At 40.8% G+C, this 60,948-nt stretch overlaps 5 protein-coding genes and 2 long non-coding RNA genes across 8 annotated transcripts; 3 read left to right on the plus strand and 4 right to left on the minus strand.

The window, feature by feature from the left end:
- The first annotated feature begins 879 nt into the window (after window positions 1-879).
- Window positions 880-2,076, plus strand: LOC112841829 (uncharacterized). Its single transcript, XR_003213220.1, has 3 exons — window positions 880-1,298; window positions 1,622-1,787; window positions 1,942-2,076. It is a non-coding gene; the product is annotated as an uncharacterized LOC112841829 (long non-coding RNA).
- A 13,036-nt stretch (window positions 2,077-15,112) lies between these two features.
- LOC106096593 (piggyBac transposable element-derived protein 4-like) lies at window positions 15,113-17,158 on the plus strand. Its single transcript, XM_013264603.1, has one exon. The coding sequence runs from the start codon at window positions 15,113-15,115 to the stop codon at window positions 17,156-17,158; it is 2,046 nt and encodes a 681-aa protein (XP_013120057.1).
- Window positions 17,159-21,847: 4,689 nt separating this feature from the next.
- Window positions 21,848-28,555, minus strand: LOC102081075 (arrestin domain-containing protein 3-like). The gene is made up of 11 exons (XM_019366082.2): window positions 28,041-28,555; window positions 27,890-27,950; window positions 27,661-27,802; window positions 27,447-27,537; window positions 26,349-26,608; window positions 23,978-25,856; window positions 23,816-23,876; window positions 23,539-23,710; window positions 23,356-23,443; window positions 23,015-23,271; window positions 21,848-22,553 (listed from the first exon to the last, which is right to left on the minus strand). Exons 1-6 carry the CDS (start codon window positions 28,297-28,299, stop codon window positions 25,599-25,601), a joined length of 1,071 nt encoding a protein of 356 aa, XP_019221627.1. The 5' UTR covers window positions 28,300-28,555; the 3' UTR covers window positions 21,848-22,553; window positions 23,015-23,271; window positions 23,356-23,443; window positions 23,539-23,710; window positions 23,816-23,876; window positions 23,978-25,598.
- Window positions 28,556-32,448: 3,893 nt separating this feature from the next.
- Window positions 32,449-46,806, plus strand: LOC112841856 (uncharacterized). Its single transcript, XR_003213262.1, has 2 exons — window positions 32,449-32,493; window positions 45,849-46,806. It is a non-coding gene; the product is annotated as an uncharacterized LOC112841856 (long non-coding RNA).
- Window positions 39,272-42,898, minus strand: LOC100705535 (arrestin domain-containing protein 3-like). Its single transcript, XM_019366081.2, has 6 exons — window positions 42,008-42,898; window positions 41,857-41,917; window positions 41,622-41,769; window positions 41,412-41,502; window positions 40,376-40,635; window positions 39,272-39,889 (listed from the first exon to the last, which is right to left on the minus strand). The coding sequence occupies exons 1-6, from the start codon at window positions 42,264-42,266 to the stop codon at window positions 39,611-39,613; spliced, it is 1,098 nt and encodes a 365-aa protein (XP_019221626.1). The 5' UTR covers window positions 42,267-42,898; the 3' UTR covers window positions 39,272-39,610.
- LOC100705267 (thioredoxin-interacting protein) lies at window positions 43,193-50,640 on the minus strand. 2 transcript variants are annotated; one of them, XM_003456070.5, is made up of 7 exons: window positions 50,289-50,639; window positions 49,504-49,548; window positions 48,688-48,748; window positions 47,882-48,032; window positions 47,463-47,559; window positions 47,127-47,383; window positions 43,193-43,930 (listed from the first exon to the last, which is right to left on the minus strand). In XM_003456070.5, the coding sequence occupies exons 1-7, from the start codon at window positions 50,548-50,550 to the stop codon at window positions 43,655-43,657; spliced, it is 1,149 nt and encodes a 382-aa protein (XP_003456118.1). In that variant the 5' UTR covers window positions 50,551-50,639; the 3' UTR covers window positions 43,193-43,654. The 2 variants fall into 2 exon arrangements, with proteins under 2 accessions (XP_003456118.1, XP_025752908.1); XM_025897123.1 differs by lacking the exon at window positions 43,193-43,930 and adding an exon at window positions 46,741-46,907 and having other exon boundaries at window positions 50,289-50,640.
- A 6,485-nt stretch (window positions 50,641-57,125) lies between these two features.
- LOC100705000 (arrestin domain-containing protein 3) lies at window positions 57,126-59,810 on the minus strand. The gene is made up of 6 exons (XM_003456069.5): window positions 59,545-59,810; window positions 59,067-59,127; window positions 58,791-58,935; window positions 58,609-58,705; window positions 57,708-57,964; window positions 57,126-57,634 (listed from the first exon to the last, which is right to left on the minus strand). The coding sequence occupies exons 1-6, from the start codon at window positions 59,798-59,800 to the stop codon at window positions 57,380-57,382; spliced, it is 1,071 nt and encodes a 356-aa protein (XP_003456117.1). The 5' UTR covers window positions 59,801-59,810; the 3' UTR covers window positions 57,126-57,379.
- Window positions 59,811-60,948: the final 1,138 nt, after the last annotated feature.

Raw genomic sequence — 60,948 nt, forward strand, 5'->3', positions numbered from 1 at the left:
TAAAGCACGGTGGTGGTAGCATCATGCTCTGTGGGTGTTTTGCTGCCACTGATGCTGGTACATTGCACAAAATGGATAGAATAGTGAAGAACGAAGACTACCACCAAACTCTTCAACTTCATCTCAAATCAAAAGCTCAACAGTTGAAACTTGGACACAGTTGGATGTTCCAGTAAGACAGTGATCCAAGACACATATCAGAAGTGGTAATAGACTGGATAAAGCAGGCTAACATTAAGCTTCTGGAATAGCCTTCCCAAAGCTATGAGCTCAAAACTATTGAGAATTTGTGGACTATGCTTAAAAGTGGGGTCTGTGCCAGAAAACCAACCAATTTAAATGAACTGTATCAATGCTTTCATAAACACTGGTCAAATATCCAACCAGAGTTGTGCCAGAAGCTTGTTGATGTCTACCAAAAGCATCTGGTTACTGTGCAATTTGCTAAGTGACATTAATCCAAATATTAGTCTGGGTGTATGCATATATTTGAGCCTGTGTGGATTACAGAAAAACCCCATTCAAGCTTTCTGGACCCAATTCTTGCTTTCTAAAGTCATCTAAGATGTATCCTGTACAATCAGTCCACTCCAAAAAATTTCAGTTCAAAGAAATCATTGCAAGCCTAAATTTACCACAACATTCATACCTATGATTATCGTATCTTAACTACACTTGCATATTAACTTTTTTAAAGAAATTTAACATTTGTAAAGCAGCAGAGTTAGAGGAGTAGCCAGAGACATGTATTGAAAGGCCATTTAGACATCTATTCCAAAATACCAATACAGTGCTATGTTTCATACCCCCTTTCTACCTTTCAATGGAAATTAAGTTAAAATTACTGAAAATAGAACTCACTGGTTTCTGGTTTTGCTTGTTTGTTTGGTTGGTGAGTTTTTTTTTTTTAATTATAATGTTTCTGGGGCAATGTAAAATTCATATTAATATACCATTGTGTTTTCCAGAATTTTCCCTCAAGAGAAATGTGTAATATTTCACATCATAAGTACTTTTTTGACATCATTAGTCAACAAGGAGAATATTCAAAGCATATTACTCTAATTTAGTTGCCTCTGTCCTCCTTTGATCATATTGGAGAGGTTCTTGCTGCCATTTTGTGGACTTCAAAGGCAATCAGGCCGTTAAAGTCTCTACCATCTCCTGCTGAGCAAACCAGAAGTGTCCAAACAGACCTTGACCCTTAAAATCTTCAGTGGAGCCTGTTTGAATCAGTCCTGTAAAGGAAGGTAAAGATGAATGAAGAGAAAGCAAGCTGCACAGGAGATGGCTGGAGGGTGAGAATGTCAGCAAGATAATGACAGGGAGTAAAGGAGGGAAACATTCACGAGTAGTGGATTATTCCTTATTGGTGTATCTCTGTGATCAGTCTCCCTTTGGCCCCATATTTTCTTTCTTGATTATATATTTAAAAACCTGAGGCTTCTTGGTTTACTGATACCTACGGGGGTAATTTCTCTCTTGTGGCTGCTTCTGGCTTGAGACACACAACCAAACTCTTAGACATAAAGGATTACAAAGGCTGCATTATTATGATTAAAAATGCTTGACATCACATTCATTCTATAAACCCTTTGTTCTGTCCTCACTTCTTCATTAGAAAGATCCAAACTGTATTCTGCCCACAAGAGCACAAATGACAAGTAAACGACTTTGGTAGCTAAAGGACACCAATATCCTCTAAGTAGGGCAAGTCTGGGTCAGTCACCTGCCTGATGACAATTTGTGTGAATGATCCCATTGTGGACGCTGGATGTTTTAATCAGGTATGTACTTGAAACTTTATTTTATGTAGAGTCAACATTTTTAATCACTCTAACTTCTTCCACATAAAGTCTTTTTTTACCAGAAATGCTATGGTAACAAGGGAAATTTTTAACTCACCTGTGGCCACTGTGGCCCTACGTGGCTCCTTTGAAGGTGGTACAGTTTCTTCATTGGGGCATCTCAGCCTGGCTTGTTAACCTGCAGCAGGAGGAGTCTCTGCACGCCAAGGCAGTTCAACAGATCTGGAAAGCCCAACATCTTTGGCTGAGTTAATAATGACATGAAGTAAACATTCACTGAAAAGTGACTTCATAACCAGCCAAACGAAACAACAGGAGTTTGAAGGTTTACAGTCTGGTTTTGACCACTTGTGTCCACATTTTGATTAAAGTGTTCCCATTTGCAGTGATACTGGCTCACTTGAGTGGGTCTTTGCACATTAATATAAAGTGGAAACACTGGAAATGATATGTAGCCATCTGGACCAGTGCAAATGTGGCAATCTCAAGGCTTTAGTCACTGTCTTTTTATGAAGTATGATGCATTTTATTTTGCAGTGAAGGTGCGTTCAAAATCACAAAACCACGAAAGCATCTGAAAGTCCTGTTCATTCCCACTGTGACTGTTTTTTTCAACATTCTTGTATTTACATTTTTAATGGAATATTGAGCATATAAATCCAGTTTATAGTACCACCATTTTCCCCGGATAATGACCAAACTGTCTGAAAACATGTAAATATGCTATGCTTCAGAAACACGTGAATTTGTAGTGCAAAGTGGTTGAAGAGTTTGAGTTCCTCTATCACTTCTAGGAAAGCCAAACAGTTTTTCCACTTTGGCAGTTGAGATGGTCACAGAAGTCCAGCAGGCATGTTTCCAGAAATGAGTGAGCTCTTCCACTTCAACCCTCAAAGCTGCCATAGGAACCGTGTGGAGGATGGAACAACACAGATACTGTAACAGCGTGCACTTGTACAGCTGAGTGAACCCTGGTGATAAAGAAGAATATCCGACATAAGTACAGCAGATCTGAACAAATGTTAGAGCTCTTATGATATACAGGTGTGGGGTCAGCACATACACCCACACGTAGCTGTTTCATGAGCACTTGATGACGCCTCGCTCCAACCAATATTTATTCCAGCATTGTTTGTAGGAAACAAATCACAAATGGAGGCAACTGTACTTTATTACTTATGATTACACAGCAAGTCATTCCTGAGTTCACCTCATTATTCATATTTCTCTGGCAGTGTAGAGAATCAGGTTTATACAGCTGTAAAGCTTTGTGACTGTATTTTGGAGGGTTAGTGTTGAAAAATTGGTTCTCTGACAGATGGACTTATGAACACCTACCAAACTGCATAAAACTACCATTGGTTAAATTCCCATTAGAGTAGATGTCATAAGGACCACATCTGGCCATCTGTCACGAACACACAGTTTCACAAGGTGAAAATAATACTAGCTGTGCTGCCTGTAGTAAACAAGATTTTCAAGACACACAAGACACATAATAAATCCTGGTGTGCAGAACTCAGAGATAAATTGATTCTTGTATATTTACTGAGTTTTAAATATTAGGGGTTGCACAGTGCTATGTGGAAAGCAGCTGAATATCTTGTGCACGGTACAATTAAGATTCTCCTAGATCCACAAGAAGACTCTGTAAACATCTTTGATTTATCATGACTCTCCCACATAACCATAACTCACTTTATTGGTCTATAATCCTCTTTGCAGGGACATTTCCCTCAGCCTTCAACGGGTCTGACTTTAAGTGACTCTTAGTGTTTCATCTGTTTTATTGGTTTTCTTTAAAAAGGAGGCTGTACAATGTTATATTTGTTGTTGGACTGTAGTCCTGTACTAATGTTGGCATTATGCATAGTGTATCCACACTCATTGAAATCACAAGGCCCTTCCTGGCAAAGTAACATGTATGACAGAAGTGTAACTCATAGAACTGTGGTGAGACACAGCTGGTCAAAGTAAACATAAAAAAAACATTTAAAGAAAGCCCCAAAACTGTCGGATGCCCATCTTAGAGTGACACTCATGGGTGTAGCCACAAATTGAGAAATAATAACATGAATAATCTCCAGCTGTATCAGAAATTGTACCCCATGGAGTACGGCTGTGGGAGTTTAGAACACAAGCATCTTCATAAGACTGATGAAAAGTCTAACAGAAAAGAACTGTTTCTAATTAGTATACAAGCCTATGATTTGATTTATTTATTGGCCTGCAACACTTTGGCACTCTAGCTGAATTTACAGTTAATTCAACAAAACACTGGTGTAGTACAGGGCTGCAATCACACAATTTTCGCACTCAGTTAACCAAAGGATTTGGTGTTGTGCAATGAAAACAACAGTTATGCTATGCTCAGAGTATTGTTTTCTCCTAAAGAACTGAGAAATGGTAAAAAGCTAGAGGGACAGTATAGGTATGCTCATTACCAGGTTGGGTTTTCTACCGTAGACTGTATTGAAAAGGAAAATGAAGACTCAATTTTGGCATTTCAAGGGCAGTTATGTTAGTTTTATTTTGGGGTTTTTTGGAGTCTTTTGAAGTTTGGGAGTGTAGCGCTGAGTTTTTAGTTAGCAAGACTAGCAAGTTTAGTTAGCGAGCTGTAACCACATAATGTACAGTTGTGATGCAGAGACACACATTTGTGCTATTTGATGCTAAAAAAAACCAAAAAAACCAAAAAAAAAAAACAAGCTAGCAAATTAACAGTCTGCACCACACAGTAGAACATGTTATTTTTCACATAATACCATGAAAAGTGCCTTTTCATGGTTTTAAAAGCTCAAACAGGTCCAATTAGCAGAGGGGAGGCCAAGCAGGCAGCAAATGGCTACAGCTGTCATTACGTCTGCCAGTCAAAGGTTTGGAGAGAAATTATCTGAATTTCAGGAGCGGGACCACGCCTCCAAACACATTATTATTATTAATATTAGTGGTAATAGTTGTCTAACAAACATAAGATCCCTGTTTTGATGTTGAGAGGAAACACAAATCGCTTGGGGGTTGTGTCAGGAAGAGTATCCGGCATAAAAATCTGATAAATCAAAATGCAGATAGCTTTGCATGTTTGATTTGGCAGACCCCTTATAGATAAAAAAAGCTTTTATGAGTATAACAGAAGCAGTAGCAGTGGTATTCCATAATAATTTCAGTTGATGTAACAAAAGAATTTCTGAAATACTGAATAAATAAAGTAAATTTCGTTCTCACGAAGCTGTAGTCTGTCTGACCTCTTTCCCTGGTGCAAGTTGGAAGAATCAGCGTATCATGCCCGTAATGTTTAAATGAACCTTCAATACACAAAACAGAAATCTAGTCGTGGGAAGCTCAAATCCATGCATACGAAGAATTTCCAAATATCACTTGCACTCTGATAGCTTTATTTCCTCAAACTGTTTGTGAAGAAAACGTATCCATGAAACAAATCTTTTTCTCCGGGACTTTTTAACACATGCTTGTCAGATCACAGAAGTAAAAGGGTGAGTAATAATCCAAAGTGTAAACTGTGTTCCCTTTTTATTTATCTATTTTCTTAACAGGATCATTTAGCACATACATTGCAGGATGACCTCGTCTTATTCCCCAAACAAACTTGGTGCCTGGATAGCTTAAGCATCAAATCAGTCACGCATACTGGGGTCATGGCACTGATTTTTAAATATTACTTTGAGTTGAAGCCAAGCAGGAAAGGCCACCACTTCTGAAACGTGCCCGTGCTGAGGTAGATGGCAAAGAAAATGGAGCATCTGATACACAAAGTGATTCGCAAAGAAAACAATGGGATCCTCGATTCATCCACTTCTTAAGAAGCACTTAATAGTGCTAAAAATACCTTTAGCCACAGATGCAACAAGGATAACTGAATGAATGAAGATAATTGAACCCTATCAGTTTCAGAAACATGTTTTAGACTGACACTTAAAAACTGTTTATTAGATCAGGAAGTCTCACTTGACAAGTTAACCTTGCTGACGTCTGCAATCATTCTTAGATTAAAGCTGTAAAGAAAAGTAGAGAATACTACTTAATACTACCTAATAACCCTACTATTTATACTTACAGAGTCCAACTATGGAAGGGCAATCCTGACCCCCACCAGTAACAACCTCCAACTGGGCAACAGGCAGCCTATGCCAACCATGGCAAATAAGCCAAAACAAACTAGAGAAGATAACAGGCAAAACGAGTGAGAGACTTTTACACCCTTGAATCAACTTTGTACTGAAATTAACACTCATACATTCAATTGATAGCACAAAATATGGACCAAAGTACCTGACCATGGAAACCCATGGCCTGAAGCTCCTGGCACACAGTTTTTGTGCAGATGTTGATTCCATAATAGGTCAATTCATAGATTAAGAGTGTTTCCCAATACTTTTGTCCATATAGTGTACATTTACACTTTCTTTTTAACCACGTGGTGATCAGTTACACTCATGTGACTAACATTATCTCTTTATCTTACAGGATGAGCAGCAGATCAAGCCCCTGGAGGTCAGAATCACACGCAAATCATTAAAATATTCATGAAATAACAGAATAGTTAAGTTACATAGTTAAAAGTTCTCATTTGCAAGTTTATGCTTTTTAATGTGCAAAGATTTTCTTAAAGTACGGAGCCCAGCTAAATGTGCGTAGAAAACATATCCACTGTTCTCTAAAACAGGATGCAATTTATTATGAATCCCTAACAAAATACCTCTTTGTTACAGAGAACTATGGAGACCTTATATTCCAAAATGTCCTTTGTCTAAGAGATTATTTTGTTCCACACTGTTTGGAAATGTTTTTCTCTTTTATTCCAGTTGCTGCTGAGTCTCCTCATCATCATTATTTTTTTCTGTCCATGGGTGTGACTGGTATGTGATGCAATGACGAAAGTGCTGTGCGAAGAGCAAAATTTGCAGTAAAATGGTTGATCACAGCAAGCCACAGTGATCTTTAAGATATATAATATTTTGCAAGACTGCACATGTCGAACATATGCTCAGTGTTTTGTCATTTCCAGTCAGATAACAAGGATTCCCTCATTTTTGTGAGCATTGAGAGATCAGTTCATATCCAGAAATATATTTTTCTTTTTAAACTTGTTCTCTCAAATAGAAATAGACAGGACAAAAAGGCAAGCTTTTCAAATGTGGGAACGGAGACTGAGAGAGCTACAAAGGCTCCTCTGTCCCCTCCTGCTCTCAGACATGAGTCAGGCTGAGAGATGGTTGTCTCATAGTAACAGGCCTCCCTGCACTTGGCTTTGACGCCACAACAGCAACAACAAGCGGATAAATATGAGTCCTTATTTTACTCATACATGTTTAAAGACCAAAAATGTCTTTACTGGGTTAATCTGTGGTTAACAATCAATTTTTTTCAAGTGTATGTTCTCCTCTTAGTCATGTTAGCTGAAGAAAAGTGATCAAAACAAACTGATAACAGATGTATGAACTGGGCCCACTTGATTCACCAACTCACAATTGAAACATTTCAAAGAATTACTTGAAAAGCAACATATATCATGGTGTTATTGCTCTGTTATAGAGCCAGCGCTCAACAGTGCCACTGATATTTATCCATTAACTGTTTTTACATTTAAACCTCAAAGTACATGGTGAAAATTGTCACTTATGCTTTACAGATAGCACAGGTGTTTAACCCAAACACATGCAGAGGGGTGATAGCTCGCTCACTGTGAAATATTTTCTTTTTCCTTTTTTTGTTTGGAGAAGTCATGAGAATGTTTGGACTGACATTCACGAGTCTGTTTATAGGTCATTTCCTTTCAGAGAACCAGGTCCTCTTCATCTTAAGGCACCCGTCTTCAAAAGTCTGGCTGTATACCCTGCCAACCTTTTTTCACAGTGTTACCCCACTTTATCAGACTCAACTCATCATTCTCAACCACTTAGGACCACTGCTAGTACAATTATGTATTAAGAATGATACACATAGCTTTTTATCATCAAGTACAGCAGCTGTGGTCAAACTAAGGATTTGGCAACACTGATAAGTACCTAAAGATATGACTTGAGGGAAGACGTTGTGGTTGTACAGCAGGATCACAGACTTTTGTAGACTTTGGAGTGTCCTTCTCTTGCACACACATCGCCCCATGCGGCCCCTTGTTTTGTGACCCGAAGTCTTCATCAAGGGCTGGTAACAAGGTCCATATGTGGTCACTTCCTCCCTCTGCTGCCCTAATGTGAGAAGGCTGTATTAACAAGGGACCAGACTCCATTGAGTAATTCCTAAAAGGAAGAAGAAAAGCACGAGCAGAGAAGTTAAGGCGTCCAAGCTTCCTTGTGCAATAACTTTCTCTGACGCTGAGATGCACACGAAGCAGCAGATCTGGAACTTTTTTGCTCCCCGTCATAGACTGTGCAAGCAATCACTGGCGTCTGCTGAGGCTGAACACAACCAGAGATGTAAAACTGAAAGAAACAAGTGATCCACATCTGTTCAACAATTGAAATTTTAATGGCTATTAAAAGTGATAACAGTTCGAGACTGCACCTACACCAAGTGAAGTCTTGAACCTCTTTAGTTTCGGTCAAATATTAGCGTCTCAAATGACAGATCTCAACCTGAAATCATAGGATTTTGCATAACTGTAGATCAATATATTCATGTCAGTTGTTAACCTTGCCAGCTTTCAAAATCATATAGGGCTGCGCTCAAGCTTCTGGTGAAGTCTTTTTTTTTTTTTTTTTTTTTGCTATGCATAAATGCTCTTTGCAAAAGACGTGACTCAAAGGCCCCCGATGCACATTGATTGTGTCATCTGGATCCAGTGGTGAGAAATGAATTTGTCATAGAGATGAATGTGCTGCTACTAAATTAAAGGTGAACGCTTTCCCTCGAAAGCATTCGCCAGATTTTAACAGCTTTTTTGAATTGCTCGCCATCTGTTTATTACTTACTGCAAGAGATCTCATATGATTTTGCAATACAGGCCCAACGGGAGAGAAATATAAACCCACTGGAAAAGGAGGCAAGAAAAAAACAGCCAGTTAAGACCAACTTATCCAAGAGCCTTGACTTTGTGTTGCTTTGAATTGTGAATGACGCAATCTGACAGTGATATCAATCCATTATTTGTTACTTACAGGACTGAAAAATAATGGTGTACCACACACATCATGCATTTGTTTGTATTTTTTCCCCATCGAGACCATTTGGATCTAATTAAAGACAACATGAAAACAGTTCTTTTCATCTGGGAGACTCGGATGCAAGAGAATGATTTACTGCTAATAATAAAATCAGAGGAGAGTATCCCACTGAAAGGGATAAGCCAATGATGGGCACTCTACATCAATTCTCATTCATACAGAACATTAATTACATATCAGATCAATAGTGATGTTCACTTTCCCATGAATGCAGACAAAGGACGCTGTGAGTTATTGACATATGATAGAGGATTAACAACACATTCTTCAAAACAATTGTTTGTTTATTACCGTGTGAAACGTTTTCCGGTCATTCTCTGCATGTAGCAGACAAAACACTTCCACAATCCCCAAATGTGCCATATTTTGCGGTCTCTGGTGCGTCACTGTGGCAATCTGTCTCTACATGTTTTGTCACATGACAGTAACATAACGACACCCATATGCAGGGCCAATGGTGGACGGCAAAGGGGATTCCCTTAGTACTAGAGCATGCTTTGAAACTTTGAAACACTTAAAAAGAATAAAATTATCCTACACAGGTAATAACCAAAAGAGGACAACTGATGCCTATTAAAGTAATAATCATGAGAATAAAGGTTAGAATTCAACAGTTTTCCTCACTAGACATCACATATTCTGCAGCCTGTTGAAGAAATTATTAGGAATTTCTTATTTTCTTAAAGTGCAGTGCATATGACATCTGTTGACAACGCTCATTTGTCTCATTTGTCCCATAGGCAGTGTAAAAGATGGGCGTAGCCTCTGTGACTTCACCCACTGGTTAGCAAAGCTCCGTTATGAAGCCTTGAGTTGAGTTTTTGCCATAACCATCTTGGTGTTTTGAAACTAGTGAGGGGTGGATCTGACTGAGAAAACAAGGACACCACATACTCACATTGCTTATTGACTTGTGATTGACAAATTGTTAGACAATGAGCATATTCTGGATAATCTCTTAGAATGATCATCCATATGTCCATTTATTCAATTCAATTCAATTCAGTTCAGCTCAGTTTTATTTATATAGCGCCAAATCACAACGACAGTCGGCTGTGACTTATCAGTCCATTGATATCCATCCATTTTCTACCCTTTTTCCAGGCACTGGGGCAGCAGTATAAGCAGAGAAGCCCTCCCTCTTTCTACCAACTCATCCGGGGGAATACTGAGGCATAATCTCTCCAGCATGTCCTCTAAGTGGGCGTTCCGAGAACACCTCACCCAGGAGGCATCCTAATCAGATGTCAGATGTGCAATGTCACTCCACCCTTTTCCTGCTGAGAACACTGGCTTTGCACAAACCCTGGTGCTCATTTTGGCTGCAGACTGCTCAGGTGCGAGCTGGAGTTCACTAACTGATGAAGCCAAGAGAACTACGTCATCCACAAAAAGCAGAGACAAGATCCTGAGCCCAACAAGGTGGAAGCCTTCCACCACTTGTCTCCGCCTTGAAATCAGTGACAAGCCTGTGGCAGCTAAATAGCTCGTAAACACAGGTCAGACACCCCATACTCCCAAAGCACCTCAAACAGGATCCCCTAAAGAACACAGTCGAATACCTTCTTCAAGTTCATAAAGCACATGTAGACTGGTTGGTAAATGGTTAATGGACTGGTTTTTAGGTAGTGCTTTTCTACTCTTCTTGAGCATTCAAAGCGATTTATACAACATGAGAGTTAGTACCTTCAAACTCTGCTTTCTATCTAACATTCACACATATTTACACTCTGATGGATGCATCAGAGAGCAACTTGGGGTCCGGTATCTTGCTTAAGGATACACTGGCATGCGAAGTGGAGCAGTCAGAGATCGAACCACCAGTCACCCCAAACTGCTGCACTTTGGGCAAACATCCATACACACTAACAAGATAAAGAGCTGGTCCAGTGTTCCATGACCAGGATGAAAACCTCATACCTCATTATTCCTCCTGAATATTAGGTACAAATAATAGATTTGTAAATGACCAAAACTTACTAAAAGAACTTCAAGTCCTCAATATGACCGATATGACCTGAAACTAGTGACTAAACTGATAAGGTCATCAGGACAGGCGTTTAATGGGACCACAGAGCAAGAAAATCAAGAACCAGATTACTATACAACTGGAAGTCTTTATGGAGCCAGAGTAGTTGCCCACTGCTGGCCATTAAAAAGAATGCAGGTTCATGGCACTTTCATTTGTCAAACATGAAAGCTGGAAGTCTATCCTTTATACCAGGGGTGGGCGATTAATTTTCCCAAAGGCCCAAATGAGAAACTGAGACTGCTGTCGAGGTTCTGCACTAATACACTGAACTCAGTTCTGCTCAGTATTCATTTAATTTCTTCAAAAGCTAGTTAGTGTGGCCATCCACAACAGTCCCAGTTTCTTGTGTGGCCCCTTGGGAACATTAATTGCCCACGTCTGTTTTATCCTGCCTGTTCTTTCTTCTGACCGGCTGTGTGCAGCCCTGATTTTTGTGGGTTGGCCTATACTTATGAGCAGCTGCTTAAACTAAAAAGATGGTATAAACCCAATAAAGATGTGCATAACAGTGTTGTCTGATATTTAACTGCACATCCATCCATGATACAGAGAAGACTGACTCATATAGAAGTAGGGTCTGGTATTTAAAACATTTTACATTTGCAGTCATCAGGAAATTAAGCTTACCTAAATTGCCTCACCTTCCTACAGAACAGACTGTGGTTCCCCTCTTAAAATGAAGGTCAGTAAAATGGCGACCATAGCACACAAAGAATGAATTATGGGAGTAAATGAATGAATTTAAGGAATAAGTAAAACACAGATTATTTTTTTCTAAGACCTGAACTTGCAGAAGCGCTAACTGTGCAAAAAGCAGAGCCAAGCTCTCATTGATGAGGTCTGTGAGCTCCAGTACAAAAGGCATAATGAGGAACACATGGTGTATGCACTAAGAGCCAAGTGAGAACTTAGGTTAGTAATACACAGAGACTTCTTATTCCACTGGTCTGTTAAGACAGCTTTGCACACAAAGAGAGCATAAAACATGATGTTGAGTATAATTACGTTTGTTTCATTTCCCTCAGTATTCTGTCTGTTTCCTCCATCTAGTGGCCAAAGCATATAAAGTTCTGCAGTAGCTTTAACTACTTTGTAAAATAACCTGTTGCCCATCTTGGAGATTTTTTCATCTGTTTTGGAGAGCAAAATAACATGTTATTGTTTTCTTTTACATACAGATATTTTTTATATGCACAAAAACTTATCTGTTATAGAGCAGTGTGCCAGTTTTTTCACTATCATAATTTAATAACTCTTCATTATAATTGTTATATTCATTCTGAGATACAGTATCAGTGCAAGTATATCTAAGAGGAAAGTCATGTGAAGACTGTTGGGCTCAAAGCACACTGGATTTTTCACATTACTGCACTCTGACTAGACCAAAATAAAACCTCTGTGTGCTTCACCGCAAAGACTTGCTCGACCATAATAAGATAAATATAATAAAATTAACATCTGACAGTAAAATTTAAAAAAAAAAAAAAAAAGACTAACTTTGTCAGACTGCTCAGTGATCAATGCTCTCCAACCAACACAAGAGGGCAGTGTGTTACTATTGCCTTAAGGGAGGGGGCAATCAGGTGAATATTTCTCAAGGTCAAAATTACACATCATGGAGCGTTTGGGCAGGTAACAGGGTTATCTAAAGGTTCAGCAAAACGCTACAAACCAATTCATGATGTGGCAACACTTTAGTAAAGAGTCCATAATATAGTACAGCTGTCCTAAAAAGACATCTTAGCTTACTTTAATAGCACTACAGCTCATCAGTTTCCCCACTTGTGTCAAACATCAGCTCATCAAATCATCTGATGGTCTGCTTACTAACAAATCCACTGCTTATGATTTGCTTTCGTAATTCTAATCACATCAGCTGAGACTAAGGGTGCTTCTGGCAGTACACAGACGTGTGATTAACAAGCCCCTCAGTGAAAAACATTACATACACATAGGCAAAGCAGACACTATACCAAAATGACAGAGAAAAAAGTCTGCCTGTCTAAAGCCGGAGCTGCAGTGGTTGCACCATTTGCTCACATGCAACCAGATGCACACGCACACACACTCAAAAACCATCTCTGAACTCATCCACAGGAAATGGATCTGAGCAGTGGAGGAGCTGAGTTTGCCGCACAGGCACACACGCGCATACACACACACACAGAGAACGCCTGCACCCCCATTGGTTGACGTCTCTCCACCCCACCGCAGGAGTCTCTGAGGGGTCTGCTGCAGTACTCTGCTCCAGGGGCCTGGAAACGCTGGAGTGAGCCATTTTTTTCCCCCTCTCTACTTCTATTTTTGGGCTGGATATCGAAAGGTCCACAGCCTCCCTCATTTTCCACTGTTTTCCAGAATACTGGTTCCCAGTGTGCACTGCTCATACGGCATTCAGTTCCTTCTCTGCAGATAAAAACAGCAGGCCTCTAGCTCAGAGAGGCAATATGATACCACTGAGACAACAAGAATCTGTGCAATAAGCTAGTGAGGAAGGACGCATAAATCGTGCCTCTGCTGCAGGGCCCAGGGGCAGCAACCCAGTGCTCAGCCAGCCATGTAGACTCAGGCCACAGCTAAAAGAATTTGGGAAGGACCCTTCCTGCAGCCCACCCCCCTCCCCCACCCTAACAAAAAGAAAGGATTTAACCAGTCCTCAGTCAAACGAAAAAGAAACAAGTTTTATTATTTCAAGTCAAAGCCAAAGGTCTTATTTTACATTTTCTGCTGTCTGTTGTGGGAAAGTGACCCTCAGTAATATGCTGTTTATGTGTAATTAATATGACTACCACAGCTATGGCAGTACAGTGTAGCGAATACTCTATTTAATGCAGAGTAGCATACAGAAAAGTCAAAAGCATCCTTGTTTAACCCTAGATCACATATTACAATGGCCATTTTGAGCTACCAAGTGCTACACTAATGAAGGAAAACCCCGTAAAACATAAACAACAACGACAGTAATCATAAAAGGATTGTTTATTCTGATAATAATAACTGCAGTTCATGACTAGAGCTCAGCTGTTGCACTGATCTGTTCATAATGGGACTGAAGAGTTAACTTATACTGGTAAATGTCACGGACTCTTAGAAAGTGCTTGGCAGAGTCATGAGTGTATAATGTGTAAACACAGGAAATCCTAATTGAAATGGCACAGTTAAAGGAAAATAAAAGGGCCAGCATCTCATAGGTTTGCAGCCTCTACCTGCAGGGGGAATCAATCTCATCAAGCAAAGATCTCCAACCTCAGTCTGAGAGTAAAACACAAGAGTATCTGCCCACATTCATAAAATAGAGGGAGGTCCCTAATTCCACAATAGCCTATAGGGCTTCAGATTCATGTAAGAACCTGTCAGAGGGAAGAAGCATGTTTATGAATGAACAAACTGCTTCTCTGCCCGAGTTCATTGTGGTGTCTGTTTGGCATGGGGATGGAAAAGGAGTCCTGCACTTTAAAACTGCTGTGTGTGTTTTTTTATGCATTTAGTTGTCACAGTTGCAAACATTAGAATAAAAAACTAAACTTAATAAACTTATGAAAAAACAAAGGCAGAGATGTTTGGGGGGAAATTCAGAGTTTGTAATCAGTTTGCAGGATCCACAAGTTTTTACAGCTGTTTGGTGTAACAGCTGATTGACAGCATGTGATTTTGATGTTGTTGTTGTTGTTGTTGTTTTTTAAAGCAGTGGTTTCTGTTATCTCCGCGGCCTCAGAAATGGGTATCCGGCTTATTGATGGTGGGGAATGCCAGCGGGCATTAGAACAGCAAGCGGCCATCTGCCAGCCTAGCGAACTAGCAACCCCACCAGCTGCAGTCGCAAAACGCCCTACAAAGCAGGACATGCATGCAGCTTCTGACGTCTGCGGCCACACTGCGCTACAAAGCCCAGAAAAACCAGGAGCGGAAACAATGAGAATCAAGCTTATAGACGCCGCATAGGTCCACCGCTGGCAAGTTTTTTGAGGGAAGAGGCTGCTGTTAAGTGCACATCAGTTCATTTCGGATGGCCGGTTTGCGCGAATATCTTTCCACGGTGAAAAAATCTACATAAAAAGACTCATGCAGGGGCACTTTAATACCCCGACATGGCGACGGCAAGAAAAGGGAGAGAGCTTTTTACTATTTTGGAAACTAGCGCGGACACAGAAAGTACAGCGGCGTGCGACAGCCAAGACTCTCCGCTTAACCTTTCGGCCGATGTGAAGTGGTTTGAGATTCCGTACAGAAAGCCAGACTCGGACGAGGAAGACGAACTGCGGGAGGAAGAGGAGGAGGAGGACGGCGGCGGCGAGGGGGAGAATGGATTCACGAGCACAGCAGCAGCCGCGGCGGCGGAGACTGCAGACGCGGCCAGCTTCATCGCAGGAGGAGGCTGCAACATAATTTTAGTCACTGGCAGCAATGGGCTCAAGCACGACGAGGAGGAGTATGCAGAGGACTGCTATTATTCTACCTCCACTAACTGCTCTGACACCACCTCGAACGATTCGGATATTGATTTCTCCGATTTGGAGGAGGAGGAGGAGCGCAGGAGTTTTTTCAGCTTTGAAGATGACTTGGATGAAGACTGCACTTCTCCCGACTTCTGGGGCGAGCCTGACCAGGTAATTTCAATCGAGCCCTTCTCCGCTGTCAGTGGCCCTCAGCACTCGCTGGGGGACGATGCTGACACCCGTGACTATTTCCGGATACTCTTCCCAGATTCTCTTTTTGAACACATGGTAGAACAAACAAACAATTACGCCCTCTATCGGCAAAGGAGGAGCGGAAAATCAGACCCCCACTGGCACCCAACTGATGTTAGAGAGATGAAAGCTTATGTGGGGCTGAATATTCTTATGGGCATCAATCAGCTCCCAGACACCGGCATGTACTGGGCCAGTGATATTTTCATCGGCAATGCGGGCTTTAAAAAGACAATGACGGCGAGGCGCTTTGAGAAACTCACCCAGTATCTCCAGCTGTGCGACCGTGAATCAGAGCCCGTGCGTGGGGAGCGTGGATATGATGGCCTCTTCAAAATCAGGCCTCTCCTTGATGTGGTGGAAAACACCATGTGGGACGCGTACGTGCCCAATCGCTGTTTGACCATAGACAAGTGTGCCATTGTCACCAAGGGACGTTTCTCCCCCACCCAGTACATGTCCTCCAAGCCCCTCAGGAAGGGGCTGACAGTGTGGATGCTGTGTGATTCTCGCTCAGGCTACTGTCATCGAGCCAAGATCTACGTAGGCCGGCCCAGTGAAGACGAGGCAGCAGCCTGCCTCGGTTACAGAGTGGTAACCTCTTTAGTGCGCGGCCTGGAGGGTCAGTACCACCATCTCTTCATGGACAGCTTCTTCACCTCGGTGCCCCTCCTCCAGAGGCTGCTGAGAGACGGGCTGTACGCCTGTGGGCCCACTCAGCCTGGGCGCAAAGGTTACCCAGAGGTCCTCCGCCCACGAAACGTCGGAAAGCTGTCCCAGGGCGAATTCTACCAATGCCAGCGTGGCAACCTGGTTGCTACCGTGACAAGGGATGCCAAGGTGGTCAGCTGCCTGTCCACCAACTCCGCTCCAGGAATTGTGGGCATCAGTCCAGGCCGGCAGCAGCACGAGGCGGACGGGGAGGGTGAGAATGACAGCATGGACAGCTCAGGTTTGTCTTTTGGCGTGCCCCGACCTCTGCCCTTGCTCTTGTACCAGGAGAACATGAGGGGCGTGGACCTGTGCGACCAGCTGAGGGAGTGCTACCAGGTTGGCAGGCCGTGCAAGAAGTGGTGGCGCTACTTCCTGTGGTTCTATGTCAACCTTTGCATCGTCAACGCATACATCATCCTGAGGGAGAGCCGGGGGGGTGCTCCACCAGCGGGCTTCAACGGCAAGCAGTTCACCCAACGTCACTTCCGCGTTCGGCTGGCGCAGCAGCTGATTGGAGACTACCAAGGGGCGAGGGGCATGGAACGGGCAGCACGCAAGAGACACGCAGATTCACCCATAGAGTATGGACATCGCCTAGAGCGCATGTCAGAGCGCTCGCGCCGCTGCAGGAACTGCACCAACAAGGGACTGCGACATGAAAGCGTGTTCGGCTGCAAGATATGCAATGTCCACCTATGCAGGGGAGGGTGCTTCTCTGAGTTTCATAAATAGAAATGAACTGTTTTTGTTTTGTTTTTATATCCTTTGTGTAATCAAACAACTTGTGTCAAGGGATTTTTTTAGAACAGTAAAAACAATTTGTAATTCCAAAGGTTACCACTACAAGTGCACAATATAGTCACACTTTATGTAGAGCTAGTTTTAGTTTTAGGAGTATTATTGCACGTATAATAGAGAAAAATAATCAGAGAAACTGTAGATTATTTGAATTAGTATAGAATGTTTTGGCAACTTGCCTTCTGTAACACTGACAGATTGCCTTGTGTCACTTTTTTATACATTTAAAATATGTTAAGGATTTTATATAAAAAAGAAGAAGAAGAAATCAAACTTTTCTGCACTTACAGAAAAAAAGATCAGAAAATGTTTACAGTGGGAAGTTTATCTTTCTCCTTTTCCAAAATAAAAACTTCATTTTAATGCACTTAACAAACGCACTTCTTTGTTCCTGTGGCCCTGAAAGCATTATTCATATTCTAAGGAGAAACAGTGAAATGTGAGCTTTAATGAACGTGCGCGCCTTTAAAAACAGGTTCAGCTTTGGTTGCCCCCTCTTCCTTCACTCATGAAAATCTGTGTGTGTCTCTGGCCGTTCAAGGGGACGCAGCTTGGAGCAATTAGAGAGTAGAAAAAGCCCCTCAGTAGTCTCCAGCCAATGGACCCAGTGATGCCATTTCTTTCTCCAACCACACTAGAGACACAGAGCCATCTGTGGCCCTATTACACTCAGTCCAAACCCAAAAAGTGGTACTTGTCACTGACACGAATGGAAAATGGAAGAAAGGCAGTGGAGACGCACATTTCTACAGAAGCTTTGTTGATGGATCGATTAGAGCTTGAATCGTGTAAAACAGCTTGTGCACAATTAGTGAAATGAGTGTGCGCAAAATCAAATCTGCTCCCGAAGAAGCGGGGCCGGTTAGATTGAGAAATATTTAGATTTAATATGTATTTACGCCAAAGATTTTCTGCACACTTTGCTGTCTGCTGGCAAGCTAAAAGCCTGTACGTAGGCAGAAATAGGCCGCTTGAGCAGGTCAGACTCCCCGTCTCCTGTGTCTCTCCTTCTGAAGTCTCTCTCCTTCCTTTCTCTCTCTCTCTCTCTCCCCAGGCTCTGCTGTGCCATCCTACACATTCATGCACCCTCCCTTCCTCTTCACTCCTCTCTCTCTCTTTCTCTCTCGCACTCCCTCAGCCGTTCCCCAGCTGGGAGAGGGTTAGTCAACTGGACGCCCATCCCGCTGATCTGCGGGAGCCCCATGGGGAGTTGCCATGGCAACCGTGGCCGATGAAGACAGGGAGTCGCCGGCAGGCTCACATGGTTGTCATGGTACTCGCTCTGGCTACGGAGGTGGGAGGTGCCACAGGCCACACCTCCCTCTACCCTGTCTCCAAAACCCAGGAAAGGCTGCGGCGCGTGTTGAGTGTCTGCCTGTGTATGTGTGTGTGTGTGTGTGTGCGTGTGTGCGTGTGTGTAGAGAGCTGGCTGGCTGACAAGCCTGCACTGTACATGGAGCCAGACTGGTTACCAGGCAGGCTCTGCTACAGAGCAGCCAAGACCATGACTGCAGCCAAAAAACTGAACCAAACTGCTGCCCTATAGAGACGCCTTCATGCAGGTGTTCCCGGAATTAGAGGAATCTGTCACACACTGCACTTCATCATTCCCAACCATACTGACAGCTTGTATGCTGGTTTACTGAAGAACATGGCCTACACTGCTGCTGCTTTTTGCAGATATCTCCATGCAGGCGGGGGAGGCAGAATTAGCTTGATTTGTCTGTGTTTCACCACACTCCAGATTTCTATTGTATTCAACTGTAAACCATTTAGATCCTGTAATTTCCTCCTTCTTTCCAGCTTGCGTTGACATACGTCAACTGTTGCCAGTCTTCCTGTGCCCACATAGTCATTGTACTGTCAAAGTATTACAGTTACTTACAATAATTGATATACTAAAAGCCATTTGTGACATGTTGCATTTTATGTTTCCACTCAAATGTTAATAGACTTCCCAACACACTCAAGTCACACACGCTGACAAGTCAGCTGCAACAGATGTGGGTTGAAATATGATTTTTAATTTTCCAATTACAAAAATAGCAGTGCGGTGGGCAGGCAGGCCAGAACATTAGAATCAGTGCAGGTCACGCTCGTGTTTTTGTATTATTAATGCTGAGATCTTTTCTGTCATTTTTTTTTCCTCTGTTTTGTGGGCTGACTGTGAAATCGTGAAGCCCTGTTTGTGCTGAGTCAGAACCAGACACTGCTCTCTCTCTCCCACTACCTCTCTTTCTCTCCCTGTGGGTAGGTGGGTGTGCTGTATGTGGTCCCGCAATAGTCAGATCTGATGTTTCTAGGATGAATCTCAACCATAAAATGCTCAGCTCTCAACATGTTGTTCCTTCCTAGGCAAGGAAAGATGTCTGAGTCTCTGTCAGGAACATGGGCCTGGTTTCACTTAAGAACCGCTGGTTGGGTAACACATGTTCTGTTAGAATCATGAATGTGCCTTTGTTAAATACTTTCCTCTGTTGCAAAACGAGTCCACGGACAACGACGAGCTTGAGAAACCCTTACCATCTGATTCTCAGCTCCTTCTGAGTCACTGTGTCTCGCCGCTGCTGCGCTCTGTAAATGTTCCACACAAGACTGAGGGAGATTTTGAGATAAGGAATTATGTAATTAAGCAGTTTCTCATATAAGAGAAGGTTTACTCTGTTTGTTTTAAAGGACTAGTTTAGACCAGATCAAAATTCGGATTATTTTATACCACTATGTCAGGAAGAATCTATAAAACTTACTCTACTGTACAAGAACTGTGGTTAGGTACTTAACTTACAATGTATGTCCATTTAATGGTACTTTGTCCTTCACAATTATGCACAGAGATATGTGAAGTTTGTTCTTTTTGATTGGATGGGTGTAGTGGCCTGTTGCCTAACAAAGATTGTATGTTGATAATACAACATATGATTAGTATTTAAAGCAGCAGTTACCAACTTTTTTGAATTGTGACTCTTTTTAAAATCAAGATCTGACTGAGGTGCAGAATTTAATTCAAGTGGTGTAACAGAAGTATTGCACTAACTGTCCAGGAGTTACAGGCTTTTTCGTTTTGTTTTGATTGATTGATCATACTTTATTCATCCCGAGGGAAATTGGATTAAGGCTGCCAGCCATGCCAGCGCCGTCTTGGGGGGTTTTGCATCATTTTCCATTTTCAGAGGCTCAAAAGTAATTGAACAATTGCCTGACATCTGGATTTATGGCCAGTTAGTGCCTTAAGTTAAATTAAACAACCACAGTAAATTTTATAATTTTCAATATGAGGTCTAAGAAATGTCAATGAAAGTAAAGATGGCCATTTTTAGGCTGAAAATAAATCCATCAGAGTGACAACAAAAACTTTAGGAGGGGACAAATGCACAGAAAACACCTAAGTGGATGATAACAGAATTTTTTTCATTGGCCCTGTCCTTGTGTTTTGTGTGCTATAGCATCATAGTACTATTTGCTGGCGTTTTCTTAAGTTCGAGTGCATTTGACCTTTCAGGGCTGCTGTAAAAAAAAAACAAAGAAACCCTTCACAACATCTATCAAAATGCAGAGCCAAAGTCTACAATCAAGAGACACCTTAATGAATGTAAATTCAGAGGGTTTACAGCATAATACTCACCACTAGTTACACTCAGTAACAGAAAGGCCAGATTAGACAGAAAACATCTAAAATAACCTAAAACAGATTAAATCAAAATGATCTTCTACCAGAATGATGGGAAGAGAAAAGAGGAAAGGAGCTCAGCTCATGACCTAAAGCACACCACATCATGCTTGAACATGGTGGAGGCGTGGGAGTGTATAGCTGCCAATGCCAGCTAGCGTTTACTGATGATGTGACTGCTGATGAAAGTAGCAGGGCTATACTCTCGTGACCCAGAGCATATGCAAAAGCAACCCACGAGCTTCTCGAGGCAAAGAAATGGGATATCCCTCAAAGGTCAAGTCAGTCACCTGATCCCAACCCAATAAAGCAGCTTTTCATTTACTGAAGACAAAACTGTAAGCAGAGAGATCCACAGACAAGCAGCAGCTGCCGGCGTCTGCAGTAAAGGCCTAACGGTGGATGTCAAGGCTGTCACTGAATGCACAGGATTTAAAACAAGCATTAAAAATAATCCTGTTAATTAATATTATCTCAGTCTGTCCAGTTACTAAAAAAACGAGGGCTTTGTTAAACAACTTGAATGAAAGTCTGCACTTCAGTCAGATCTTGATTGTTTGATTTAAAATCCCCCGTGATGGTGTACAGAGGTATATTTAATAAACATCCGGCTTTGTTCATAAACTTATGGACCTAACTGCCTAATGAAAATTACAAATCAAAAAAATGTGGAGCTAACTGTGTGTAGTCAAAGACACATTTCCCTCTAAATTAATCTTACTATAAATAAATAAAAATCTCTAATTCCTACTGATCAGTTATGGTTTTCATTTTCCAAGAATGAGTTTTTTCATCAAAATAAATGCAGTTATTAATAAAATAGATTTTAAATTAAGTATTTTTAAAATTTTCATCTAGATTTTTAAATCTATCTTGTGATTATTATTTTATGTATTTATTTATTTTAGATTTTGCTAGTCATATTTTTCCTTCAAGCAAATAATCTGATTAATTCTAGAGGAAGTAGTTCCTGGTGCTGATGCGTGATCTGACAGGTGCTGTTCAGTAGGACAGGAGGAAATATTAAAACCCAAATCCAGGAAATCTTAACTACAACCATGGAACAAAGGCACTCTTATTTCAGTCACTAAACATTTTTGGCCTCTGGTGAAGGTTCAGTTACACTGTTCATCAGTAATGAATATAAAAGTGCACAGGGGTGTATTGAGTTTTTGACATTTGAGTGTGGTTTTAAAGGCATTAAGTTGTGAAATGTGTAAGATTGATCAGCCTCTTATGGTTTGATACCTGCATTACTTTCTTTGGTTGTGGGATACAGTGTTGAAGAATACACACTCTCTCGTTTAGATTTTTGTAGAGAAAAATGTGAAAAAGCCTCAAATTGATCAACTGATGTGGCCCACATCTCCACCTAGTGGACATTTGGGAAGTTGCCCCCTTGAGGTAGTTCAAACATCCACTTATTTAAACACAGTGTTGAGGAGCAGAGTTACTCATGTTTTTATTTTCAGTCCTGATATTCATTTCAAAGAACATGCAAGCCACTTCCTGGTGATCTAACACATCCTTCTAACCAGGAAGCTTTCTAAACCAGATGGATCCCTTTTTCGTCTTTTTCTCATGTGGTTTTGGTAAACCCAGCAGGATGACCAGAGGGAGTTTGATTACAGGCTCTCTTGACAGAGGGACATCAAGGGTAACCTGTACAAATAAAATAAAAATACTTTGATTACTTACATTCTTTTAAAGTTGTTTCTTATTTTGCCTTTAATCAAAATCTACTTCTTCTGCAGACTTGATTGTATAGTGCACTCTGTGTCTCCACCACAGGACCAGTGTTTACTGAAAGCACTGGCTTAAATCTGTTCGAGCGGATGGCATGGAACAGGTTGGACTGCTATGTGACGCTTCATGTGGTCTCATCAGTGTATGGACAAGCCATGAGGAAATCTCCCCTTTCCTCCCTCTCACACTTCCTGTCCCCAGCATGCAGCCACTGTGCGGTGCTGTTATCACCGTGCAAATGTATCTCAAAAAACCTCAGATCTCATTTGACTTATTGTCTCAATGTTACACTGTTTCATCCTAAAATAAGGTATTGTTATTATGTAACCTGGTGTAAGGCCATATCATTATACTGTGTCTTTAAGCACAGTCTGTACCTTGAGTCTGTACTCCAGCTTCATCATGCAGCAGTTGAAGAAGGTAGGAGGGAGCTGCGGAGGGATACTAAGAACTTTGGTGGTGGTCTGACTGGTTTCAGCCGGAACAGGCTCTCCTGTCCCAAACAGGATGTCATTTGTGTGCACTTTCCTCTTTGACTGAGCAACAAAGGTCTGCTTCTCACACAGGTAGAATTTGGGTATTACCGCATGTGCTGAATCATTGAGCACTTCCACAGAGACTCTCATTGCCTCACCTGTGTATGTTTAGAAAAAACCCACATTATTTATGTCTCAGTTAACAAAATTAAAAAAATATATTCTGTGAGACATAAGTTTACCTTGCTTTAATCCCATTTTTTCTGAGGTAACATTCATAGTCACCTTTCCAGAGCCATAAAATGAAATCCTAGTTGCAAGTTGTTGCTCCTAGTATAATAAAAAAAAAAGGCAATGAAATCATTACACATTTAGGAGAGCTGAAGTTAAGCTCAGTCAAAAAAAAAGTTGTTGTTTTTTTTTACCTGAAGTCCAGTGATAATCATTTCTGATTTGGAGGCAAAGGGGAACTCAGACTTGGTCCGAAAAGGAAACTCAGTCTTGGTTTTGTGTACGAGCCAAATCGACTGAGTAAGCTGTGCTCGCAAACTGTATGTGATCCTGCCCCATTTCCCTTCATAAGATGAAGGCATGTCTCTGAAATACCCCAGAGGGAAATGATTTTATTCCAACAGATGGAAAGAAAGTGTTTACATTATATGGATTTATTATAAAGAGATCATGTTAGAGGGGAACACATACACATCTGGAATTACAAAGTTGAATGAATACACATTCCTCCCAGGGCTGATGATTACTGAACCTTAGAAAAAGAAACACTTGATGTTACCTGCATGTTCGTCAGTATTTATAACAGCAATTATATATCTATCAGCTCAGAAACTTTACTGGGACAATACTAACCATCTCCCTTTTTATCTTGAAGAATAATGTGTTCAAAATAAAAGTATTTCTTCTTGTTGCTGTGGGCCACAATATCATCTCCTTCTTTTTCATGCCAAGTTACCTTAGCCTTCCCTTTGGCTTTGACCAAAAAACACTGCACTTTGATTTCCTTGCTGGTCACCACTATCACATTTCCAGAGAGGATGTCCCCGGAGGAGAAGGTGCCTTGTTCGTTCACCTTGTTGAATTCCACAAAGAGATGCTTGACGGTCATTAGAAGGATATATCAAACGGTCTTCTTATGGAGTGAAAGTGAGAGAATCCTCTTTTAGTTGAAATTAAATCCCAACAATTTACTGCAAGCAGGTTTGACTTGATCCGCTGAGATGGAGTCTTTCTTTGACGAATAAGGATGCCAGTAAGGCAGGCGTATTCAGTGGGGCAGTGGACCTTCGTCAGAAGCTGTATCTGCGTCACACAGTATCATGTGATCAAGCCTGCAGGTGTTGCTTTCACAAAGGTAACTCTAGCCAGAAGCCTTGCAAGCTAAATGAATGTCTCCTGTGTCACTGGTAATGGTATCGTATTGTATTACTTAATGATCAAGCTAAGTGATGAAAAATTGGTGTAGAAAATTCAAACAACAGATTTTTGAGGGCAACATGATGTCACTTTTGTGTTGATTTTTATCAAACGACTGTTGTTTTTAATGTTCTAATATGATGTTAAAAGTGAAAGATTTTGAATGTGTTTGAATACTGAAAAAATGTCACAATAAAATTAATTTAATCTTATCCTAACCATAAAAGGTACATAAGATGGAAACTTTGTTTTGAATTAGGTGTTAGAGAGTGAAAGTCTAAAAACAGAGACCAATCCAACTTGTTTAGTGTGTCATACTGCATTTGATATACAGTGTTTAAGCAATAAAACTTAAAAAATGAATAATTAAAGGTTTTAGCACAACTTTGTGTGAATCAGTTTAGTTAAAAAGTGCTGAAATACACTGAATCATTCACCTGACAGCCAAAATGCAGAACTGAAATTCACACAGAAGAACTTGAAAACTAGCTCAACATCTTGAAAATGTACATAAGAAAAACTGTCTAATGACAAAAGAAACTAGCACACATCTGAATTAATATTGAATGTTCATATTCTTTAAATCACAGGAAGACTTGGAATATCTATTTTAAATGTCTAAACTCAAGAATCTCAAATGAAAAAACGGAATATTTTCAGTGTGTGTGTGTGTGTGTGTGTGTGTGTCAGCGAGTGAGTGACATACCAGGTAAAAGAGTTTTAAATCTTTAAGTGTTTTGTGGGTTTTATTTTAATACTAACTGCGGTTTTAGTAGGGAGATAATCTACACAGACTAAACACAGAGACAGTAGATTACGTTAGATCAGTTGAAATGTGGGCGAATTCTCCACAGACAGGTAAATGGTTTCACTTCTAATCATACATAATTTTCCAAGACTGTAACTCTGGTCAAAATACTTTTTGAACCATGAGGGTCCCAAGGACTGTCTGAAATAGTGGGGTCTTTTCTGCTGTTGAAACAAGCTCCTCACTGAAAATATAATGTATCTTAATGGGTCTGTTAGAAGGTACTCCCTACACTTTGATCCACACAGTTCAAAAAGTAAACATCTCAATGCCATCATCATTGAGAGTGATAGTGGGGTACGTCGCATGTGCTCCATAGGGAGGTGGAAGATCTCCACACTGGGGTGGTGTTTGCTGGGGTGCAGTTCCCCAGGCTGGATTTTCTGGGTTCCTAAAAGTGTCAAATCCAATGCCAGCAGAAGCATGTGGTTGTTTCACAACTGCAGGCATGATAACTATAGGAAGTTTGAGCTTTGGATCAATGGAACATTTGATTTTCAGTTGGACCTGTGGAAACAAAAGAACACACGAACAGTATTGTTTAGCTTTGTTGGTTTGTTTCAGTGAATGTAGATGTTGATTCGCATGATTAGGAAGTATTTATATCAGCAGGCCTTTGTTGTTGCCCTGTTTTGTCACTAGAGGGCTCCCGTGCTTTAATCCAAGCTTCTCACTCTTTGTTTTTTTCCATTAGTGTTTGCGCTTGCCTCTTAATGAGTGCTTTTCTTCCTTTATATGGAAGTACTTTAGTTCCTTTGAGTACTTACATCCTTTTTTGTATTTCCTTTTGTCAACGTTAAAGAGAAGAAAAGCAGTTTTCAAAAAATTATTTGTTACAGTTACCTGTGACAGAAAAGAGGTGCCACTTACCAACTAGCAGCCCAAATAAAACAACCAAAATAAAACAAAGACAAGCCATCCAAGCTTCCTACCATTAGTTATATTACTTAAACAGTACTCAAGTACACAAACAAAAGGAAAGCTCTACAAGTTGTTTACCTTCAGCATGTACTCCAGGTTGATGATGTGGCTGTTCAAGATGGAGGGGGGTAGGTCTCTAGGGATGGTGATCACCTTGGTCACAGTTTTTCTGCCAGAAGATGCTTCAACAGCCTCAGCCTTATCCTTAAGGATGCCGTGTGTGTAAACTGTCCTGTTGCCCTGGGCGAAGAAACTGTGTTTCTGATACAGTTTGAATTTGGGCTTCACTGTGCGACTCGAGTTGTTGTTGATTTCAACTGTGACCACGAGAGCTTCGCCTGTAAAGTACAGAAAGTTATCCTGTATAAATCACTGCCAAGCACAGAAAGACATTTCCTTACATCTATATAATATCTCTCTACAGGAGTTCAGGATGCATTTATGCAGTTGGCTAAAGTCGGGTGATCCAGAGGCCAATTTACCTGGGAAAATACCATCAAGAGTCATCCTCCCAAAAAAGCAACAACATAAAACTACATAAAACAAAATCCATCTCAGTGTAACACAGCCATTATGCCATTTTCATCCAAATTCGTATGACACAATGTTTGACTTAATGACTTAATGTTCCTGGCACAAAAGGCGCCAAATGCAACCTTTTTTCTATCTTAAATGATTATTAAAACAATACATCATCAACTTTTTGTCTTTACCTTCCTTGTAAGTCTAGTGTACAGTGGTTGATAACTTAGCTGGCCAAATGTAGCTATTCCACTGTTGCCAAAAACAGCATGTCAGCATCATATAGTTACATACAGCTCAGTTCCTACTCATAAAAACAAAACAGAACAAGCTAAAACAACAACAACAACAACAACTTTTAACTTAGTACTTAATCAGCTTTAAGTTGTTTTCAATAATCAAAGGATCAGTTCCACAGAAACACCCCTCACTGAATCATGCACACTGGTTTCCTGTTTACAAGCACTTTAAGTAGCTGGGAGCTGGGATGAAGCAGTACTTTTAAATGATGTTTCCAAAGGGAAGGAGTCTAAGGAGTAAAAAGCTCTTGACTCAACCAAACTTATAGTCACTTTCCAAAAAATAAAAAATAAAAATAAGGGAGAGGACAGAAACTGAATACTGAAAGGCAGTAAGCCAAGTAAAGATAATTACCTTGCATGTATCCCATCTGAGTGGTATGGACATCTACTGAAACCTTTCCAGAGCCCAAAACAGATTTATCCTTACAAGTATACTGAGGTTCCTAAAAAGCAGACCCCCACGTTATAAAAGTGCTTAAAGGTAATGATCTCTTCTGCTGAACACTATCAATTATGAAATTTAATTGTTGCTCTTTTTTTTTTTTTTAGGATTAATGATTTCTTACCAGAAGTCCAGGAATACCCAAGTCTGCCTTGGACACAAAAGTGAAGTGGGCCTTAGTTTTTCTTGTAATTGATTGTGTGAGCTCTGCTTTCACCTTATGAACAATTTTTCCATGGGCTCCTTTATAGGTTGATGGCAGTATTCTGTAAAATACAATACAAAAACATTCAAATGACACACAAAGAAGCATAATGGAAATCTAAACATCAGATGAGGAAAAGAAGAGGTACCCATCAGGAATCCTGAACGAAAAAGGAAACACGTGCATTCCTTTTTCAATGACTTCAGTGCCTGGAAAAGAAGTAGGTGTTGTTTTGAACAGTGTGTTAAACAAGGAACAGTGTATCACATGTCAGCAACTGTGTTAATTCAATACATCACCATCGTTTCTTGATTTTCTCAAGACATGTTGTTTGATGTCATAATATGTCTCAGTAGCCCAGTAATGGCGGTAATCACCCTCTCCGTAATTCTCAGTCCAGCATACCTTCGCTCTTCCTTGTCCTCTAAAAATCAGCGATTGGATTTTGGTTTCACCAGACACCTCCACAATAATTCTTCCATTAATGATATCTCCATTCGTGAAGGTGTTTTTGCTGTTGATGGCATCGTATTCGATTGAGAATCTTGTAATGGTCATTTTCAGATGGCAAAAAGTGGGATAAAAAAAATCTGTTGCAAAAACCAAGAGAAAATTCAGGCCAGTTGTGCCCAGCACAGCCGCTCTCTGCCAGTTATATCTCCTTTCAAGTATGAAAATGTCGTGAAACCCGTTTTTCTTGTATCATACACTCGCCCAAAGCAGTGCCACTAAAAGGTTTTCAGCTATGGAAACTTAACGGGTTTAACATGAGATTACATTATGACTGATTCGAGACAGTCAAAGCACACACACTCTCTGGATAACCAGCATGCTCTCTTCACAACCACATATTGGGGCAGGGAAAAATACTACCTTGTTTCCTTTATTAATTTTTAATTGTAGGTGTGACTGTCACATGCTGGCTTACTAAGTGCATCACATGATATATTTCGCCACACCTACAGTAAATTTTCCACTTGATGCAGAGTACATGCCATGATGTTTAACCCTTTGAACTCCTAAGCAGAAGTGATGAGAAGTAATCTTAACCATAGACCCTGTTTTTCAGAGAGATGACAAAAGGGACTTTTGGGGGGGAAAGCATGCTGCTGTTCTCACGCCCCCTGATTACCAAGGCTTGGGAGATAAGTTTTCACATATTTTGATAGCAAAAAGTTGGGGGAAGTTCCCCGAAAAGGATTAACAAATTCTTGTTTGGAGGACATTACTATTAAATAAAACAGTAAAAGTATTACTAACAACACTATAATATTCACATTAGGTTTAGAAATAATATTATATGAACGGTATCAACTTTTCCTGGGGAAACACGTTCTAAGTAAGTTTGTGTTAATGACCTATCTTACGAGAAATTTTCAACAGTCTTAATAGTCCAAATTAATCTGGAAACACTGGCAAAACCTAAAAAATACCAGGAAAAAAATGTTGGAGTCAATATTTTGATGGGACCATGAATTGAAAGCAATTAACTCAAAGTAAAAGATGTCGAGTTATGTTTTGTGGTATATCATAAAAAAATTACAAAAATCCAAAGACCACCCTAAAGAGGTTTATTTCGTTAAAAAAGTTTATTATCATACAAAGCTATATTTCAAAGATATACCCGCCGACACCCAAAAAAAAAAAAAAAAAAAAGTGCATGGCTGCAGGCTTGATATTGTAATGCTGTTAACCAGTGAATGGAAAATACTTTACCCCTTACTTTTCAGAAAGGCTTTTAGGAGGAAAACAAACCAGTCAAACAGCATTGCATTTATCACAGGAACAAGTAATAATAATAATAACAATAATAACAACTTTATTTACAAAGCGCTTTTAAACAAAGTGCTGTACAGCTATTTGAAAATAAAGAGATGAAAAAAATAAAAGCGATACATAGCAATACAAGTTAAAAACATAATAAAAGTTTGAAATGATAAAAAAATAAAATAAAAAAAACGGCATAGAATTAAGACATGTAGGATAGGGTGAACAAGTGGGTCTTCAACTTAGCTTTAAAAACCTCCACAGAGCATGCCTGCCTAATATCTTGAGGGAGGTTGTTCCACAAAAATGGTGCACGAAAAGAAAAAGCACACTCTCCAATAGTCTTTTTTCTTGCTCTAGGAACTTTTAAAAGGCCAGAATCCTGGGATCGGAGAGCATGGGATGGAACATAAAGGTGCAAAAGATCAGAGAGGTATGAAGGTGCCAATCTATTTAAAGCTTTGTAGGTGAGCAGCAGGACCTTAAAATCTGCTCGAACCTGACAAGACAGCCAATGAAGGGATTTCAGTACAGGGGTAATGCGCTCGAATTTTCCAGTTTTAGTTAAAATGCGAGCCGCTGCATTTTGCACCATCTGTAAACCTCTAAAACTTTTCTTTGGTAACCCAGGAAAGAGATCGTTACAATAATCGATACGTGAAGATCTCCAAAAGTTGAATCTGTTCATCTGGACGTAGCGTTTTGTGGGAGAAACGTTTCGTCACTCATCCAAGTGACTTCTTCAGTCTCAGCTGACTGCAGGTTTCCCCAAACCTTATAAAAACAGTACATTTGCATAATGACTGAAACCAGCCCACTGAAGGAACAATGGGCTGTGAGGTCAGTTCCTTAATCATAATTATGCAAATTCCCATGCCCATTGATTAACAATCACTGACCAAAACCCACTGATCAAAGAACACTGATCAATGCCCATGAGTACCACAGAGAGTTGGGGAATGGCTGCAATCACAGCGTTGTAAGATGGCGAAAGATGTACCCTTGGGCCCCCTCCTCGATTCAGAGATGGTCTTTCCCTTTTCACGTAAATGGCCTCCTTGACTCCGCGCTTTCCTGGATGATTGAGAATGCATCAAGACGATACGTGAAGACACAAATGCATGGAGAAGAACCTCTGCAGTCTTGCTTGATAAAACTTGTCTGATTTTGGCTATGTTCCTTAAATAATAAAAGGTGGTCTTTATTGTCTCTCTTACATGAGACTCGAAGGAGAGCACTGTGTCGAACCACACGCCCAAGTTTTTTACCTTCAATTTTCAAGATTAAATTTTGGGACATGTATGGAAAGTTTTGTGGTCCAGTGACCATCAACTCTATCTTATCAGTATTAAGAAGCAGGAAGTTATCTGATTACCAGCCCCTAATTGCAGATAGACACGATTCTAATTTAGACATTTCAGCACAATTTTCAATGGTTAAAAGAACGTAAAGGTGCAGGTTGTCAGCGTAACAATGAAAAGTTACATTAAAAGAACGTAAAAGAACACCAAGAAGCAGCAGATACAGGGAAAACAGCAATGGGCCAAGTACAGAGCCCTGAGGCACCCCATGCCCCACTCCACAGGTCTCGGAAAGATCATTTTTAAAACTAACAGTCTGAGATCTCCCAGACAGGTAAGATCTCAGCCATGATAAAACATTTCCTGTAACTCCAATAAAATGTTCAAGCCTATCCGATAAAATACAGTGATCCACAGTGTCAAATGTAGCACTTAGATCTAGTAGTACTAAAACTGAAGTGCGATCACTTTCTGCATTTACCAACAGACCGTTTGCCACTTTGATTAAAGCTGTTTCTGTGGAGTGATTTGGTCTAAAAGCGGACTGAAATGGTTCAAACAGATTGTTTGTTGAAAGATGCTCAGTGAGCTGCTTAAAAACAACTTTTTCAAAGACCTTAGACAAAAAAGAAAAATGTGAGATGGGTCTGTAGTTTGCAACTAAGTCAACATCCAGTCCAGGCTTTTTCAAGATTGGCACTACCACAGCAGATTTAAAACATTCAGGGACGACTCCGGTTGTTAATGAAGTATTTAAAAGAAACAGAATGTAGGGTCCTAATACTGACCACAGTTCCATTATAAGTACTGTTATACATTTTCTGCTTTTATTCAGAGTCATCTTTCTGGAACACGTAGGCACTTAAGATATGAAGTTTTTAATAAAAAATAAAAAAAAGAAACAATCAGGAGCGGATACTCGTATATGAGGCAGTTAAACACACACTATAGGGATTTGGTATAGTCTATAGCCACAGAAGTGCTTGGCGAACACTAGAGTGGCTCTTAATGACCACAGTATGCTTCTCGGTGTTTTCACACCATTTCCTGGCAAAGCATCTGGTCAGACCTGTTGCTAGTATTTATTCACAAAATCTGGCAACGGAGGGTACATTGCATATGCTCCATAAGGAGGAGGGGGATCTGACGGTTGGGGAGCTGCTATTGGTTGCTGTGGCTCAAAACCCCACACTGGAGGGTTTTGGGTTTGGATTGAATCCAAAAGGGCTAGCAGCAGCCGCAGCGGGATAGTGTGGTGGCACTGCAGGATAGGCCTGGAAGGCTGGCAGGATGACTACAGGAAACGTAATCTCTGCAGAAAAAACACTTTTCGCAAACAAATGAACAAAGCGTGACAATTGTGTTCAAACACTTTCAGCAGCTTTAAACAAAAGTCTTTCGTTGTGTAAAATAAAGAACCGACAGAGAGCTTTAAATATCGCTCTGCTGCGCTCATGTTCACGACATTCATACCTTCCTGCTCATCTTTTCTGATCACATCAACATTTATGTGATCAGTTACATTACAGATCTTTTCTATATTTCTTGTTAGGATTTTAGCAGTAAAGCCCCTCAAATGAACTTTTGGTTTGGAGTTTACATGCAGTAATGTGCAAAAGTCTTGAACCACCCACCAGTTCCTTTCTTGTAATTTCTAAAGTGGTCTTGAGAAATAGTTTGTCAGGTTTTCTTAAAGTCTTTCAGTTTTAAATTGAAATGTACTTTCTGTCTAGAAAAATATTTTTTTTCCTTTTTGTTTAATGTGTGCATTTCTACTACTGAATTTCAAAAAACAAGTTAACAAGTTCTCAACAAAGTAAAATGAAATGTATTTTCTTTCGAGGAACAGAGCGTTCCTTCTTGAACTATTTTAGGTTAGCACAGCATAGATCTGGGCTGTTAGCTGATCTGGTGACTGATCTCCAGTGTGACAATGGGTGTTAAGTTACTGACTGGAAACAGTCTTGACTATAGGGCATACAATCCAGTCATATTGTATTGTGTGAAAGCAATGTGACACAGCATAATTACTAAGGGAATATTTCTGAGGGCAACATAGAACTACTTTAGGCACCTTTTTTTATCAAATCAAGATTTTTAATGGACATATTGGTGAAAGCTTTTAATTGTGTCTAAATACTAAAAAAGTCAAAAATCTACTTTAAGCAACTCTTTCAAATAACAAAAAACAGCAAACATCCCTTAACCTTCATCTGACCATAAGAAGGGAATAGCATCCGACCCTTGCTTTGGATTAAGTGCTATAACGACTGTAAGTGTTACAGTATAACTGCCTGGCAGACAGGATGTGATGAGTGTAGAAATAATAACCAAAATAAAACAGGAAGAGAGGCACAGCTAAACAGGGAAGCAAGATTATATTAATCCGGCAGAGCTTCAACAGCATTGCGAGGGAGACTGGGGATACAGTGGCTTGCAAAAGTATTCGGCCCCCTTGAACTTTCCCACATTTTGTCACATTACAGCCACAAACATGAATCAATTTTATTGGAATTCCACGTGAAAGACCGATACAAAGTGGTGTACACATGAGAAGTGGAACAAAAATCATACATGATTCCAAACATTTTTAACAAATAAATAACTGAAAAGTGGGATGTGCGTAATTATTCAGCCCCCTTTCCTCTGAGTGCAGTCAGTTGCCCATAGACATTGCCTGATGAGTGCTAATGACTAAATAGAGTGCACCTGCGTGTAATCTAATGTCAGTACAAATACAGCTGCTCTGTGACGGCCTCAGAGGTTGTCTAAAGCTGTGTCCCAAAACGTCGGCTGCATCCTTCGGAGGACCCGGCCTTCGCGGTCTACGTGGGCCGGGTCCTTCGAAGACCGAGAAGGCCGGAAGTGCGAGGCTGTGAAATGGGACGGTCTAGCCTTCAGATTTGCGTCACCGCTGTGTCGGTGGAGTTTAATAAACTCAGCCGTCTGCTCCTTGCTATCTAAAATATAACAGGACACTGGCGTAAATTCTCGACCGTCTCACACTTCGGTTTAATCAGTTTTCTTTTTGACGTTTATTCAGCTGTGTGAAAATCCCGGAGGAACCCACCCGATGGATTAATAAAGTTTTATTTAATCTAATAATCTAATAACTTTGATCTCAGCCAACCCGATTTACTCACGAACAAATAAAACACCGAAATAAGGCAAACAATTACATTTTTAAGTTATCCGAGTGACTTATATATCATGTTTAACCTGAGTAGCGAAAGAGCGGGGGTCTGAAAACGATGAAGCCGGGAGTCCGCTGCTCTCGCCGGCTTGAGCGACCATTGAATCCCCCGGTTTGCTATCGAGCGGGTGGGTAACAGACGTCTCTGAAAACGTCGGCGCACTTTTGCAAATATGCGATGTTTTGATAAACCAAGCAGATATTTGAAATTTACACAGCTACTTTCTCGCCTGAAAATATGTTAAAATTTTATTTTGTGACCCAGAAAGATTAATAAGACTAATTTTAAAACTTAGTAGCGGCCGCCATTGTCACTATTGGCAGCTGAAATTTGGCTGGACCGCGCTATGAATTCTGGGATATGGTGGGCCACGAAGGACACACCCAACCCATCCTTCAAATTCGGGGAAATGAAGGACGCATTTGTCGGCCGCATTTGAAGGAGTCGACGAATTGGGACAGCCTTCGTCGCCTGGCTGTGACGTAATCGGCCTTCAAATGCGGCCTCCGGAGGATGCAGCCGACGTTTTGGGACACAGCTTAAGAGAATATTGGGAGCAACAACACCATGAAGTCCAAAGAACACACCAGACAGGTCAGGGATAAAGTTATTGAGAAATTTAAAGCAGGCTTAGGCTACAAAAAGATTTCCCAAGCCTTGAACATCCCACGGAGCACTGTTCAAGCCATCATTCAGAAATGGAAGGAGTATGCCACAACTGTAAACCTACCAAGACAAGGCCGTCCACCTAAACTCACAGGCCGAACAAGGAGAGCGCTGATCAGAAATGCAGCCAAAAATCCATGGTGACTCTGGACGAGCTGCAGAGATCTACAGCTCAGGTGGGGGAATCTGTCCACAGGACAACTATTAGTCGTGCACTGCACAAAGTTGGCCTTTATGGAAGAGTGGCAAGAAGAAAGTGGGAAAGTTCAAGGGGGGCGAATACTTTTGCAAGCCACTGTATTAAGTCCGAATGAACCCTGTTCAGCACTTCCATTGCCGAAGCCGCTGCACTGAGCTGCGGCCGCAAGGTAGTTGGTGCCTGTCATGGTGGTAATCCCCGAACCAAATGGGGGACACCAGAGGTAAGGGGAGCCACCAAGCTGAAGAAGGAGTCCTACCTAGCCTGTGTGACTCCGGAGGCAGCTGATAGGTACCGACAGGCCAAGCGGAATGCGGTGCGGGTGGTGGCAGAAGCAAAAACTCGGGTGTGGGAGGAGTTCGGAGAGGCCATGAAAAAAAACTTTCAGACTGCCTCGAAGAGATTCTGGCAAACCGTCAGGCGACTCAGGAGGGGAAAGTGGTGCTCTACCTGCACTGTGTATAGTGCGGGTGGAGTGCTGCTGACTTCGACTGAGAAAATTGTCAGGCGGTGGAAGGAATACTTTGAGGACCTCCTCAATCCCACTGGCACGTCTTCCGTGGCGGAAGCAGAGTCTGGGGATGAAGGGGATGACCCGCCAATCCCTGGGGGCGAGGTCACTGAGGCAGTTAAACAACTCCTTGGTGGCAGAGCCCCTGGGGTGGGTGAGCTCTGCCCCGAGTTCCTGAAGGCTCTGGATGTTGTAGGGCTGTCTTGGTTGACATGTCTCTGCAATGCTGCATGGAGATCAGGGGCAGTACCCCTGGACTGGCAAACCGGGGTGGTGGTCCCCATCTTTAAGAAAGGGGACCGTAGGGTGTGTTCCAGCTACAGGGGAATCACACTCCTCAGCCTCCCTGGGAAAGTCTATGCCAGGGTGCTCGAGAGGAGAGTCCGTCTGTTAGTTGAACCTCGGATACAGGAGGAACAATGCAGTTTCCATCCTGGTCGTGGAACACTGGACCAGCTCTTTATCCTCTCGAGGGCGCATGGGAGTTTGCCCAACCAGTCTACATGTGTTTTGTGGACTTGTAGAAGGCATTCGACCGTGTCCCTCGGAGGATCCTGTGGAGGATGCTCCGGGAGTATGGGGTTTCTGGCCCATTGCTACGGGCCATTCAGTCCTTATACGACCATTGCAAGAGCTTAGTCCGCATAGCCGGCAATAAGTCAGACTTGTTCCTGGTGGATGATGGGCTCCGCCAGGGCTGCCCTTTGTCACTGATTCTGTTCATAATTTTTATGGACAAAATTTCTAGGCCTAGCTAAGTGGCAGAAGGCTTTCACTTCGGTGGTCAAAGGATCTCATCTCTGCTTTTTGCAGATGATGTAGTCCTGTTGGCTTCATCAGGTGATGGCCTCCAGCTCGCCCTGGAACGGTTCGCAGCCGAGTGTGAAACGGTGGGAATGAGAATCAGCACCTCCAAATCTGAGACCATGGTCCTCAGCCGGAAAAGGGTGGAGTGCCCACTCCGGGTCGGGGACAAAACCCTGCCCCAAGTAGCGTTTAAGTATCTCGGGGTCTTGTTCACGAGTGATAGGAGAAGGGAGCGGGAGATCGACAGACGGATTTGTGCAGCGGCTGCAGTGATGCAGACATTGTACCAGTCTGTTGTGGTGAAGAGAGAGCTGAGTGTAAAAGCAAAGCTCTCAATTTACTGGTCGATCTATGCCCCTACCCTCACCTATGGTCACGAGCTGTGGGTAGTGACCGAAAGAACAAGATCGCGAATACAAGCGGCAGAAATGGGCTTCCTCCGAAGGGTGGCTGGCCTCTCCCTTAGAGATAGGGTGAGAAGTTCGGCCATTCGGAAGGGGCTCAGAGTAGAGCCGCTGCTCCTCCACATCGAAAGGAGCCAGTTGAGGTGGTTCGGGCATCTGACAAGGATGCCCCCTGGGCGCCTCCTGCGCGAGGTTTTCCGGGCATGTCCCACCAGGAGGAGGCCCCGGGGCAGACCCAGGACACACTGGAGAGATTATATCTCTCGGCTGGCCTGGGAACGCCTTGGTGTTCCCCCGGATAAACTGGAGAAGGTGGCTGGGGAGAGGGAGATATGGGCTTCTCTACTTGGGCTGCTGCCCCCGCGACCTGGCCCTGGATAAGCGGAAGAAAATAAATGGATGGATGGATGGATGGACGATAATAAGGTCTGTTTTCTGCATTATTCGTTTGCTTATTACGCACAAGTCTACTGTTATGTACAACGCTGTCGGCCGCTGTGGTTTTTTTTAGTTATTAACCTGACTTCAACAAGGAAGCCTCATTTCTGCTGTTCAATACTGAAGACATTTAAACTTATTAAAATTATGTGAAATTGCAAAATGCTTAGCTGTGTCTCTAATTAAACCTCTTTAACTTTGCTCTGCTTTAATTCAGCAGCATCAGGTAATGTTTATATTTTGATACATGGTTTTCTTCTGTTTTTGTTTTACGGCAGAATATTTTTAAGGTTATCTACAATAAAAAGCCAGGCCAGGAAAATCTCCATGTTTTACTGTTTTATGCTCTGTTACTTTGACACAAAGGCATCTGCTGTGATGCTTACACCTCTGATAAAGTTTCACAAGTGTCAGCTTTCTTTTTAAAGATATAAAAATATGGATATGTACTGATAAATGATCAGAATTATAATATTTCTGACTGTCTGAGGCAAAATTTCCCCGATTCATATTGAATCGATCGAATTGTGGATTGAATCGAATCGTGACCTTATGAATTGGAATCGAATCGATTCTAGAAATCAGTGACGATACCCAGCCCTAGTCAATAATTTTGGACAGTAAGGTGGAATAACCAACTAATACAGTTTTAAGACTCACTGCAGTTTCCAGCAAACATTTTTCAAGCTGCTTACCCTGAGTCTGTGCTCAGCTTTGATGATGTTGCAGTTGAAGATTGAGGGCTCAGTGTCACGGGGAATGGTGATGACCCTTGTGATGGTTTCTTCTGCAGATGGAGGGATGGCGTCTCCCACCTCTTTCAAGAGGTCTTTAGTATGGACCTTTCTCTTCCCTCTTGCAAAGAAACTGTGCTTTCTGTACAAACAGTACTTGGGCTTGATCTCACGAGATGAACTGTTCTTAATGAAGGCCACAACTTTTAATCCTTCTTCTGCAATACAGAGCAGAAAAGTCAAACCTGACCTTTGCTTTAGACAAATACATGTCAGTATCACCTGCACGCCTTTTACCTTGTCAGAAGCCCACTTTCTCAAGATTAACATCCATAGCTACACTTCCTGAGGTAAAAACTTTCATTTTTTTATCCTTTGGAGGGTCATCATGGCCATCTCTGCATGCCTACTATAAAAGCACTAATTTCCAGCCATGTGATTCGCTGATTAGATATTTGTGTTAATAAGCAGTTGAGCAGGTGTACCTGAGTTACCTGATTTTAGTGATTAGGCCTTTTAAAAAGTATTATTACCATTTGTGTCTCAACCCTTCCACGCATAGTGGGCCCTACAGTGGACAGCTATTCAAATACAAGTCTGCTTTCTTGTATTTGTGTCAGGTATGGAGTGACACACTCCATACCCTGCCATCCACTTTTCAGCCAGTGTAAGTGCACAAAAAAAATTCTTATTTAAATTTAAATTTCTCTAACCCACTGGAAGTTCAAAAGTCTTTTTTTTATGCCTAAAGATGAATAAAAATAGTTAAGAAAAAAATCCTAATTGAGGTTGTCATAATTCATGCATGAAAGGATTAATATATCTACTAATACTACTTTAACTGCAATGAGCACATATGACATCCCTGCACATATCTTACTGTACTTTTCCACACAATATCAAGTGTTTTAATTTGTTATCAGTGGTATTAAATTGAATTTATTTGCCAAAGACAGTGACTAAATCAAATTTACTCCTGACCCCATAAGCCCCAACGTGAACCTTGGAGCACATACTTTTATACTTCAGTTAATGGTTGTTGTGTCCAAATTGCCCAAATGCTAATAGACCTCTCTGCATCGAATCATATCTGTTATTAATCTCTGTCTCTCTTCCACAGCATGTCTTTCATCCTGTTTTCCTTCTTTCACCCCAACCGGTCGCAGCAGATGGCCACCCCTCCCTGAGCCTGGTTCTGCCGGAGGTTTCTTCCTGTTAAAAGGGAGTTTTTCCTTCCCACTGTCGCCAAAGTGCTTGCTCATAGGGGGTCATATGATTGTTGGGTTTTTCTCTGTATTTATTATTGTGCTATCTACTGTACAATATAAAGCGCCTTGAGGCGACTTTTGTTGTGATTTGGCGCTATATCAATAAAATTGAATTGAATTGAATTGAATTGAAATGGAAGTTTTAGAAGAAGCATTACATTAGGATACTGTGTCATATGATGAGTAGAATATAAGGGTTCACATTAAACTGGAATCACCAGCCACAAATGAAATATGTTAGTTTTGCATTTCAAATATGATGTTTTATTAGAAAAATATAGTAAAACTTGTAAATATATTATTTACACAGATATTTCACAGATATTAAATGTATACAGTCTTACAGTTTAAATAGGAGAGTAAATGAAAATCTGTTTGGAGTTAGAAGACAACAACTGCTAATATGAAAACCAGCATTTTCTGATTTATTGCCTCAATTCTTCACAGTTTGGGGTATGAAGGAACAAAGAATAGGTGGTTGGCAGCCTTAACAGCACACCAGTCTGCTTTTTTGAATGTATTGAATCATTTGTCTCAAGTCTGTGTTTAAGGCTTAGACGTTCTCTCTCAAGGAAGATTTTCAAAGTGCAGTCTTATAATCATCGAGAGTGGTAGTGGGGTACATCACATGTGCTCCGTAGGGAGGTGGAAGATCTCCAAGTTGGGGTGGTATTTGCTGGGGTGGTGTTTGCTGGGGTGGTGTTTGCTGGGGTGCAGTTCCCCAGGATGGTTTTTCTGGGTTCCTAAAAGTGTCAAATCCAATGCCAGCAGAAGGATGTGGTTGTTTCACAACCGCAGGCATGATAACTATAGGAAGTTTGAGCTTTGGATCAATGGAACATTTGATATTCAGTTGGACCTGTGCAAACAAAATAACACACAAACAGTATTGTTAAGATTTTTTTTTTAGGAAGTATTTACATCAGCAGGCCTTTGTTGTTGCCCTGTTTTGTCACTAGAGGGCTCCAGTGCTTTAATCCAAGCTTCTCACTCTTTGTTTTTTTCCATTAGTGTTTGCGCTTGCCTCTTAATGAGTGCTTTTCTTTCTTTATATGGAAGTACTTTAGTTCCTTTGAGTACTTACATCCTTTATTGTATTTCCTTTTGTGAGTGTTTAAATGAGGAAGGAGAAAAGCAGTTTAACAGTTTTCCATAAAAATGATTTGTTACAGTTACCTGTGACAGAAAAGAGGTGCAACTAACCAACTAACAGCCCAAACAAAACCTTTTAAATGGCATATACAGAAACAAAGACAAGCCGTCCAAGCTTCTTAGCTTGCTTAGTTATATTACTTAAACAGTATTCAGGTACACAAACAAAAGGAAAGCTCTACAAGTTGTTTACCTTCAGCCTGTACTCCAGGTTGATGATGTGGCTGTTCAAGATGGAGGGGGGTAGGTCTCTAGGGATGGTGATCACCTTGGTCACAGTTTTTCTGCCAGAAGATGCTTCAACAGCCTCAGCCTTATCCTTAAGGATGTCGTGTGTGTAAAGTGTCCTGTGGCCCTGGGCGAAGAAACTGTGTTTCTGATACAGTATGAATTTGGGCTTCACTGTGCGACTCGAGTTGTTGTTGATTTCAACTGTGACCACGAGAGCTTCACCTGTAAAGTGCAAAAAGCTATCCTGTATAAATCACTTCCAAGCACAGAAAGACATTTCCTTACATCTATATAATATCTCTCTACAGGGGTCAGGATGCATTTATGCATTTGTCTAAAGTCGGGTGATCCAGAGGCCGACTTATCTGGGCATATGCCATCAAGAGTCATCCTCCAAAAAAAACCAACAACATAAAACTACATAAAACAAAATCCCGCTCAGTGTGTAACACACCCATTATGTCATTTCCATGTTCGTATGACACGAAATAAGGTGCAAAAGAGTCTGGAGAGTTTTATTCTTACATGACTTAATGTTCCTGGCACAAAAGGCACCAAATGCAATATTTTTTTCTACCTTAAATGATTATTAGACTTTTCAACTTTTTGTCTTTACTTTCCTTGTAAGTCTAGTGCTGCACAGTGGTTGATAACTTAGCTGGACAAATGTACACCCCCCCCCCCAAAGAAAAAACAACCACAACAGCTTTTAGCTTAGTACTCAATCAGCTTCCTTTCAATAATCAAAGGATCGGTTCCACAGAAACACCCCTCACTGAATCATGCACACTGGTTTCCTGTTTACAAGCACTTTAAGTAGCTGGGAGCTGGGATGAAGCAGTACTTTTAAATGATGTTTCCAAAGGGAAGGAGTCTAAGGAGTCTAAGCTCTTGACTCAACCAAACTTATAGTCACTTTCCAAAAAATAAAAAATAAAAATAAGGGAGAAGACAGAAACTGAATACTGAAAGGCAGTAAGCCAAGTAAAGATAATTACCTTGCATGTATCCCATCTGAGTGGTATGGACATCTACTGAAACCTTTCCAGAGCCCAAAACAGATTTATCCTTGCAAGCATACTGAGGTTCCTAAAAAGCAGACCCCCACGTTATAAATGTGCTTAAAGGTAATGATCTCTTCTGCCTGAACACTATTATTTATGAAATTAAATGGTTGGGGGTTATTATAAGGATTAACGATTTCTTACCAGAAGTCCAGGAATACCCATGTGTGCCTTGGACACAAAAGTGAAGTGGGCCTTGGTTTTTTTTGTAATCTTCATTGATTGTTTCAGCTCTGCTTTCACCTTATGAACAATTTTGCCATGGGCTCCTTTATAGGTTGATGGCAGTATTCTGTAAAATACAACACAAAAACATTCAAATGACCCACGAGGAAGCAGAATGGAAATCTAAACCTCTGATTAAGAAAAGAAGAGGTACCCATCAGGAATCCTGAACGAAAAAGGATACACATGTCTTCCTTTTCCAATGACTTCAGTGCCTGGAAAAGAAGTAGGTGTTGTTTTGAACAGTGTGTTAAACAAGGAACAGTGTATCACATGTCAGTAACTGTGTTAATTCAATACATCACCATCGTTTCTTGATTCTCTCAAGATATGTTGTTTGATGTCATAATATTTCTCAGTAGCCCAGTAAACGTGGGTTTGATTCTCTCCGTAATGCTCACTCCAGCATACCTTCGCTCTTCCTTGTCCTCTAAAAATCAGCGATTGGATTTTGGTTTCACCAGACACCTCCACAATAATTCTTCCATTAATGATATCTCCATTCGTGAAGGTGTTTTTGCTGTTGATGGCATCGTATTCGATTGAGAATTTTTTAATGCCCATTTTCAACGGATGACAAAAAGTGGGAAAAACAAAAGTCTGTTGCAAAAACCAAGAGAAAACTCAAGCCAGTTGTGCCCAGCACAGCTACTCTCTGCCGATTATATCTACTTTCAAGTATGCAAATGTCGTGAAACCCGTTTTTCTTGTATCATAGACTCGCCCAAAGGAGTGCCACTAAAAGATTTTCAGCTATGGAAACTCAACGGGGTTTAACATGAGATTACATTATGACTGATTCGAGACAGTCAAAGCACACACACTCTCTGGTTAACCAGCATGCTCTCTTCACAACCACATATTGGGGCAGGGAAAAATACTACCTTGTTTCCTTTATTTATTTTTTTATTGTAGGTGTGACTGTCACATGCTGGCTTACTAAGTGCATCACATGATATATTTCACCACGCCTACAGTAAATCTTCCGCTTGATGCCCATTACATGCCACGATGTTTAACCCTTTGAAATCCTAAGTAGAGGTGATGAGAAGTAACCTTAACCATAGACCCTGGTTTTTCAGAGAGGTGACAAAAAACTGACTTTTGGGGAAAAATCTAAATAGTTTTGTGAGTGTCTTTGTTATTGTGACTAACAACACTATAATATTCACAGTAGGTTTAGCAATAATATAATAAGAAAGGTATCAACTTTTCCTGGGGAAACAGGTGCTAGGTAAGTTAGTGTTAATGACCCATCTTACCAGAAACTGTCAACTGTCCAAATAGTCCAAATTAATCTGGAAACACTGGCAAAGCCTAAAAAGTACCAGGAAAAAACTGTTGCAGTCAATATTTTGATGGCCCCATAAACTGAAAGCAATTAACTCAAAGTAAAAGATGTCTAGTTATGTCAGCTTCATGTTTTGTGGCACGTCACAAAAAAAAAAACAACCCCCCCCCCAAAAAATCCAAAAGCCACCCCAAAGAGGTTTATTGCCTTAAAAAAGTTTATTATCATACAAAACTTTATTTCAGTTTTTAATTTAAGTACACAATATGTTACCTGCCAGCTTGATATTGTAATGTTGTTAACCAGTGAATGGAAAATATTTTACTCTTTACTTTCCATAAAGGTTTTTAGGCGTAAAACAAACCAGTCAAACAGCATTGCACTTATCACAGGAACAAGTAATGTTTTACATTTTTTCCTTTTATTCAGAGTCGTCTTTCTGTAACATGCAGGCACTTAAGATATGAAGTGTTAAATAAAAAAAGAGACAATCAGGAGCAGATACTCCTATACGAGGCAGTTAAACACACACTATAGGGATTTGGTATAGTCTATAGCCACAGAAGTGCTTGGCGAACACTAGAGTGGCTCTTAATGACCACAGTATGCTTCTCGGTGTTTTCACAACATTTCCTGGCAAAGCATCTGGTCAGATCTGTTGCTAGTATTTATTCTCAAAATCCGGCAACGGAGGGTACATTGCATATGTTCCATAAGGAGGAGGGGGATCTGATGGTTGGGGAGCTGCTATTGGTTGTTGTGGCCCAAAACCCCACACTGGAGGGTTCGGGTTCGGGTTGAATCCAAAGGGGGTAGCAGCAGCAGCAGCAGCGGCGGGATAGTGTGGTGGCACTGCAGAATAGGCATGGAAGGCTGGCAGGATGACTACAGGAAACTTGATCTCTGGATCTGAGCCATATTTTATATCAAGGTACACCTGTGAAAAACATTAGATTGTTTAAAGTTACTCAGTATTTGTAGAATTGAACCAATCTTCTGTTTTTAGAACATGTTCAACAGGTGAAATCTATCAGCCTTTTCTTTGCTTACAGACTTCATGTATCTCAGCTTGTGCTTATTTTAGTATCATTTTGTAGCTCAACCCTTTCACACAGATTATGCTGGTTTTGAGCTGCAGATGTTACCCATTAACACAAATATAACTGCTGTCCTCAGTTACTACTAGAGGGTTCTTGCATTTATGTCTTTTGTTCACATTATTGCCTTTTAGTAAAATGAGTCAATAAAATGAGGCAATAATCTTTGCTCTATAAAGACAACCTATGTGCAGACAGTTTTCCACTATGCTCTATACAATACTGTGTGTTCACATGCGTGCAAAACAAACACTTTTCTCAAACAAATGAACAAAGCATGACAACTGTGTTCAAACACTTTCAGCAGCTTTAAACAAAAGTCTTTTGTTGTCTAAAATAAAGAACCGACAGAGAGCTTTAAATATTGCTCTGCTGCGCTCATGTTCACGACGTTCATACCTTCCTGCTCATTTTTTCTGATCACATCAACATTTATGTGATCAGTTACATTACAGATCTTTTCCATATTCCTTGTTAGGATTTTAGCAGTGAAGCCCCTCAAATGAACTTTTGGTTTGGGGTTTACATGCAGTAATGTGCAAAAGTTTTGAACCACCACCAGTTCTTGATATTTTGCTCAAAGGCGTCAGACTTTCTTGTAATTTCTTTTTTTTTTCTTTTTTTTTTTGGCCTGTCCCATTTGGATCTTTAGCCATCAGAATTGTTGTCTGAAGGCCAAGAAAGATGCCAAGAGGCTTTACTTTACCAATTGGATCATCATGGCCTTGCCATATTGGTCCATTTGATTGACCTTAATTATAATTATGTATTTATTTGATTTGATTTTCGGTTGTTACAGACGGGACAGACATGACTGGGGGATAAGACAGGGAGACAGAATGAAAGAAAGAGAGGGAGAGAAAGAAAAATAGAGGGGAGAAGAGATGGTGAGAAAGGGGGGAAGTAAAAAAAAGAAAAAAAAAAAAGAAAAACAAACAAAACACCTGGATCACCTGTATGGAGATAAGAAAAAACAGAAGAGAAAACAAACAAGAAAGAGCAACATAATAAATAGAACACCATCACAATAAACTAGCTAACAAGAGATAACAGTAGATACTAAATATTACATGTTATTGTGCAGTACGCAAGATCGACAGCGCACAATGTGCTTTGAGGTAGCAGCCAAGAAAGTGTCGTTTGTGTCCATGAACACCCGTGTACACCTGTGTGCACACCTGTGTGGATCAGCACGCTTGTATTCAAAAGGTTTTTCCATGTAACGATCTGCTAGGGAGTGTGGGGAGTCATAGCCCCGTCCCCCAGGGCATGAAGCAGGTATGGAGGAGATCCAGGCCCCAGACATCCAGAGGCCCCAGAATACGAAGACCCAAGGAGGACCACCAGGGGGGCAACCGTGCCACCCTCCTGGGAAGAGCTGCGGAGAGCCTCAAACGAGAGGTCACCCAGCAGCCACGGAGCAGAGGCCAGAGGGGGTTGCAGTGACGTGCCCGCGGGCTCTGCCGGCAGCCAGCTGTGCCAGAGAGGACCGGGCCTCAGGCCCAGAGGCCAGAGACCTGAGGGCACCCCACCCCCGAAAGGGGCCAAGCCAGGGCACAGGCCCCAGTCCCCGCCAATCGGCCGCCAGGAGTGAGCCGGTACATACATGAGCGCCCAGCCCCAGACACCAAGAACCACCAACACACCAACATCTGGCATCAGCCACTGGCAGGAAGTGTGGTGAGGGGAGATAGGTCTCCATACCTCGGAGAGCCTTTCTTGTAATTTCTAAAGTGGTCTTGAGAAATAGTTTGTCAGGTTTCCTTGAAGTCTTTCAGTTTCCTTTTTTGGACGCCGGCTGTTTTTTTTTCCACTCATTTTTAGTTGAATGTTTTTAAAAGGAATAAAGGATGAATGTTTTTTTGTTTACTGAACCGCTTAACACTGAGCTATGAATAACTAATGCATGAAAAGGCAAACTAGGTAACTCAAGGTATGAACCAGTGCCTACTCACGCTAAGAAAACTTAGCAAAGTTTTAAATTTAAATGTACTTTCTGTCTAGAACGTATCTTTTTTCCTTTTTGTTTAATGTGTGCATTTCTACTACAGAATTTCAAAAAACAAGTTAACAAGTTCTCAACAAAGTAAAATGAAATGTCTTTTCTTTCGCGGAAAGGAGCATTCCTTCTTGAACCATTTTAGGTTATCACACCATAGAGCTGGGCTGTTGGCTGATCTGGAGACTGATCTCCAGTGTGACAATAAAGCAGTTCAAGTAACTGACTGGGAACACCCTAGATTATTAGGCAATACATACCAGTCATATTGTATTGTGTGAAAGCAGCGTGATGCAGTATTCATAGAGAATTTCTAAGGGAATATTTTTGAGGGCAACATAGAACTACTTAAGGCACCTTTTTTATCAAATCAAGATTTTTAATGAACATATTGGTGAAAACGTTTAATGGTGTCTAAATATTAAAAAAGTCGAAAATCAACTTTAAGCAACTCTTTCAAATAACAAAAAAACCCCACAAACATCCCTTAACCTTTATCTGAGCATAAAGAGGGAATAGCATCCGACCCTTGCTTTGGATAAAGTGCTATAATGACTGTAAGTGTTACAGTATAGCTGCCTGGCAGACAGGATGTGATGAGGGTAGAGGTAACAGGTGGACACAGAGAGAAATAATAACCAAAATAAAACCGGAAGAGAGGCACAACTAAACAGGGAAGCAAGATTATACTGATGCAAAAAAAGACAGAAAGAGAAATAGTCCTGTACCTGCTTGGCTTCCTGATTGGATTAGCTTCATTTTTCATTTGATCACAAACAACACCATTAGTCATGGATTGTCCTACCCAGAGCCTGAACCTCAACATTACAAAGGCAGTGTGGGATCATGTTAATGGAGAACAGAAGAAAAGCAGCCGATGTCCAAAGAATACTTTTTAAAAAAATATATATTTCTAAAGACGACTTAAAAAAAATCCTTTTCTGGATCAATAATTTTGGACAGGACTGTGGAATAACTAACTATTACAGTTTTAAGACTCACTGCAGTTTCCAGCAAACATTTTTCAAGCTCCTTACCCTGAGTTTGTGCTCAACTTTGATGATGTTGCAGTTGAGGATCGAGGGCTCCATGTCACGGGGAATGGTGATGACCCTTATGACGGTTTCTTCTGCAGATGGAGGGATGGCGTCTCCCACCTCTTTCAAGAGGTCTTTAGTATGGACCTTTCTTTTCCCTTTTGCAAAGAAACTGTGCTTTCTGTACAAACAGTACTTGGGCTTGATCTCACGAGATGAACTGTTCTTAATGAAGGCCACAACTTTTAATCCTTCTCCTGCAATACAGAGCAGAAAAGTCAAACCTGACCTTGGCTTTAGACAAATACATGTCAGTATCACCTGCAGGCCTCTCACCTTGCTGGAAGCCCATTTTTTCAAGATTGACATCCATGGCTACACTTCCTGAGGTAAAAACGTTCATTTTCTTATCCATAGACTCATGCTGCGGTGTCTGAAAGACAAACAAGAATGTAACACAAATGCACTTAAATTCTTCAAAAAAAAGAGATATATTAACTTTAAGGGATGTGAAGCACATTTACCTCAAAGCTAAGCCAGTAAGTCTATGTTTTGTGACTTTAAAAACCAGTGTTTTCACAAGATGAGTGCTCTAAATGCAAATACTGAAACAAGTTGCTCAATACATGTCCAACCAGGTCTAAACACTGGGTGGGTATTGCCACCCACTGACCCTTTTGTTTGTTTTTTAGTTTGTTTGTTCTGGGGTTGTGCCAACTTTGATGGAATGATGACAAATGAGATAAAATGCATACCTGTAACCAAGATGCAGTGTTCACATTTGTCGTTGACACAAAGTTGACCATAATCGAACGTGTCGTGTTCATCCTCATTGATCTGCTCAGCACGGCTTCCAGCGAGTACACAATTTTACCTTCAGCACCTTTGAAGGAGGAGGGTAATTCCCTATTGAACAAGCACAAAAGCCCACAAAACGGCAATGAGTTGATCACTTTGTTATAAAATGAACGATACAGCTTTTCGCATTTTCTAAATGACTTAATAGAATGTTTTATATCAAAATAAACAATACAGCAGCCATAAAGAGAATAATTACGAGTGAAGCGCTTTGGGATTAACGGTTTTAACTTAATAAATAAAATATGTACTGATGTTCTTCCAGTTTGCAAGCACAAACACAACTCAAGCTAATGCTATGCGGATACTTTTTGCATGTTCTAGAACACACCCTTTATGCACTGCCAGCAACATTCCTGCGGACAGTGAAATCAGACGAATCCTTGGATTTACAGATGTGCCATGAATGTTTAAGAGGAGTTATGGACCTGTGAGTGTTCAAGTATCTGAATAAACTCAAGCTCAGAATTCAGACTTGATACATTCACCAAGTCACAAATCAATTCATGATAGAAAATACTGGTGGTTATCAGCCCACATTCATACATATACATATCTAAAACCTCAGTACATTACTCTTGTTTTAATATATACACAACCTCAGTGTGTTCAATTACTTTCCTGGAACCACTGCAGTAACAAAACACGAGGCTGTCTGTTTATTCTTACTAACACTGCAACCATTTAAAGAAATGTTTCTTACTGGAAAGGGAACTGAAAGCTGAATGGGTAGACATGGATTCCTGGGGCAACAACACTGCTGTCTAAAAAAAAAAAAAACAAAAAAAAAACAAATAGCAAAAAGAAATGTAAAAGATAAATACAATTAATTAAATTTAAAAAGAAATAGTTCAGATTGTGTTTAAGTTACAATTCCTACAAGTGCGAAGCAGGCCGTTGTAAAAAGGACGTTGGGGTAAGTCTTTGATTTGGCTTCCTGTTTAAGTCAAATATTTAAGGATTGCAAACACAAGAGATGGAAAGGAACAAAACCCTCCTCAAGCCCAACGGGTGTCTCGAAGGACAAAAATGCATGTTTGCATCACTTAGCTAATGTGTTTAGGGATTTTTTAGGTTGTAATTAGACATCAGTGATTAAAAAGCACTCTGGCTCTCACTTCAATGCGACTGAGAACTTCAGTCTCAGTGACAAGACATGAAGTTCCAGTGTGTCAAAAATGTTACAATTATTTACCAGATAAAGATATGGCCATTTATTTTAATGTTAACTGGAGGTTATTTAGCACAAAGATGTTGGCCATGTTTCAGTGAACAGACAGCCTGACATCTGCCACAGTTATTTAATCCAGCTTTGCAGAAAATGACACGACAGAAGGTGTAAAAGCAACGAACTGTCAGCGTGAACACAACAACGGCCGTGCAGTCTCAGCATTCAACAAGTGACTCAAGCTATAGCTGAATGAAATAAAAGCTCAAACACAGACAGCACACAGATATATTTCAGTAAAAACACAAGCAAACACCACTACAGGCCGAGAGAGGACGATGAAATACTCACATGTTTGTAAATTCTCATTTGTCACTAGTGTCTGTCTGTCGTCCTCTGAAGAGAAAAATCAAGCAGAAAGCAACACAATGAGTCAACCTTACTGTGTTATTTTAGGCTGGGCAAAACAGCAGGTATTAAACAAGCCACAGTGAGTGTCTGTTAATTTCTTGAGTTATGTAGTAAGAGATGGATTAAAATGTCCAAAACTAAAACTCCTAGTTTAGAAGTTTACACTGAAAAATGCAGACAAATCCCTTAAATAATTATTTCATTTATTCATGCGCTGACTCATCATTTTAACTCTCATCTTTTACTTAGATTTGATTAATCATATTTTCACTGTTAGTACTGAATCCATGCAAAAACTGGTGAACTTGTATGTGTGTTCTGACTGGTAGAAAAATCACCGACGAACAGCAGCGATGGACTGAAAATTCATTTATTTAGGAAGAAGCTTTGCAGCATGTTACACACAAGATAACTTTCAAAATGCTCTGTAGTTCAAGCAGATTTAGATTAGGCTGAAGCCACAGAGCAGCAGCAACATCAGATATGGGCGCTTGAGCAGCTGTAGTGCAACAGGAAGTAGTCTCCCCTCCACTCACCCAACTACCAAACATAAACAACGCCTGACACTAACATTTCATTCCACTCAGTTGACATCAGTCCTTAAGCTGAATGAATTTATTTGCTAAATTCTTTAAAACTATAAACTGAACACAAATAAATCTTTTTTTTTTTTAACTTAAGCAGGCTCCTCCGTGCACGCAGCGCAGAATGAAAAGCAAACTTACTTTTGTCGTTTTTGTTTCGGATGAAGTAATGTCTAACGCTGAAGTACTTGTCTTTGGCGTTGTATACATGCGTGGTTTGTCCGTGCCTCTCGTACCACAAAACGTCAGCTTTCCCTTTGAATTTAATGAACAGGGACTCTATTTGGAAGTCTTTCTCCGCTTCCAGCCGGACTTCCCCTGAAATAACATCACCGTTAGTAAAAGTGTTGCTGTCATTGATAGCGTTATAGACGACTTCTAATCTCTTGATTGTGGACAGCATAATTCGTAGTGGCGCACTGGGAAACTTTCCAAGGATAGAGTAATAACCGACAGACTCTAAGATATGCAGTAGGTGTGTCCCGATCCTGAAAAGGAGGGCTTATATTACCGCGGCTTCGCCTTCCGCTGTATCTCTGATTTCATTCATCCAATAATGCGTGCACTCAATTAGTCACTTATTTGGTGCCCGATATACAAACATAACCCTGCTGAAGCATGTTCAGCATTTTCAGGACGCATGGGCACTTATCCTGAAAGATTCTCAGCAACCAAAACACGAACATGGTTTTGGTTTAAAGTGACATGCAGGGGCGTAGTAGCAGTGTGCGGGAAAGTGGGACGGACCCAATGGGGCAGGAGGAGCCTATCCAAGTGTGCAGTGAGAAGGTTTAATGTTTGCATTTTTTTTCTTTTGTATATAACTTTCACACCCAAATGAGACAAAAAGGTTTAGTTTGCCCTGCACTCTTGACTTTTACATAAGCACCCTAGTTTATTCTATCTAGGTCTAGTTGACTGCTAATGTGCACTGTGAGTCTTTCAACCAAGTAGGCAAAATCAAAGAATCAAAACAAAAAACAAAAGAAAATTTGGTGTTAACAAATTTCTTTTAAAAAAAAATTAAAAAGGTGAGCAGCAGAGCGCGACTAACAGGTTAAGAAGGGTTTTGCTATTAGTAGTTATTAAAGACAGTAAGCCAATGTCACATGTGGCATTATATCTATCAGAATGAACCCAGCACAAATTAAAACCATGAAGTGCAGAATCAACAGAAAGCTTAGAAACTTAGAAACAATAACTTCAAGCAGCATTAATCTTTACATTGGTGTTTCTTTAACTGCTCTGAGGCAAGCACGACTTTTTCAGGAAGTCAGACTGTTTCAGGCTGATGAAATGCTATCATGGTAAAATACCACAAGCAAAACCCATTTAACCATAAAGACACTGCTGACAGTGGCGTGTCCAGCAGGGTGGCCTGGAGGGGCACAGGCCGCCCCCCCAACCAGACTGGCCACCCCAGGTGCCACCCCGCAGCTAAAACAATAAAATTCAATGAAATATCAAATGCACGATTATGTTTTCACAGTGAAGCTCAGATATCCGAGTGTAAGTGAATGCAGCATCGGCTTCTGCACTATGAGCATCATGTTAGCAAAGGTAGGAGAGCCAAGCACAAAAGAGGCACCGCAGAAAACAATTTTTCGGGGAAAGATTAACAGGTTAACATAGCTGGACTGGCCATCGGGCATACCGGGCATTTGCCCGGTGGGCGGATGACTTTTTTTTTTTTTTTTCTTTGTAACGGTAGGAACAATGAGAGGTGGTGGATTGGCCAGATGCTGGCCGATGTGTAAAAATAACTCAGTTGTTTGGTGGTGGCTAAGGCGGAGCTTCCAGAGGCTGGCAGGTGGATGAGGGAAGGGGAGGCAGTACGAGGAGAGACCCGAGGCAGCCGCCGGTCCGACTGTCAGGTGAACTGAACTTCAGGTAAGAAGTTATGACCTGCAGTCTACAGTGGCTTGCAAAAGTATTCGGCCCCCTTGAACTTTTCCACATTTTGTCACATTACAGCCACAAACATGAATCAATGTTATTGGAATTCCACGTGAAAGACCAATACAAAGTGGTGTACATGTGAGAAGTGGAACGAAAATCATACATGATTCCAAACATTTTTTACAAATAAATAACTGCAAAGTGGGGTGTGCGTAATTATTAAGCCCCCTGAGTCAATACTTTGTAGAACCACCTTTTGCTGCAATTACAGCTGCCAGTCTTTTAGGGTATGTCTCTACCAGCTTTGCACATCTAGAGACTGAAATCCTTGCCCATTCTTCTTTGCAAAACCTCTCCAGCTCAGTCAGATTAGATGGACAGCATTTGTGAACAGCAGTTTTCAGATCTTGCCACAGATTCTCGATTGATTTAGATCTGGACTTTGACTGGGCCACTCTAACACATGGATATGTTTTGTTTTAAACCATTCCATTGTTGCCCTGGCTTTGTGTTTAGGGTCGTTGTCCTGCTGGAAGGTGAACCTCCGCCCCAGTCTCAAGTCTTTTGCAGACTCCAAGAGGTTTTCTTCCAAGATTGCCCTGTATTTGGCTCCATCCATCTTCCCATCAACTCTGACCAGCTTCCCTGTCCCTGCTGAAGAGAAGCACCCCCAGAGCATGATGCTGCCACCACCATATTTGACAGTGGGGATGGTGTGTTCAGAGTGATGTGCAGTGTTAGTTTTCCGCCACACATAGCGTTTTGCATTTTGGCCAAAAAGTTCCATTTTGGTCTCATCTGAGCAGAGCACCTTCTTCCACATGTTTGCTGTGTCCCCCACATGGCTTGTGGCAAACTGCAAACGGGACTTCTTATGGTTTTCTGTTAACAATGGCTTTCTTCTTGCCACTCTTCCATAAAGGCCAACTTTGTGCAGTGCACGACTAATAGTTGTCCTATGGACAGATTCCCCCACCTGAGCTGTAGATCTCTGCAGCTCGTCCAGAGTCACCATGGGCCTCTTGGCTGCATTTCTGATCAGCGCTCTCCTTATTCGGCCTGTGAGTTTAGGTGGACGGCCTTGTCTTGGTAGGTTTACAGTTGTGCCATACTCCTTCCATTTCTGAATGATGGCTTGAACAGTGCTCCGTGGGATGTTCAAGGCTTGGGAAATCTTTTTGTAGCCTAAGCCTGCTTTAAATTTCTCAATAACTTTATCCCTGACCTGTCTGGTGTCTAAATCCAATCGAGAATCTGTGGCAAGATCTGAAAACTGCTGTTCACAAACGCTGTCCATCTAATCTGACTGAGCTGGAGCTGTTTTGCAAAGAAGAATGGGCAAGGATTTCAGTCACTATGTGCATAGCTGGTAGAGACATACCCTAAAAGACTGGCAGCTGTAATTGCAGCAAAAGGTGGTTCTACAAAGTATTGACTCAGGGGGCTGAATAATTACGCACACCCCACTTTTCAATTATTTATTTGTAAAAAATGTTTGGAATCATGTATGATTTTCGTTCCACTTCTCACGTGTACACCACTTTGTATTGGTCTTTCACGTGGAATTCCAATAAAATTGATTCATGTTTGTGGCTGTAATGTGACAAAATGTGGGAAAGTTCAAGGGGGCCGAATACTTTTGCAAGCCACTGTATCTGGGTCAGATATAAACCAAGTTTAGGTGGAGTTTATTTTTGTTGTGCTGACTTTTTACAGTCAGTTACAATAACTCGTACTGTGTGCTAGCTAGCATGACGGAGTTTCTATACAGCTGGGTGGGTGCCAGTAGCAGTTTTTGATACAGGCGACACGGGCGGTTGCCCGGGGCGGCATTGTGGTGGGGCGACATCACGGGCATCGACAAAAAAAAAAAAGTTGCTCATAATCATGCTGCCCCGACATCAGCCAGCACATATTGGGAATGGCATAGGCACCGATCAGTTTTCTATCGCCCATTTGCTGGGAGTAAGGGCGTCCTCCGTTTGCGTGGTGCGCCTGCTGCTTGCGGCACAGGGAGGAGAGGGCGGAGCGGCGGGGCATTCATTCGCTGGCTGGAGCGGCATCTAATAACCAACTCGCAAAATAAAACAAAATAAAAACAAACCAACAAACACGAAAACACCAGACATTATGATACAGACTTATAATCTGCGCCGATGTTTTTTCAAAATTCTATACGTGAAAAGTGAGTGTGAGAGCCCTCGGTGCGCCTGCTTGCTGCTGAAGTCAAAGTAAACTTTATTGTCATCTCCGCTACATACAGTACAGTATATAGAGAGACGAGAAGACGAGGCTCCAGTTACAGCAGTGCAAGTAAACAAACAATAAATATATGAAGAGTAAGAAAATAAATATACACTATAGGATGAGGGGTAAAGGGATCAATACCAATTTAAAATTTATAATTTACAGTTTGATGATTTAAAGTCTCACACAACCCGTCGAAAGGGGAGGGGGCAGCTGCTTCCAAATAGAGCACATTTCATTCATAATGTTGTAAATCCAAGCCCATTATGTATTCATGATTTGAATCCTGGGTTGTGCGAAATCCCAGAAATACACCTTAGACAAAGTGAATCTGTGAACTAAGGTGTAGGTCTATTAGGTTACGTTGTGGTGATCCTCGAGTTGGGGGACTTGTGTTCATACTGGAGTGCAAAATTAAAACCAATGGAAGATGGATAAGAAAAGTTCAAAGTCATCAGGTCCTCAGTTTAGAAAAAAGAGAAAAGAAGAGGAGGAGAAACGAGCAAAAGATACAGGTAAGCAGATGTGTCATTGGATAATGGCAGGTCATCCTGAAACAATCAGAATCAGAATACTTTATTAATCTTTAAGGAAATTATGTGGGTTACAGTTGCTCCAAGAAGAAATGGTAAAAATAGTAACAGTAACAGACTAGTAAAGGGGGGGGGCAGAGGGAGTGTTCGCCCAGGGCGCCAAACAGGCTAGGACCGCCACTGGTGGGTGCTATGATGTTACTGATAGTGAACTTTATTTTATTCATAAGGTTAGTTAGTAGAGTTGCCAACTCCTTAAAAAATAGAATGGTCCCTCATTCAGAGAAAATATTACATGTTTCGTATTGAGGTGAGAAGAGACGCAGTTTGTCCCGTACTTTAGCTATAATGAAAAAAAGACACAAAGCTGGAGTTATTCTGTCTTTACGCTGCACAGCTGCCTCTTCTTCTCTCATTCTCTCCCCTCCCTCTCCTGTTCCTACTTCAGTCATGAAACTGATCAATGATCAGTTGATTGGTTTTTCTCTCTTGTTTGTTTATCGCCCACTTTGCGCCAGAAAGAGGAAACCAGCGGATGTCACGCTAAACAACAGCAGCACGTTTAAGCTTGATCAGCTGTTGTTAGAATTTACTTAATATTAATTTCTAGTATCAGCTGATGTTTGCTGGAGCCACAGCTGTAAAAGCTGCTGGTCCTGATATCGGTTTGGATATGTGGTGAGAGGGAAACATGAAGATGAAACCAGGAGATGTCCTTACTGAATCATCAGAGCTGAACAGGTGATGGAGAAACAGGTTTACCTTTTAGGTGACATGAATGAGTTGAAGTTATGAACTGTTTCTGAGAGACAAATAACACCAGGATCCTTTTCTATGTAGCTGACAGCTGGTAACTGTGCAGGGGCGGGTCTAGCAAAGTGATGCCAGGGGGCCAGGTAGGGCATTAACAGGGAAAGGGGGGGACAAGGAAATACTTTTCTTTCTTATTCTCATTTAAAAGGTCTAGCTTTATTAAATAATTATCTGAATCTTGCGAATAAAGTTTTTATCTGACGTAAAATGTATAGAAATCATACATATACCAAAAAGACCGTGTACATCACTGTCACAAAGGCGTTTGTTTTCATTCAAAGGCTTTATAGCTTTAATACATGGTGGGCCGGTCTGTAGTCAAAATGCCCGATTTTTTGTCCCAGTCCAGCCTGCAGGTTAATACTGGCAGTGTCACCATGCCAGCTGACTGTATTTCATCATCAGCCAGTGTTGTTCTTTATACATCAATATTACCAAAGTTTACCATAAGGCAGCATAGAAAGTATTTACTTGCTTTCAGGTTTTATTCAAATGTTAGTCTTTTCATTTGTTTCCCCACTTTTTTCCTGTTTCAAAATCAAACACCAGTTTGTGAGAAGATTATCTTCTTTTTTTAATAGACAGATAAAGTTTTGCATTGGCTAATTTGCCAATTGTATGTTAAAAATGTTCGTATTTTAATATTCAAAAATGTTTTTGCCCAAAACATATGTGCACTATATGTCAGTAAAAATACTATGCAAATATTGCTGTCCTTGAATGCTGAATAAACACTGACAAAGCACTGATTGTATCTCTTGTACTTTATCAACGCAATATCTAAAAACTTTGCACCGTAGTGGTTAAAATCTCATTCTAATAAGAGTCAAAAGCATATTTGGTTATTAGGTTTATAGGGTTATTGAATTATGGTTAACGGTTGGTACAATTCTTTTTTTTAACATTATCTGCCAATCACATCTGCCACCCTTCTCCAAATCTGTGCCCCTACCTGGCCCCCCAACAAAAATTTTCTAGACATGCCACTGACTGCTGACTACAGAATGTTGAGAAATGAGGGATGAAGTGTGAGAAAATGTCAAACTGTGCGAATGATTTTTATTGATCGTAGTATAGGAACTAGCCACTGCAGATTTTTGTGTTCAGTTGTCGGCTCAGTTATTTGTTAGAAAATATAATAACACCACCCGTTACTACAAAACATATAATCAAAGTAGGCTATACAGAAAAGCACAGGGCGTGGCTGTAGTAGTTTAAATTGGCAAGATATGATGGACCATGACCACATGGACTCATTTTCCTCAAATGTTCACAAGAGTAGTTCAGCCAATCATTTGCAAATGTATGCATGTGGTTAAGTAAACAATATGTGCAGGACTGTCTACTGTTCTATTTCCAGCACACCTGTAATGTGACTTGCATTTCCTCAGTGGGAAAATAATGCAAATATAAGTGTTCAGAGACATGATCGGTCAACAGCATCTTGTAGCTAAGTGATAGGGTCCTATTGGTCATAGTTCAGAGATCACAAATGTGAATCTTCTGTTGTCAGATGAATTAAATATAATAAATATGGACAATATTTAATCTCTGGAATGAGAGGATTATTTATTAAATATTTGTTATTCCTGTTATTACAAATTTAAGAGAAACCAATATGGTCAACGACTGAAATTAAACCAGAAAATCAAGCTGTAAATCAATCTATTACCAATTATTCTTACTCTTACAATTAATTGCAATAAAAAAAAATAGGAATGAAAGCTCGATCTACCTATTCTACGGCTTTCTATCTAAACCTGTCAACGAGGGGTACATCCCATATGTCTCATAGGAAGGTGGTGGAGCAGATTCAGGGGCAGCTGGATTTTGTAGAAAGCTCATCCCCCCTGACATGTAAGCATTTGGAAATTCATCAAATCCACTGGTCAAAAAGTCAGATGACTGCTGATTATCAGACCCCTCTAAAGCAGGCAGGATGACTATGGGGAACTTGACTTCTGGGTCTGAAGCATACTTCACATCCAGATAGACCTGTGGTGGAAAAAGAGTCAAGATTACCATGCAGTAGAAAGACATAAAAGTGAAGCCAGATAGGCCTACTCACCCGGAGTCTGTACTCTACTTTGATGATGTTGCAGTTTAGGATTGAGGTGGCCACGGTGGAAGGGACGGTGATGATCCTGGTGACAGTCTGACCTGCAGAGTGTGGGATGGCTTCACCCTCCTCCTTCAGGATGTCTTTTGTTTCAACTTTCCTTTTCCTGTTTGCAAAGTAGCTGTATTTCCTGTACAGACAGTACTTGGGCTTAATGTCACGAGAGGATTTGTTCTGAAGTGAAGCCATGACCTTTATGCCTTCTCCTGGATATAACAACAAGAACAGGTTATACATGAGTGTTACGCTCTGTTTGCCATGAATTTACAAATAATCAAAACACTGGTTACAGAAATATGAAACTTTTAAGTTGCGGGTGTCACTATTGCAAAATCAATGACTTGCATTAATTCCACACAGAAGAGAAATGCATTTCATTATATGAGTGTAAAGTTTGACAGCAGTACTACAAGGAGAGGACGGTTTGCAAAGTCCACATATGGGCGATATCTGTTATGATATATTATCTACCTCGACTATAGGCTAATGGTCATAATAAAATAAACCCCCTAAATGTACTGAATGGAGCAGAGGTGCCTCAAACATGTGTCTTCTTTTGAATTTGAGGTCATTTACCAAGATTACATTTGGACATTTTCTGGTATGCGTTTAGGAGTGAAGTATTTACATCATATTTACATCCCAGTCTTTACTTCCATGGCCTGTGACCTACATTAGATATCATCTTATCTTTAGACCATAAAAATGTTCCATGAGCAAATGGACCTTGAGCTGCACATGTTTCAGCTATGAGATGAATTTCAATGTGTTCTACTGCCATTTTCTATTGTAATCCACTATTAGAATAACGTGCAGATTGACTGTATGGTTCAGTAATGGTTTAAATTACCTTGGCAGAAGCCTGTTTTTGCAATGCTTACATCCATGGCCACAGATCCCGATGAGAAGAGCTTCATTTTCTTATCAATCATATTTTGCTGTGGGGTCTAACATAAAAACCGGGTGAAATTTAGAAAATCTGTGTATGAGTGTATGCATGTGTGTATTTGTTCAACAACAATGTAAGGGTACCATCAGCACTGGATCAGTGTTTCTCTTTTGGATGAGTGTGAACTCTGCCTTTGCTTTGCTGTCCATTCTCATCGACCGGTTCAGATTTGCCTCGACTGTGTACAAAATCTTTCCACATGAGCTCTTGAAGGAGGACGGCAGGTCTCTGTAAGATGTGGCAACAAAAGGTGCAATGAAACTTAAATGAAAGGATATTGTTTTAGAAAACAAGAAACGTGTTTGAATATGTTTATATGGAACACCGATGGCAATAATTTTGTTCAGAAGAAAACTCACTGCGCTGGAATCTGAAAGGTGAATGGGTAGACATGGCAGCCGGCGGAAAGAACATTTTTGCCTAAGGAACAATGAATTAGTCAGATAGCATGTTTTTTTTTTTAATGTCTGATTAAAGGAAGGTTTGTAAATTTGTCTCTGTGACTACTGTTTTTAGAAGGCCTGCTTGAAATTACAGAAAGAGAAGAGCAGGAAAATGTTATTCCTGCTATTATTGCTGCCATCAGCACGAACTGGTCAAGATTGTACTAACATCTTGTTAAAAATTCATTAAATGTTTAAATTTAAAAAAAAAATGTATAAAGTGCAGAAAGTTTAGATTTATTGAGGATTTAGATTTCCTTACTAGTTAAAAGGCAATTTTTGTGTAAATGATCATTCAAATAAAAGCTTTTCTGAGAACAGTAGCAGATTAATTAAACATACCACCATTTAAAATGATTACAGCATTGTGCTAAATTGAAAGACATTAGCTTACCCATAGATTCCTGAATGACAAACTGCTTGATGCTGAAGTACTTCTCTTTGCTTTGGTAAGTCACGATTGTTTTCCCATGATTTTCAGTCCATAACACCTGAGCTTTTCCCTTCAGCTTTACAAAGAGTGACTGTACTTCGCACTCATTAGTTAATTCAAATGTAACTTGTCCCATGAGATAATCACCACTACTGAAAGTGTTGCTTTTGTTTAGGGGATTGTATCCCACTGTAAAGTTCTTAACACTACTCGACATAGTACACTGTTCAAAGCTGAAAGCACAGTAAATGCCAGATAAGCACGAGGAGAGAGGTTTTATATGTCATGAGGAGGGTTTGTAGGTGCACGTACAAAGAGTTTTGATAATGATTAAACCACAAGGCCCTAAAGTATTCATGTTTATTGGTAAGAAACATTGTAAATGTCTGCTAGAGTAAATAAATCTTGTGTAAATAAAATGTATAGGCATGGTGCTTCTATAAATTAATGAAATGACCGAACACTAACCTCGTACTACTGTGTGTGTAGGTGCAAACAGCATTTCGGACAGTATAATCTATGCAATCACATGATATTGCTGACAGACCTGTTTTGGGTGTGACTTGCATGGATCATGCAGTTAAACACTGGAAATGTTGAGTGTTTACTTAAAGGAGAGTGCATCCACACACCAGTGTGTCTAAAGGTAAGGTTATATAAAAAAGTCCTCATTAATTATTCTGTGGTCGTAGCCCATTGGCCAAATCTGGCCCATTGTGTTCTCATGCACACCTGTCGGCCAGTCAGGTTTCTGTTCATCAGCCACTCCAGCTACACACTTTCACAGCTGTAAAAGTAGACATATTACCCATTTAACTAATTATCATATCTGCCTAATCTCTTATTATCATATCTTTAGCTATAAAAAAATTCCATCTGCAAAATGACCTTGACTTGTAAGATCGTGTATTGCAGTATTGCAGTATTTTATTTTTTTAATCACTGCAATACACTGTTAGAATAATCTTTTGAAGCAAATGCATATTTCAGTAATGTAAGAGTTGTCTTCTTTTGGAAGCCCTGCACAGCTCATATCGCAAATGTTGAGATATACTTTTGTTTAGTTTTTTTTTAATTGAAATGCTATACACCAGCTCTGAGTTTGTATCTAGCACAGATGTGGTGCTGCTGTTAGCAAAGTCTGTCCAGACAGTCATGTGAAGACATCCCCGAGCAGAGCTTCAAAGTGCTTTGTAAAAACCTTTAGTCTTATTCATCACTCAAAGGACTTTAATAATACATAATACGTACACCTGTTTACATACACACCCATTCTTTTTTATTCCACACTGGTAATACACTAAGGCCCATTTTTTGGGTTAAGTATATTTACTAAGTATGTTTACATGTGGATGTGTCAGAAAC

Source organism: Oreochromis niloticus, linkage group LG12, assembly GCF_001858045.2.
Source record: "Oreochromis niloticus isolate F11D_XX linkage group LG12, O_niloticus_UMD_NMBU, whole genome shotgun sequence".
Classification (NCBI taxonomy): domain Eukaryota; kingdom Metazoa; phylum Chordata; class Actinopteri; order Cichliformes; family Cichlidae; genus Oreochromis; species Oreochromis niloticus.

Excerpts from the sequence above, each read along its gene's own strand:
- LOC106096593 (XM_013264603.1), top strand. The coding sequence starts at position 15,113 with ATGGCGACGGCAAGAAAAGGGAGAGAGCTTTTTACTATTTTGGAAACT.
- LOC100705000 (XM_003456069.5), bottom strand. The coding sequence starts at position 59,800 with ATGTCGAGTAGTGTTAAGAACTTTACAGTGGGATACAATCCCCTAAAC. Across the intron at positions 58,706-58,790 it reads ACACTGATCCAGTGCTGATG|ACCCCACAGCAAAATATGAT; the intron begins GTACCCTTACAT and ends TTTTTATGTTAG. Across the intron at positions 57,965-58,608 it reads AAAAACAGGCTTCTGCCAAG|GAGAAGGCATAAAGGTCATG; the intron begins GTAATTTAAACC and ends TGTTATATCCAG.
- LOC100705267 (XM_003456070.5), bottom strand. The coding sequence starts at position 50,550 with ATGCTGTCCACAATCAAGAGATTAGAAGTCGTCTATAACGCTATCAAT. Across the intron at positions 48,749-49,503 it reads AAATGAGAATTTACAAACAT|ACAGCAGTGTTGTTGCCCCA; the intron begins GTGAGTATTTCA and ends TTTTTTTTTTAG. Across the intron at positions 43,931-47,126 it reads AAGTTGAGCACAAACTCAGG|GTGTACCTTGATATAAAATA; the intron begins GTAAGGAGCTTG and ends TGTTTTTCACAG.
- LOC102081075 (XM_019366082.2), bottom strand. The coding sequence starts at position 28,299 with ATGACCATTACAAGATTCTCAATCGAATACGATGCCATCAACAGCAAA. Across the intron at positions 27,538-27,660 it reads TGGGTATTCCTGGACTTCTG|GAACCTCAGTATACTTGTAA; the intron begins GTAAGAAATCAT and ends TCTGCTTTTTAG. Across the intron at positions 25,857-26,348 it reads ACCTGGAGTACATGCTGAAG|GTCCAACTGAAAATCAAATG; the intron begins GTAAACAACTTG and ends TTGTTTCCACAG.
- LOC100705535 (XM_019366081.2), bottom strand. The coding sequence starts at position 42,266 with ATGGGCATTAAAAAATTCTCAATCGAATACGATGCCATCAACAGCAAA. Across the intron at positions 41,918-42,007 it reads GAGAGAATCAAGAAACGATG|GCACTGAAGTCATTGGAAAA; the intron begins GTGATGTATTGA and ends CTTCTTTTCCAG. Across the intron at positions 39,890-40,375 it reads ACCTGGAGTACAGGCTGAAG|GTCCAACTGAATATCAAATG; the intron begins GTAAACAACTTG and ends TTGTTTGCACAG.